Genomic DNA, 72,089 nt, shown 5'->3' with positions numbered 1-72,089 from the left:
AGTATGAAATTTAAGCTCAAACCTCCAGCTGATCTCTCCCAATGGTTTCATATAGATGTGACAAAGTATAGAAGACAAGACGGATCCTATGGAATGCCAAAGGCCATCTCCACCTTCTGGATGGGCATTTCCAGAAGAGCATAGTTTCCCACTTCGGTATTAACTGTCCATTTAGCTGAAATTAAAAGATCTAATTGGAACTAGATTACCTGTGTGTTGTGTTGTGTATACTTTGGGTGACCATATGACCGGATTTACCCGGATTTGCCCGGGCTTCTGATGCCAAATCCGGGAGGGGAGGGGAATTCCGGATTTTTTCCAAAGAGCAGCTCTAATGGGAATTAACAAAAATGCTTATAACTCTGTCATTTTTTAAGATAAAGACATGAAACTTGGCACAATGGTAGCTCTTAGAAAGGGCTTTAGTCATACCAAATTTGAAACAGATCCGTTCATCCATTGATTTTTTAGGAATTTTTTAAAAATTGAGGTTTTAAAATTATTATTTTTAAATCATAATTTTTAAAGATAAAGAGATGAAACTTTGTACCATGATAGGATTTAGGTAGAGCTTTAGCCATACCAAATTTGAAACAGATCCGTTCATCCATTGATTTTTTAGGAATTTTTTTAAAATTGAGGTTTTAAAATTATTATTTTTAAAACTGTCATTTTTAAAGATAAAGAGCTGAAAGTTGGCACCATGATAGCTTTTAGGTAGAGCTTTAGCCATACCAAATTTGAAACAGATCTGGGGGCAGTAGCAAACCCTGTTAACAACAACAGCAGCTTGCAATGAGTGAAGAAACAGTCAGAAAAGATATTTGAGTGAAGGGGAGAATGTAACACACAGAGTATAGCAAAAGCTTCAAAGTACAGCAAAACCTACAAAAGTAGGAGTGAGTGAAGTTAATTTCAGATATATTGAATCTCTCACTTGTTCTTTATTTCAGTGATTTTAACATTAAGATGTTATGTAGAACAGATTTGTCTTAAATGTGTGCTGTAAAATCAGACATGTGACCAAGGCTATTTTTGGGTGGGCACGCCCCCTTGGAACTGGACACGCCCCCTTGGGGGGCGACCATGTTGTCCTCCTTTTTGGTTTCCAAAATATGGTCACCCTACGTATACTGGCAGCTTGTGAAGCATGGTGGAAGAGGGCCCAGGACATAGGATAGTTGAAGCAAGTGAGGGCCCCCAGGAAGCAGGGCAGCTGAAGGAAGTGGTCAGGGAAGGCAGTGGCTTGCAAAACCAGGGACAGCAAAGTAAGGAAAGTTGAACCTCACACCCAGGGGCCAAAGCTGGGCTGACTGAGGCCTCAATCCCCTTTCTGTGCTCTGTAGCAGCTCTGGACACCATTTCCTTTTTCTTTTTCTTTCCCTCTTTTAAGCACCCATGATGTGTGTGGAGGGGGCAACCCATATGGGGGTCCAAGGAGCGAAAATGACCACCTGACCTCCTGAAGCTGCCAACCCCCGTCTAAGGAAAAGCTTATTACAAGCCTAAAACCAGGAGCAACTGTGTGCTTCTTCTTAGGGCCTTGCTAGACCTAGGTGAGAATCCATGGGAGAGGAGGGGAGACCTCGTGTTATGAATAACATGAGATCTTGCCCTTATTCAGACGCAAGCCACGACGAGCTTTGGAGGAGAGCCGTCACGGCCGCCATTTTTTATTTTTAAAGTGGCAGGAGGCAGGAAAGGTAAGTAGGTTTTTTTAAAAAAAAACTCCTTCCCGTCCGCTTGTGATGTCTGATCCCCCCCCGGCCCTGTTTTCCTTCCCCCGCCCGCCCCCCCACCCGCGATGTCCGATCCCCCGCCTGCAATTCCCCTCAATGTCCTTTGGGCTGCAATTCCCCCTGATCTCCCTTGCCTCCGTTTCCCGCCCCCCCCATGTCCCCACCATAGTCCTGATGGCCACAGCGCTCCTGTGGAGCGCTGCGGCCCATCCGCCTCTTTTCCCGGCTACTCGGGAGTATCTGGTAGCCGGGAAAAGCAGTGGACCTGGTTACATGCCCGCGGTCCTGGCCTCAGCCCGACCTGAGGCCGGGACCGTGGGAAGAACTGTGCTACAAGCGGTTCCCGTTAGTGTGGTGCCAGGGCAGCTCGAGGCCTGGCTGAGGCCGGGATCCCCTGTGCATCATCAAGACACACAGGGACTAGCATGGGCCTCGCACTGCACGAACCCCTGGTCTAGCAAGGCCCTTAGTAAGTAGTAGATAGAATGTGGAACTTTGGCGGCTGGAGGCTGAAAACTCAAGGGAGCAGAAAAGCCAAAGATGACATGCATGTGCTGAAATTAATGTACTGATTTGAATTTAGCAGCTACATATTTGTTGCAGGCCTGTAGTAAAAAATACAATTGGACAAAGGCCTATAGGGCTGGGCTGGTTTGTTTTTCTTTTACTCTGACATCCGAATACAATACGACATCAATTAAATTATATTCTTTCCTTATAGAAGTAATATTATATGTACAAGGATTAAGGCACACACATCAAACGCTCTCTGGTATTTTTTCAGAAATATATACAGAGGGAAGTAATATAATTGAGTATTAGATGGGATAACCTAATAGTTTAGGAAAGCTTCTGAATTTTTGTGAGGGCTGAATCTCATCTTTCCTTCTTAATCTGAGTCAATAATATTTTGAACATTAATACTTTTATTAATTTTCCACATAAACAGAACACATAAGAAAAGGTAAAACAACAATACAAACTATACAAACTACATCACAACATAAACAACTACTAAAATAGTCACAAATACATAAGGCTATATTCCATTTAAAGCGATCTTCATGTCAGACGGCAAGTGTCATATTTCTAGTTTACCAGATCCGGATTTCATAAGAGCAAGCAAGTATATTTATCGAATGCAAGAATACAAGTTATATATAAAATCCACATACAAATAAATCATCCTTTTGCAGTTCTTTCATATATTCAATAAAAGGTTTCCAGTCCATTACATATGAAGCTATTGTTCTTTCTTTTACTAACGCCATTAAGTTCGCCATCTCCTCCAATTCCAACACCTTGAGGAGCCATTCTTCCGTTGAGGGTACTTGTGTTTTTTTCCAATATTGTGCATATAACAATCTTGCCGCCGTTGTCATATATTGGAATAACAATCCTTTCTCTTTTAATTGATCATCCATCAGTCCAAGCAAAAACATTTCTGGTTTCCTTTCTACATTTACTTTTAATTTTTAATTTTTTTTGCATTAATGCATGTATTTTAACCCAGTATGCCTTTGCCCTTTTGCAAGACCACCACATGTGGTAAAATGTTCCTTCTTGCTCTTCACACTTCCAACAGTCCCCCAAACAACCACATTTTTGCTAACTTTGAGGGGGACATATACCATCTATACATCATCTTGTAAAAGTTCTCCTTTAATCTGGTACTTAGTGTATACTTTAAACCTTTTGTCCACATGTTTTTCCATAGTTCTATTGGGATTTTATGCCCCATTGTTTTCCCATCTGACCATACAGTCCATCACTTGTTCTTTCTCTCCTTCCAACTTTAACAATACTTTATATACTTCGGCAATAAGATGTTCCCTCATTAGTACATAATACCTCTTCAAACAATGACATTGAGCCCTCAAATCCTCCCGCTCTTACACTGGTCCTTCTACAGGGCATCTTCTGGGTGAAATGTTTGGCCCTGCAGCTTACTTGGGTTTGATGCTGCCGTTCTAAGGAGTAGTACTCATAAAAGGGCTTCCATTCAGTCCCATTTCTGTCCTCCATATCTGCAATTATGACACAAGAGTGTATGAAATGAGGCCTCTCAGCAGCCTGCTCAATATCACCCAAACTTCAATTATATGAGAAATATCTAGCAAAAGTGCTCAGGCACTCCTCTTATGCAATAGGATAGGAAATAAGTGCACGTGCTGTCAGGAAAAAATATTGTGTATTTTTGTTTTGCTCTAAAGTAATTCATATGGGAAAGGTGAATTTGTGTTCATGTGGCCTTCTTTGCTTACATGGCATGCTCAATTTGATTCCTCCACTTTTCCTTTTATGTACATTTCACTAACATGTTAATGGATCCGTTAAACCAGAAATACACAATGATGCAGTACATACACAACCCCTTTTTATGAGTTTATTGACACATGGACAGGCAGGCCTAGCATTGCTCCTTTAACAGGAGAGCTCCTGAATCTTGTGTTCTTCCCTGGCTTCTCTGATGGATTTCCATGTTGTGAATGGTTCCTGCTGTTGAGGTTCACTGGTACGAAGGATGGAATTTCTGAGTAGGGGGAAGCTAACTGCTGGAAATTACTGCTTTCCTCCTCTCCTGTAGTAGTATGTGGCACAGACATGTACATACCCTGTCCAAAGCAAACCCAACAAAAAACAATATTGTTTATTAAAGCATTGTTCTTTCAGATGTATAGCAGACCCCCTTTATGTTATTAACTTGGAATTGGCTCCCATTCTGATTATTTGCCCCACATAGGACGCCCACCCAATACAATACTAGGTAGTGTTTACCTTTCTTCTTCTTCAGTGGTGCATCGTAGATCTTCCTGCACCTTTTGTTCCTCCTGCTTGGAGGAACTTTACGTTCAGGGTCTTTGCATGATACACGCTTGGACATCTTCCTTGATATTTCAGGATTCCAGGAGCCAAGGCGTTATCATATGGCTTGTACAGCCAAGCTGTCCACTCTGATGATCTGTGAGTTTCTGAAGAAATTATACCCAATCTCCTCCTTTTATAAAATCTGTAACAGTGTGTTATGTGCTATTACAGTGGCCCTTCGTGTGCTGAAATATGCTCATATATAGTAATAACCAGGTATTGGTGGAAAAACACAAATGCATTTTGTTGTTCCCATGAAAATAACATTTCCCTGAATTTTAGTTAGACGTTTCAAAGTCAGCTGATTATTAGATAAGACAAAGACCAGAGATAACATATCAAAATGGAAGGTCACCCTAACTGTCAATTCCTCTTCAGTCGTCTGTTTTATTTCATGCCACCTTTCTTCCACTTTGCTTGATTGAAGGTAATAGTGGCAGCTATTGACATGATAAAGCCAAAGGGTACCTCTAACTGGCCAGGCCAGCATCAAGGTCCCACACCCTAGCAGTGGCCCACTAATGAGAGCCCCCTGGAGTGGCTTCTCTTCACCAATGGAAACAACTTGTTCACCTGCCTCTCCTTTTGGCCCAGATAATGAAAGTGGCGAGGAGGAGGAGGAGGTAGATGTTACTGCCTACTTCCTCACTGGCTGTCAAGCAAGCCAGCAGTAGGTCTTATCAATGACAGACAGTGCTGGAGAATTTGGGGACATATAGTTTTTCAAGGACAATTATGTGAACCCATTGGTTTCTGAATTCTTGAATGGCCATTGAAAGCAAATACCAAAATATTAGTGTTGTGAATCTGATCATTCATACTTTCTGGTCTCTTAATATATAACCTTTTCCCCAATCTTTCACCAATTGTCTTGAAATTTTCAGGGTATGTAAAACCAACATTTCTTTCTGGCACATGTAAATTTCAGCAAGATCGTCGAAACATTTTTGATTTTATGAACATTAGAATGACACCCCCACCCCCAATTACTGCTTTATAATGGTGGAATGCAGAATCTAATCACCGCCCTTAACTACATGGACACTGCAATGTCCATGTAATTCCCAATAGTTACAGAATAGTTACAGAATCCATATCCATGGCATTGATATGGGGTAGGGGATTTATGTGATAGGAAATAAAGTCATTTTTTTCTTTTTACCTCCTCAGTGATATGGATTCCTTTTGAAATTGGGACCACAGATTAAATGGCCTAGGATTCTCTTTATGCTATATGTGAAATAAGCTTTGCGAGTTCTTGAAATCCTGGATATTTATACCATTGATGGTGTTACAGTTGAAATGCATTTTAAATTTTGAAATGCAAATTAAGGCCGCAATCCTATACACATTTACCTGGAAGTGTCCCATTGAATGCAATGTGGCTTACTTCTGAGTAGACTTGTACAGGGCTGTACTGTTAGGCTGCTGTTCTAAAGAATCCTAAAAATTTATCTGAGTATAAGTCCCATTCAACTTCTGCGTAAATATGCCTAGGAGCGCAACTTATCAAATTATGAGCAATCCTAAATCCACAAGTCATTGTGGTTTGATCGTTTGTGTGCAGTGCAATCTTAAACAAGTTTATTCAGCAGTAAATCCCACTGAGCCTAATGGGACTTACTTAGGGTGACCATATTAAAAGTCAATAATATTAACCAGAAACAGATCCATAAATATTTACCATGTAACACAGAAACACATGTGAGGTTCTTCAGAAAGCTCCATTCGGCAATCCAGTGTTTATTTTACTCCGTTTGCTGCCGGTGCTCTGGGATAAATGCCAGGTTTACAAATGTTCTTGAATAAATGACATTCTCAGCTACATCTTAATTCTTATTAGTACATGATCATTACAAAAATAAGACCCGCCTTCTCCTCATCCTCCATCCTTCTTCCATAGAGCAATTCGTGCTTAGGGTTGAACAAGAAACAGTGTTGATAACTGTGTCATAATAACACCAAACACCCACACCCGCTATTTCATATCATGGATAAAATAATAAACATCGTACTATAAGTTAATATTTGCTTCCAAAATAGGGTGGACCAATCTGGCTATAAAAGGAAAACAACCACTACCACCATTTTCTTAGTCGGGGACAGCTGTCCTGTTTTATCATCGTCAGAGAGGTGCCTGAAGGCCATGTAGAGAACTGGTCAGAAATGTTTTAGTTAAAATTCTTATTTCTAGCAATCTTGCAAGCTGTTTGTGCAAGTTAAGATGCCATCCTTTTCACTGGCAAGAGCAGAGAGGGCAATTCCCCTGCCCCTTCTACCTTCACTGGAATCCCTATAATAACTAGTGCTGTTCCGAAAACACACACACCCTTTTTCATGAACCATTTTGCCTCCTGTGAAAGAGGCATCCCTTTTCTCCCTTTCCGGTGGGGGTGGGGAGAATTTCGTTCAACTTTCATAGTGCGGGAGGGATTGTGCTTACCGAAGAAATTCTCTGTAGCAGGATGGTTCAGTCCTTAACTGATAAGAAAGAACTTTCCATTATGTACAACAAAGTCTGACTCTAGCCAATAGCAAACCCCAAATAAAACTTCTTCTTTTTTTAAAAAAAAGTCTTATGACACTCATGAAAGAGACAATTTAATGAAAAGTTCTTTCTGACATAGTTCCACTTACACAAATGCAGCATGAGGGGAAAGATTGGAAAGCTTTCGTTTGAATAAAAATCATGCTCTACACAAGCTCAGTGAGGGATGAGGAATACAATGAGGAATAAACACATCAGAGAATATGGTTAGTTTTTCCATTAAGTGTGTGGGAGGGGTGCGGGATGGGGGACCCCACCCCTACCAAGAATTGTTGAGGTGACAGTTTGGGGGGTACCTTCTTCCCCATTCCAAGCTCTTCTGAAGGAACCTAACAGGGCATTTGGAAACGAGCTGGATATGGAAGTGGAAAGTGAATGGGGGAAGGCGGGAGCCAAGGTGATGGGCTGGCATGTGGAGAGGGCTGCTCTGAAAACCATTAGATCAGGAATTGATTGTGCCTGTGTGTCTGGTTGAGATGACAGTTCTGGACATACTTACTTGGGCGTAAGCCCCACTGAACTCAATAGGGCTTACTTCTAAGTAGACATGCACAGGCATTTGCTGTAGATTAAACCATCCCCAAGGCTGCTCCGAGATCTCGCTGAGCACAGTAATGCTTTCTTCTGAGTAAACACACGGATGTTAGTTAGGCTGCAGTCTTTTTACGTCTTTTTTTTTTTAACCCCAATAGTAATACAAATTTAACTGTGCTGGAAGCTGGAATAGGGGCAAGGCATAATTTCACAAGAGCTTCCTTTAAAAAGAAAGAAAGAAAGAAAGAAAGAAAGAAAGAAAGAAAGAAAGAAAGAACGAACGAACAAACTGTGGGTGATCTTGTTCATTTCAACGAGTTCTGCTGCTGGAATCCTCAGAGTGTTTTATATCCAGCAGCAGTTCACTCTCCTGGGAGTCCCATTGAATTCAGCAGGGCTGGCTTTTGAGTAGGCTTGCATAGGAGCGCACAGTAAGCTCCATCACACCAGCAATTTAGCGCACACTCACCATTCCTGGTATGTGGTTTTGCAGTGTAGTAATTGTTGGAATCCTGGATTAGGATTCAGGTTATGTTTTCCACAGATTTACTCATTGCTGAGGAGCTGGAGGAATCAGAAGACTCAGCAGAAAACTTAAAGGTCAACGTTGCACCTGGACATTGATGTCATAATTGAATAATTGGTAAATTGATTGTTTCAATTAAGGGTGGCAAGCAGTTGCATCACTGTACAGTTAGCCTATAAAAGCAAATGTATTCCCATGTACATGTATCACTCCATCTTTCACTCAAAATGAACCACTAAGAGATGTATCAGAGCTGTATTGACTGACCGTATGTAAGTATTTGTATTTGTGATTGCCATAACTAAATTATATTTTTATATGCCAGGAAAGGTTTGTTTAAACCTACTGAAAATCTCAGTCTTAATCTGTGTCTTTGCTGACTTTGCTGGAAACCGTTGCAAATACTCTGCTATAAGGTTATTGGCCAGAAGCCCAGTCTGGCAATGACTAAATAAGGTTGTATATAATCACCATAACTCAATAGTAATCACATGACGTCGACCCTGTCCTCTCATCCCTTCCCCCCCTTGTTGTGTTTTATTTTGGTACAGGGAAAAGTCCGGATTATTTCCCCCTCTCGTTTTTTCCTTCGTTGGAGGTGTGTGCTAATGGAGTCTTGCTGATGAAAGGGGAGGGCGGGTCGTCGTAGGGACTTGTGAGTTGGTTGAATGCACATTTTAGTGCTCCAACCACCCTGCCCCCTCATTGCCTGCAGAAACGGAGCCCATTGCGTGACCTCGCTTGCATAGGCATGCACAGCACATTTCATTAGGGTGTGCACCCAGGCACATTTTTTAAAAAAGTTGAACATTTATTGAATACTCAATCATAAAGGACATTTATTTAATTATTTAACACTGTAGACACTGATGCCCTACTATGCGTTCAGCTTGCCTGACTGTGGGAGGGCCATTGCAGGTGAGGGGATGCTTATTGCTTGAGACATTAGGGTATGCCTGGGCACACCCGGCACACCCCTTTGCTCACTCGGCTGTCAAGCCAGGGACATTCCGGGGCAGATAGTCACCAGAAACTGGGCTGAGAGCAGGGTTGGGCCCAGCGAGCCAGATTTCTGCCGGAAAGCCCATACAGCCTCCTATCATCGGGATTACCCACCACCACCCCGCAGCAGCAAAAACGCAGGGTTTAACAGCAAAGCGGCGGCAACCCCAAAGGCAGGGCCTAGCTTGCGCCAGGCAATTCTCACCCCTTCCTACATATTTTTGGGTGCAATTTCTTCCCCTCTCCCCCTGCCCCCGAGGGAATGGTTGAAAATAAACAAATCACAAAATTCATGATATGCACGCAGGGCCACTTCTTAGTCTTATGCTTGCCAAATGCACAGCTGGGGGGGGGGGGCAGGGACATGGCCAGGGGGCTTGTTGGAGCAGGGAAGAGGGCTAGCCTGTACTCTCATCTCATCATCTGAAAGGTGTTTGTTTGAATACCCCCCTACCTGGCCCCTCATTTACAATTGAGCTCTTTCCACTCCTGCACGTTGGAAGCACATTTCTAAAAGGGGCCGGGGGCAGGAATAGAATGGCTGCCATCCCAAGAGCAAAGTTATTCCTCTCCTCCCCATCACCATCCCCTGACATGTAGATTGAATGTTGCCTTTGAATTAGGAACACAGGATGGTCCTGCAAGGTCTGAACTTATAATCTAGATGCATCCTGCATTATTAGAAAAAGAAAAACCAGCTGTTCAAAAACACACTGTACAATGTGCACTCTGCTCTTATCATAAAAACGTAAGAAGTGCCCTGATGCTGGATCAGACCAAGGGTCCATCTAGTCCAGCACTCTGATCACACAGTGGCTAACCAGCCATCGGCCAGGGATGAACAAGCAGGACATGGTGCAACAGCACCCTCCCACCCCAACAACTGGTGCACACAGGCTTATTGCCTCGAATACTGTAGATGGCACACAACCAGCAGGGCTAGCAGCCATTGATAGCCTTTGCCTCCAGAAATTTATCCAACCCCCCTTTAAAGCCATCCAGATTGGTGGCCATCACTACATCTTGTGGTAGTGAGTTCCATAATTTAACTATGCGCTGTGTGAAGAAGTACTTCCTTTTATTTGTCCTGGATCTCCCACCAATCAGCTTCTTGGGATGTCCCCAGGTTCTAAGTGTTTTGGGAGAGGGAGAAAAATGTCTCCCTATCCATATTCTCCATACCACGCATAATTTTGTACACCTCTATTATGTCTCCCCTGAGCCTCCTTTTTTTCCAAGCTAAACAATCCCATTTGATGTAACCTTCCCTCGTAGGGGAGATGCTCCAGCCCCTTAATCATTTTAGTTGCTCTTTCTACACTTTTCCCAGCTCTATAATATCATTTCTTAGGTGTGGTGACCAGAACTGTACACAGTATTCTAAGTGTGGTCGCACCATAGATCTGTATAAGGGCAGTATGATACTGGGCGTTGTATTCTCAATTCCTTTTCTTATAATGCCTAATATGGAGTTAGCCTTTGATTTCTTTTTTCCCTTCCAAGCTAATTTGAAAGGGTGTTTTTTCCCCCCCTTTGAGAACATGGGATCTCCGGTACTCTCAGGGCCTTTGTGTGAGATCATTATCCAATTATCTCTCATCACCCATCAACAGTTCACACCCTGAAGTTAGATTTAGTGGTTGAAATGCTCTCTTCTAGCACAGTTCAAATGAACCAGGTCAAAGGAGCACATCACTGGTCATTCAGGCACAGATGTTTCAGGGAGACAAGTTCAGATCTCAGCCTGTCAGGACGGTAGAATTTAGGCATGTAAAAGAGCCCAACTTGTGTAGCAACAAGGAATCTCATGAAGAATTATGCACTGAGAATTTGTTGTCAGTTATGCCAGGTGGGTTAGTGAAGGATCTTGTTGATAAAGTCCAATGATGAATATCACACTCCAGCCAAAAGGGTCCACTCTGTCAGCTGCTCTCTTCTCAATCTGGCTGTCCATAAACCAATCCAGAAGACACCCCCACCAAAAAAACAACAACCCCTTTATCCTTGTGTTACATTGTCTCCAGCGCATTACAAAACCACTCACTGGGTTCCTGTAACACACACAGACCCACCATTTAGTGCAACAGGAAATGAGTGGTTCCTGAACCAAGTTGAAATGAGTGGAAATGCACATTTCTGGCACAGGGCAGGTCAGCGGAGCTCACAGAAGGGAACTCCACTGACCTGTCCTGTTCCAGGAACAAGTGCTGTGCATGTGGTGGAGATAGACGTGCAAAGCTGCTCAATAGATATACCCTTGACTGTTTAGAAGCTCTGAATGTGCACTGGATCTTGTGCGCACACAAGGAGTGGCTGAATCTGGCTGTAAGAGTGTAGCCAGAGAAAGGGAATACAGCCAACAGTTGATAAGCTGATAAGAAGCACTCCATGCTACAAAATTACCTCCAAACAACGCACCAGATCCTTTAGGGATGGGCAACTGCAGGGCTCCAGGGTCCACTTCCACCACCACCCCAGCAGTATGGGCTGCACTCCTGCTACTACATTGCAAAACCCTCCCCCACCCCCATCAGTCAGCACTTAGAAATGATCACTTTAGCTTGAAAATAAGGGGCCACACCAGAGGCCAGGGGGACAGCCAGGGGCCACAGGATGCCCACCACTACGCTAGGGCATCATTCTAGAATGGCTAAATGGGTTGGAGTCTTCCTCCCTGGCTCTGTGGAATACAGCCCCATTGATCGTCCTCTGGGGATAGGGCAATATGTTTTCAGTGAGCTGTTGGTTTTGTAGCACAACGTAGCACTGGGCCAGATCTACACCAAGCAGGATACGACACTTTGAAAACGGTTTGAAAACTGTATGTGCAGTGTGTCCCGGGCCCCAACAGTTGTCACTACTGTTATACACCATTTCAAACCAGTAGTGTAGATCCTGCCCTGGTTATAGGCTGGAGATGGAAGCATAAGAAAAAGTCGGTTCTGCTCCATACATAATGCTGCACTGCACCGCTCCTCACCAAAGCCAGATCTTCACCAAGCAGGATATAACACTTCGAAAGAGGTTTGAAAACAGTACTGTATGTGGAATGTGTCCTGGGCCCCAACAGTCAATACCGTTATAAAGCAGTAGTGTAGATCCTGCCCAACTCAGTTCCTTTTGCTGCTTAGCAGTTACATCAGTTGAGTGGCTGTAACATCCTCCACTCCCCCAAGGAAGGCAGTAATCATTCCAGCAAGCCAAGACAAAAATTAAAAATGTTCAAAAGGGCAACTGTGAAGCACCTTGGATACCTTCTTTCTGATTGAAGCCTGGAGCAGATTCATCATCCTGACATGGAAGCCACCAGTCTCCAGTTTTGGACTACAACTCCCAGAATTCCTGACCATTAACCCTGCTGACTGGGCCTATGGGAGTTGGGAATCCAAAAACTCCAGAGGGAGCTAGGTTGGGAAAGTCTGCTTTAGGGGGAGAGCAAACCTCTCCAGAACAGGTTGAACAGCACTCAGCTAGACAGATGAACCACCCACTGATAGCACCTCTCTCTTGTGGGGAAGGGCTATGTTCATGAGGCGCTGTTTGTGGGCTTCCAGAGGCATTTAACTCTCTCTTGGTGGAAATGGAGCACAGGATGTAACACATTGGAGGGTAATTATATATGTCATTCCGTGCGGCCTTCTCTATATTTACTTTTCCTGTTGAAACACTTTCAAGCAAGTGGCACTGTGCTTCATAAAGCTTTGTAGTGCATCAAAAATGTAACTATAATTTTATGCGATCTAAAGCTCTGTTTATTCACAGAACACGCCTCAACTTTTCCACAACCAAATTTTTATCCAGAAAAACACACATTAACTTCTAACCTTTAGCTTTTTTAAAAAAAAGATCGCAGAAGGGCATCATAAGCAAATATTTACTTTTTAATCCCCAGGTGATGTTTTATGGCTTTTCCTGCAATGCTCCGTCACATGTGAGTCACTCTCTCAAACCTCTGAGTAAAATCTTCTCGGCTTTACATTTCCTTCTCTGCTGAAAACTAGGGAGTATGTTACAGAAGGAAATGGCTAAAGATGAATTACTTTAGCTTTTGGGGTAGCCCCTGAAATATTTGTAGATCTGCACCCATGCTGACTCAGCTGTCCCATGGCATGACTAGCTTGAGTAGACTCAATTGTAGCTCTTTAAATTGGGGGGAAATTGAGGAGGGAATCTCTTATACCAGTAGCCAAAAGAGAACCCTTCAGGGAACAAAGCACTTGGGCAGTTTTTAATTGGTTCAGGGAAATCTTATCTAAGAGCTAGCCTTAAGGACTAATTTGGACAGAGGTAGGAAACCTGAGTCTAGGCTGTGTTACAGAGAAGCTTCAGATATGCTGGCTCTCTGACATGTCTAGTGTGCACTGCGGATGTAATGCGCATTACCCTGACCCATTGGCTCAAGAATCCAGTTTTGTTACAGAAGCACAGCCTGAAAAGCTGTCATTAAGGGGTTCATCAGATAAGAGTTTTATTGCATGCTCGCTACTGCCCACTCACATTTTTTCACGCATCCTTTATACGATGAGGTCCACCTCCCGCTCCTTCTTGCCGTCTTTCCATCACAAATATTCCCCCCAAAATCCAACTTTTTTGGGGAGGGAAGGGAATGTGTTGCCATTTCCTGCTGTGTGCAGGAAAAGCAGCACAATAAAAACGGCCCCTAATTGGGCCACGTGTTCTTTGTTTACTTCCTCTTTCTTCTCCGGGAAGAAAGTATTGAGCAATGAAAGCGGGGGTGGAGAAGCGACAGTAGGGGACCGTGATTTCCTCCCCCCCATCTGATAATGCTTTAAAACTCTAAACCACCTCAGAGGCACAGCAGCAGCAGGATATATTTGCTACCTCCTTGATTAGATGACAGAGAGTTGTTCCCTGTAACTGAGGACACATGCAAATGCCCGCTTGAATATCCTACCACCACCCAACCCACTAACCCATGAAAGTACCTTTGAACTGGCCATTCAAAATGCCAGGCAGGGAAAATGGCCCAATCCTGAAGCATCTCACCTCCCAGACAGGTCAGCAAGGTCAAGCACTGCCTGAGCCCCCTTGATGACACCTGCTTGATGACTTTGGCCCAGACAAAAGTGGGTGGTGAGGAGGAGGAGCAGTGGGTGCCCTGCCTGCTTGCTCACCGGCTCTCTGCCCATCAAGCAAGCAAGTGGGAGCAATGATGAGGAAAAGGAGAAGACGCAACAGCAGCTGAAGGAGGGGCGGACATGAAGGGGGCCTTGCCCAAGGACCCTTTAAAAACCAGAGCCGACACTGCTTCAGATTGAACGAGGCTGCAGAGAAAACCATTTCTAAAGTGGTGTTAAGCACTTTGGAAAAGACTGCATGTACATTTTCCCAAGGTCAAAGTGCTATAATAATTTGAGCCTACATCAAAATGTTACATTTAAGCTTGATTTTAGTAACCAGGGGGGGATCTACACTATTGCTTTTAAAGCGCTTTAAAGCGCTTTGAAAACGTTTTGAAAACTGTATATGCAGTGTGTCCTGGGCTCCAACAGTTGTCAAAACTGTTATAAAGCGCTTTAAAGCTGTAGTGTAGATCCCCCCGCCCCAGGTTCCTATACCAGCTTTCAGTCACCACAAACAAAAAAATAAACGTAAAAACTACCCCCTAAGCCCCAGACGCCTACGGGAGGTGTTCCAGTCCCGAATATTTTAGTTGCCTTTTTCTCTTTTGTTTTGCGCTCTGTGATATCCATTCTGAGATGGACTGACCAGAACTATATGTAGTATCCCAAATGTGGCTGAACCGTATAGGCAATTCAATACTTGCAGTTCTATTTTCTATCCCTTTCCTAATATTTCGTAGCACAAACTTGCCTCTTCCACTATTGCCACAGACTGCATAGATGTTTTCTTTGAGTACCACAACCTGAAGAATTCTCTCCTGGTTAGTTACTTCTAGTTCACATCCCATCTATGTACATGCAAAGCTAGGAATATATATATCTATATCCAATGTGCAGCACTTTATACTTATTTCAGAACATAAAACATAAGAAGAGCCATGCTGGGTCAGGCCAAAGGTCCATCTAGCCTAGCACTCCATTCACACTGTGGCCAAGCAGCTGTCGATCAGGGACCCACAAGCAGGTCATGGGTGCAACAGCACCTTCCCGCCCATGTTCCCCAGCAACTGATGTAAACAGGCTTACTGCCTCTGATACTAGAGGTAGCACATAACCATCACAACTAGGAGCCATTGATAGCCTTCTCCTCCAGGAATTTATCCACCTCTAAATTATTGGCCATCCCCTCATCTTGTGGTAGCAAATTCCATAGTAACTATTCACTCTGTAAAGAAGTATTTCCTTTTAGCTGTCCTGAATTTCCCAGTGCTGGGTGTGGTGATCAGAACTCATTTGCCATTTTGTTGCAGATTCACCAAGTTTGAAGCAATCCTTTTGGAGCGCTTCAGACTATTTGGGTATTCACCAGCCTGTATAAATTCTTCTGGAATGCCAAGAAAGTTTATCAGTGGAGTGAGACCATTCTGAGCCATTCTCATTCAGAATGGGCTTGGCCAATTCCGGGCGAGGAGAGGTTGTTTTAGAATATCCCCATTCCAAATTTCACAATATTGCAAGGCTACCTACAACCCTGCTTGGACCTTTACTAAGCACCAAGATTGCCAATTCTGACCATGAGATGTAATGGTAGGAGAGGATTGTCTGCAATAGTGGGGGCAAGACAAAGAAGGATATGTAAAGCAGGTAAGTACAGACAGGTGTAGTCCCTTTTCTTCCCCTTTCTAAAAGCTGTCCTCCTATTTATTTCACAGACAGAGGCCATAGCTAGACCAGGCCTATGTCCCGGGGTCATCCCTGTGCACCCAAATGACACACAGGGGATCCCGGGAGCAAGCAGGGACGACCCCTCCATTTGCCTCCATTAATCCTTAGGTCTAGCTAAGGCCAATGAATGAGGCTTTCAAGAGCCTTTTCATTATTATTATTATTATTATTGTTGTTGTTGTTGTTGTTATTATTATTATTATTTATATAGCACCATGAATGTACATGGTGCTGTACAGAGTAAAACAGTAAATAGCAAGACCCTGCCGCATAGGCTTACATTCTAATAAAATCATAATAAAACAATAAGGAGGGGAAAAGAATGCACCAAACAGGCAGTATAAAAGTCAGAACAATTCAAGTTTTAAAAGCTTTAGGAAAAAGAAAAGTTTTTAGCTGAGCTTTAAAAGCTGCGATTGAACTTGTAGTTCTCAAATGTTCTGGAAGAGCGTTCCAGGCGTAAGGGGCAGCAGAAGAAAATGGATGAAGCCGAGCAAGGGAAGTAGAGACCCTTGGGCAGGTGAGAAACATGGCATCAGAGGAGCGAAGAGCACGAGCGGGGGAATAGTGTGAGATGAGAGAGGAAAGATAGAGAGAGGAAAGAAACCCCAGTCTCTTGGGGCAAGTACCACTGGAGCAACTTCCTTGACCTTCCTGTATTAGGATGGTTGGTGGTCACCTACCTTGCTCTCAATGGATGAAGGAAGTGCCTTCCTCTGTTGAGCTGCACCATCCACCACTTCCTTGCTTCTTCCTTCCTCTTCTAGGACACAGGTGAGGACCATCCTTCCTCATGCCTCAGTCCAGCTCTTCTTTCATTATTTTTCCCACTGCAACAATTCTCACTCTGCTGGTACATATTCCTGTCTAACTGGGTTTTGATAGGGTGTGTGTAGATTTAGTTTTATGTGGGGACGTTTTTAGGAGATGGGACAAAAAAATAGCAAAAGTTGATTCTTAAACAAAACCATTGTGTGTTCAGCTCACAGAATCAGAGGAAATGAATCACTGCTGACAACTTTGGGAGAAATTACTAAGGGTGTGCACGGACTCCCGCTCCACTTCACTTCCAGATCTGCGATTTGCAGATTGGGCTGCTTCGCTCCGCCCCCGCTCCGCCCATGTCCGCTCCGCTCCGCTCAGAGCTCCGGATCCGGATCGGAGCTCCATTTCCCCCCCATAGGCTTGCATTAAGCTAAAAAAGTATACAACTTTTTTTCTGTGAAAGTTAGAAACCTCAAGTTTGGCACCATGACACCTCATGGAGGTATACACACACACGCCAAGTTTCAAGGCAATCCCATCATCCCCTGATTTTTGGGGAATTTATGAAAATCGGGCACCCCATTCACACCCCTTTCCATAGCTCCGTCAATTTGCACGTTAGAAACCTCAAACTCGCCACCATGACAGCTTATCCAGGGATACACATGCACGCCAAGACTCAAGGCAGTCCCATCATCCCTTGATTTTGGGGGAATTTATGAAAATCCAATACCCCATTCACACCCCTTTTGATAGCTCCGTCAATTTGCATGTTAGAAATCTCAAACTCGCCACCATGATAGCTTATCCAGGGATACAGATGCACGCCCAGACTCAAGGCAGTCCCATCATCCCCTGTTTTTTGGCGGGGCTTAAAACTGCAGACATCTCAATGGGGCCATTTCAAAGGAAATCCCAACATGCCATGAATTGGGGAGTATGAATCTTCTTCCACACTTGAAAAATGGATTTGGAACTTCCAAAACTCCAAGTGAGCGCAGGAAGGACTTCTCCCCTGAGTCAAAGCCAGACACACACAACATCCCTGCGAGGCAGGCAGGGGAGGAGAGAGGGCAGGCAGGCAGGCAGGCAGCAGACATTTCTGGGGGCATAAGGAAGTGAGCCAAGGATAAGCCAGTAATGCATATAAAATGGAATAAATAAATAAATAAACAAAGGAGGGGTGGAATTAAAAGCAGCAGTGTTGCTGAATAAACAACAAGAAGAACTTTTTTAAAAAGGCTATATCTGTCTTTTACCAGCAATAGGAGGACGTGCCCAGGGGAGGGGGAAGCAGCAGCTGCCAATTTGACTGGTCAACCAGTCTTTTAAGAAGCAAGGCTGTCAGTTCAACTCATGAAAGCCATTGCTTCACCACAACAGCTCTGAAAAGTGGAACTGTCACTTCAACTCATGATAGGCATTGCTCCACTGGGTTACTCTCTTTGGAAGGCTCTAATGGCCGTCCAAGTACAGGAGAGAGTGGGGGCACGTCCACATGGGATGCCCTAGGGGAGCTCATCCCCTTGCACCACATCTTTTCAGTTGTTCCCCAAAGTTAGGGTGGGTAGCAGTGCTGTGTTTCTATCTCTTATTATTGGCTTAGTATATGATTTCACAGGTTGTGTTTGTGCATTTGGTGGGGCTACTGTTTTAAAAAACACTGGGAAAAGTCCGTTCAGACTAAGAAAGAGAAGTTCCCAGAATCCCAAGTTACCCGTTTTGCCTATGCCCTCCTCCAACTTTGGGATCATGTGATCATGACCAGGACTTGACTGTGCCCCTCAGCCCTTCAGAAAAGGTATTTTTCCCGCCGGATTTTTTAAAAATTCTAGCGCGTGACCCGCACCACGCAGAGAGCTGAGAGTAGTCTCAAAATGACCCCCATCCACGACTCTCTGTGCACAAGAATTTTTAGAAAGATAGCTTCAAAAACAACACAGTTATTTCTTTTCCGCAATGCAATCCTATGGGCGAAATGTTTCAAGATGGCGATAGAAGCGGAATGCGGAAACCGGAGCGCTCCGAAAATGGGCACTTCTCTTCGCCTTGCTTCTAGGGGTCTGCGGTCCGCTTCTACTCTGCCTCTGGGCAAGGCGGAGCAGGCCAATTCGCTCCTGCTTCTGCGCTTCTAATCGGAGCGGAGCACATGCCTAGAAATTACAAACTAACTGTATACACATATACTAAAGTTAAGTATAGCTGCTGTTCAAAGAATCAGGCTGTATTGCTCTGATATTCCAGAAAATATTAAAAGACTTTTACAAGTGATGGGGAAGAGAAAAAGAAAATGTTTGAAACGTAGTGTTGGCACTCAATAGAGAAAATTATTTGCTATTGAATAGCCACAGCTCCCTGAAGCATATTTTGTGGTATATACATTATTAAATAAGCACGCAAATCTATCTGCCATGTTACAGCATGTGTAATCGGGTAGACACTAAACTTGTAATATGTATCTGCTGAAACTGTGATGTGTGAATGGTACAATGCCGTGAAGCCCAGGGATTTCCTAAGGGCCAGTGTGTACACATCACACTTGTCTTGAGAATATCCCCCCCAGTAGCAGCCCCATGAAAAGATATAGTGCCTGTAACATTTAAAAACTCTTGGTCATCAGGAAGTTCAGGCAGAAGACTAGAGTTCTTCATGTAAATATAGCAGTTGTGAGGTAATTGTGCTTAAAAAAAACATACTTACCATGACTGGGACAAGATTAATCACCATTACTTGCTACTCCTCTGAAAAGTGTTACATCAGTAACATGTTCTTAGGTAGAATTCCCCCCAGTGAGCGTATTGTATTTACTTGTTCTCAGGTTTTCTTTGTGTATGTGTGAATAAGCCTGAAAGTTAATGGTTTATACAAATGCTGGAAATGGTATACTTTCTAAACAGGACGCTCGCTGCCTCAAAACCAAGAAGATAAGTAGCTTAAGATATTACTCCAAATTGGTTGATAAAAACTTCCGTTTTTCTCTAAGACTGTGTTGTTATTATAACCAGATAATTTATTTGCCGACTTATTTAAATCCACACCTTCCTTGCATAAAACAAAGTGTTATCTGATGGGTTGTCTAGGTAAGCAGAAGCCCTGAAGACATAAAATCAAAATTCTACAGCACTGCTGCTACTGTGGTTGCTGTAATAACATTTGTTTTGTTATTTGACACCGAGGTCAGTGTTTAAACATCTCATACGTACTTTTGCAATCTTACAGCTAATAGTTATCTGATAAAGTTTGACGGTAACAAAAAGGTGTAATAAATGCTAAAGAAATTATTCTGGCAACCCAAGGAAAAGTGCAGCTTGCCACAAAAGATATTAGTAGAATAATGCTTGGCTGCTTAGGAGTTGCATGCATATAATCTACTATTATCCTTACAATGGCTATCATCTTCTTGTTTAGATCAATGAAAACCAGTCCCAAACATAGGGTTATAGTAAACTTTTGTGGGGTTAGATTTGGTGTCGATAGTTGATCATACTTCTCCAATTAATGATCCCTTTTTCCAGGGGCAAACAAGTTTGAGATTTCATCTACAGCTTTCATACGTAGGTCAATGACACACTGAGCATGGGAACTGCCTTAGTAACTATACTGGGCCCTGGGAAACAGGAGGCTGATTTGATGGTTCTTTAGGGGTCAAATGGGTTTAATAGAACTTAGAGATAATGCAAAATAAGGATGGGGCTATCATAAAATAAACTGTACATGTACTAGTAGAGCCTATTATGTTAGTATTTAGAAACCAGCAATGTCATTTTGTTTGCAAACCGTTACGTTTTTGTTTTGGTATGACTTCATATGATTTAATATATAAGTAAATATTTTTATAACTGCCTTTTACATTTAGCAATATAGATTAGTTGTTTGATTAAATTTTATTAAAAGATTATTTTATGGTAGCCCCATCCCAATTTTGCATTATCTATAAGTTCTCTTAAACACATTTTGCTTTGGTTCAAGATAAGACCTTTATTAATAATTCTTCAGGTGCAAAACATAGGAAAGATTCTGTGTGTGTGTGTCAGAAAGTATGATGTATGTAAGAACATAAGAACCAACATAATGAATCAGACCAAGGGCCTATCTAGTCCAGCATTCTGTTTACACAGTGGCCAACCAGCTGCCTGTAGGAAGCCCACAAGTAGAACATGAATTCAGTAGCTCCCGCTCATGGTCACCAGCAACTGGTATTCAGAGTCACGCTGCCTCTGATCCTGAAGGTAGTATATAGCCATCGTGACTACTCATCATTAAAAGCCTTATCCTCTATAGATTTATCTAATCCCCCTTTAAAACTATCCAAGTTGGTGGCCATAATTACATCTTGTGATAATGAATTTCAAAGTTTATTAAGTACTTCCTTTTATCTGTCCTGAATCTCCCACCAATCAGCTTCATGGAATAACCCTGGGTTTTAGCAATATGACAAAAGGTGAAAATCTTCACCCTAGCCACTTCTTCTACCTAGCCATTTTCAGCATGTATGTGCATGTATTTGAAGGTCAATCTGTCTCCGTACGTACATACCTGCCCATTAAGATCTTCAATGGAAAGCCTTCTGCTGATGCCTCCACCACCTGAAGTGATGCAGGTGCTACCAGAGAAAATGCCTTCTCAATGGTGGCACCATTGTAATGGAATATTCTCTCAAAAGACATTCACTGACTCCTACTTCATGATCTTTAAGTAGGTCCGCCTGGTGCCTACACTGTACTCTTTTCGTTGCCAGCTGAAGACCTTTCTATTCTCTCAGTATTTTAACACTTAATTTTAACTTAAATTTAAATTTTACTGTTCTAACTCTGTATTTTAATCTTATATCAATTTTGCTGTGTGGTTTTATCCTGGTTGTGCTTTTTTTATACTGTATTTTGTATTTGTGTTTTTAACCTGTTGGTTGTTTTATTATGGTATTTATTTATTTATTTATTACATTTCTATACTGCCCAATAGCCGAAGCTCTCTGGGCGGTTCACAAAAATTAAAATCATAGTAAAACAATCAACAGGTTAAAAGCACAAGTACACAATACAATATAAAAAGCACAACCAGAATAAAAACCACGCAGCAAAATTGATATAAAATTAAAATACAGAGTTAAAACAGTAAAATTTAAATTTAAGTTAAAATTAAGTGTAAAATACTCAGAGAATAAAAAGGTCTTCAGCTGGCGACGAAAGGAGTACAGTGTAGGCGCCAGGCGGACCTCTCTGGGGAGCTCATTCCACAACCGGGGTGCCACAGCGGAGAAAGCCCTCCTCCTAGTAGCCACCTGCCTCACTTCCTTTGGCAGGGGCTCACGGAGAAGGGCCCCTGAAGATGATCTTAAGGTCCGGGCAGGTACATATGGGAGGAGGCGTTCCTTCAAATAACCTGGCCCCAAATTGTTTAGGGCTTTAATGTCAATACCAGCACTTTGAATCGGGCCCAGACCGGGCGGTTTTGTGAACCACCCTGAGAGCTTCGGCTATTGGGCGGTATAAAAATGTAATAAATAAATAAATAAATAATATATTTTTGGTATCAGGCAAAGATCTTTTTATTTTCCCAATCTTTGTAGATACAATTTTTATTGCTGCCTGTTCTATGCTGCTTTTGTGATTTTGTGGCTGTACTCATGAATGCTACATCACTTCCATTTTGAGTGTCACTATGGTTGCTTAATGTTTTATTTCTCTTGTATGTTGTACCTCCAATCTCATCCAAAACACATTTTCTTGGACTATTTTAACATAACTATTTCAGAAGGATGAGTTGTTACTTAACATTCCATAAAGAGTGGAACAATATTCCACATCTTACAAAGTTATATTATTATGGATGAAATCCTATACCCATTTACTTAGGGGCAGCCCTCTTTGAACTCAAGGGGACACATTTCAGAGTAGACATGTATAGACTTGCAGTGTAAAATGAGCACTTTCTTTTGCTCTTTAAGCTGTTTTACTTTTCCTCTTTGAAAGAGAATTGTAGAAGGCACAAAACATACTTCAGGAATATTGGTTTTTCCCCCCAGTAGTTGAAAAGATTTCTCCATTATCCCCTTTTTAATCCTATAATGTATTATTAAGTACGAAGATATATTGCTGATGGCCTGTCTCGCATTAATAGCATTACTGGAAAAGGTTGTACAGTTTTCTTCAGGATAATTTATCCCACTTTGGGCCAACTGGAAAGCTTTTCAAAAGCTGTCAGCAGCATTAGCTTGTGCCTTTTGAGGCACAATCAAGGGCATTGGATGCATATTGATCTGGTGTTGTTCTAAGAATGGATGAAGCGTTAGAAATGCATGTGAAGAAATAATTCAAAGATACCCCTTTATTGTGCAAACAAGCAGAAGTTTGGTGTTGAGGCCACAACACAGAATTTTTCACTTTTTTTGTGGTTGATCGGTAGAAATTTCCAGCAGGGAGAGATGAGGAAGAAATGGATTTTTGTCACAGCTCCAATGAAATCCTCTCAGTTTTATATATTGTGGTCCCTTCTTTCAGTATATTGGAGATGCTGGGGACTTTTTCAAGTGCTCTCTAATAGAATTGAGGAATCAGACTGCTTCCTTGTGAAAATTGGTTGGTTATACTTCGATTTATTCCATGAATGTGCAATAAAAAGCAGGATATAGTACTATGAAAGCGGTATATGGAATGCGGATTGTGCCCCAACAGTTACCAGTGCACTTCAATACCGCTATAAAGCAGTAGTGTAGACCTATCCCCATTCTGGACACTGTACAATCCGATAAATATCTACCCTGAAGTATGTTCAATCATTTGTTTATTCAAAGCATTTTTAGTTTACTCCAAAAGTTCCCAATGCATCTTACAAGAACCGATCATTAGCCAGTCCCTGCCCTCAGGTTCACAATCATATATATATATATATATATATATATATATATATATATATATATGGAACAAGGAAAGGGATTGGGAGGGAGGAGGAAAAGAAAAGACCGTGATGGTGAGGGGCTATATCATCAGAACTTGGCTTTGCACTGCATCTATTGCCCTTCTGGGCTGGGCTCCTCTTTGCTCGCCTGTTCTTTATTTCTGTCTTTTCTTCTGTAATTTCTCTTCTTTTGGGTTCAAGTTTAAGCTGTTTCTTGCCCCACCCCCATCCCCTCACGAAGGAGAAGCCACCACTGGAGCTAGATGATGGCAGCTCAACAAGTTGCATCTTCTTCTCCCAATCCTTCAGGGCAAGTAAGTCCCATTGAAGTGGGTATACGATTGCAGCCCAAATGCTTTAAGAAAAACACACACACAGAAAGTAAGCTTCATTAAAAAAAAAATGCATTTCACAAGCAAATGTGAGATCAATATCATCATCACCACCACATGGACTGAGACATTTCAAACCACATTACAAAGAAGGGAAGTTGTTAGCCACTTGTATTCTCATCCTGTATCTGGTTCGCCTTAACCCAGGTACAGGGAATGTATGGTCCTGCAGATGTTGTTGGACTACAGCTCTCATAACCCCTCACCATTGGCTTTGTTGGCTAGGGCTGTTGGCAGTTGAAGCCCAACAACACCTGGAGGCCCAAATGTTTCCAACCATTACCGTAAGCAGAGTTCCCCGCTTAAAGGGGAGCGGTGAATTGTGAGGCACGCTGGCTGATAGCAAATGGAGTAAAACTGATGGAGAGTGGCTGCACACCTATAGTAGCAACACAGCATCTCGTTCCCAGGAGGGGGCTCTTGAGCCAATCAGCACGATGATGAGGTGTGGCCAAAGAGGCAGACCCAGCAGAGTGAGATTGCTCCTTTGTTCTGCCTCCAGTTCCACCTGAGGCTCCCAAAGGCAAACCTCCCATGCGGCTCCAGGATTGCAGTTGCTGACTTCCCCGCCCACCGGAAGTAAGATGTCTTGCAGTGACAGAAGCAGTTGCCAGTTCATGGGTCTGGGAAGGAATTTTACTTGCACAGCAAATGGCAAAGACTGTGCAGGGTTTTTGCCTTCCCCATTGCAAGCTTAATTCCATTGTAAACAAGTTGATCTGGACTATCAGTATAGTCTGTGTGGATGCTTCACTTTATAACATTTGTTGCAACTTACGTAGGCGTGATAGGCATTGGGCTGGATCTGTTGGGATCCAGCCCAACGGATCCAGTAAGGGATCTCGGGGACTTGGCACCAAGACCAGACCAGCATGGGGGCTGTGAGCTGGCCACGTCCAGGGAGGTGGAAAGGGGTTCACATTAGTGGTTCACACTTTGGTGTGCTCAGTAGTGGTCCATGCTGTGGTGTGCCCCTGGCCCTATCATCCACCACCAGTGCCCCTGGCATTCAGGCCAGGAAGGGGAATTGGTCAGCAGGTGGGCTGGCCAGTTCCAGGATCCATGCCCTATGCCGCCGCCACCCCTATTCAAGTGAGTCAATGAAGTTGTGACCAATTTATTATGCCAGCTATGCCTGTGTGTCTAATTTGTTCTCATCCCTTCATCAACTGGACCCAATAAGCGCTGCTCATACAACCCATCTATATTTACCTGTGCCAGCTTCTCCATCTGCTTCATGCATCTGATTAATCATTTCAATAATTTCGACAAGGGTTTTGAAAAGGAACTGCATTGCCAGAAGAGAACAATAAATTTGATGGTTCCATGAGTACCTTGTTAAAAAATAATAGTAGTTGGATCACAACCTTGACAATTAGTCTTTTTCTTGTCAATTCTTCATACTCTGCTCTCACACATGACAGCTCCTTGAGACTGCAGGGCCAGGCAAAAACTGATGTGGGAAATGAAATAAGGGAAGATAAGCTTGGATGTAAGAGTCACACTGTCAATAAAATATTTTCAAGTAGCATAGAGAACATGCCCCAAACTAATGCCACTGTGACTCATAGTTTTCTAATGGATAAGGTGCCGCACTGAACCAGCCCAGGGGTAAAAACTACAGAAGCTGACATGGAAACTGCAGCTCAGTTGTCTCTGCTCAGCGTATGTGGGCAATTTGCAACTAATACAAGCTTGAAATGCAAAATGGGATCGGTCAAATTCAGGGTGAACATTTTGACTCCCAAATTGCCTCTGTATCGGTAATTTAAAGTCAAAAGCAAGTTTTGTGAGTGCTTTGAAAATTGCCTATGAATCTGCAGACGTTTGAAAAAGTAAGAACTATGTATGTAGATACACGTTTGTGAAAGGTCAGCACTCAAAATGCATTTCTCTTCACTAGTTATGCACATGGGCTCTGTTAGAAATTACGGTTGAAGAAATCATACAAAAGAAATTGTGCTAAGCATTAAAAATTCTGAGGTTTATGGTTGATGACATTATGCCTGGAACCATTAAAGCCCAGTATCCTTGAACCCCAGAATTGTACAGGGCTAAAATGTGATGGCATTTGTTTATCTAAAATGCTTCAAAGCCCCTTTGTGTTTCTTCCTCTTTTTCTAAACGGGAATGTGCAAGTAAGGTCATTCTGACGCATATATGCTGTCACATGGACTGCGTCAAGACTGGCTACAGATGTTCACAGCCTTGGATAATTTCATTGTGCAATATGTTTTGCAATATTCCGTTGCTCTCAAGATTAGTAACAAATAAACCTCTTCTGTGGGAATCTAAAATTCTGATAACTCTTTTGCTTTTACACTGATCTCTTGGCAAGAATGTTTTGTCCTTAAATCTGAAATCTCAGATTTATCTGGGGGGGAAGTGGGAACCCACAAAAAATACTAACATGCCTTCAAAGCTCTCCCTTCTGAATGGAGGAGACTTTTTCCAAGGGAAAAAGTCTTTCCCCCCCCCAACCAAACAAGGGGAAGCTTTGGAGCTGTAGGTCAAGCCGATTGATAGCCCATCTGATCAGCACCTTAAAGGGTTTGACCCTCCTGCTTGAGAAAGGAGAGTTTCAGGAAAGGAATTCCAGCCAACTATCAGACAACCCAATCTGTGCTGGCTCTCTTAAGCTTCCTTTGCTCCACCCCCTCTATCTAACATCTCCTTGATATTTATTCCTTTCAGAATATTTATATGCTGCTTCCCAGTTTTAAAATTCCTGAAGTGGTTACATTATAAAATTATAAAACAATAAAACTGCAACAACATTTGGATGTCATGATAACCCATGATGAGTTAGTTAAGCCACAATGGGTTAATAAACCCATCATGGGTTATCATGACATCCAGTGGGAGGTTTTTTTAAACCTAAAATGGCTCATTTGGCCAAAATAACCCTCTCTGTTAACTAGGGCTGTGCAGCCACCCCCTGATCTGCCTCGGGGGCTGGTTCGGAGCTCCCAAAGCAGCTCAGGGGTGCTTCAGGGGTTGCCCAACCCACCCCGGCCAAGGCAAAATTTGGACCCTCCGAGGCGACTCAGACTTTTCTGGGTGCTGGATGCGCAGCCGGCACCCAGAAAAGCCTCCCCTTCCCCACTTACCTGCTGCCTCCGCCGCCCGCCACCACCGCCATCCTTGCATCTGGCAACTTCCGATGCATAAGCCCGAAAGTAGGCCACGTGGCCTACTTCCCGTCTTATGCATCAGTGGCAGTGGAAGCTGCCAGAACCAAGATGGTGGTGGCGATGGAGGCAGCAGGTAAGGAAACTGTGGGGGCTGGGGGCTGGTGGAGTGGGGCCGGCTCCGAAGCGCTGAGGCATCCCGAAGATTTGGAGCCAATTGGCTTCGGCTTTGGGCCGCCTTGGCCTTTGCCCGAACTGCCTTGGATCTGGTTCGGAAGGGTCCGAATCACCCTGATCTGCTTTGGATTCAGGGTTCAGATCCAAGGTGGTGCACAGTCGGTGCACGGTCAGTCCACAGTCTGCAGAGTAGGTTAATCCACGGTCTGCAGAGTAGGTTATTTAACTCAATGTGAGTTATCGTGTTGTGTGACAGTCACTGTGGGTTATTTTGGCTGTGGAGCAAGAACAGTCAAAACAGCTGCCTTTCTGCTCTTCACTGGCTTACTGATTAGGAACACTTAAATTACCAAGCCAGCAGTGTAGAGCAGGCAGATTGTGAGGCTTACTCCTGATCCTGCAAACCCCCAAGGTGTTATAGGCATCTTTACTAGGGTGACCATATGAAAAGGAGGACAGGGCTCCTGTATCTTTAACAGTTGCATAGACAAAGGAATTTCAGCAGGTGTCATTTGTATATATGGAGAATCTGGTGAAATTCCCTCTTCATCACAACAGTTAAAGCTGCAGGTGCCCTGCCCTCTTTTAAATCTGGTCACTCTAGTATGGTCAACCTACCTTAACCTAAGAGTTAAGCCACTGGGTTTTCATAGTGCATCAGATGCCCCCTTAGTAGAGGAGGCTGGCTGTGAGGTCCCAATCCTGCAAACCACCAAGGTTTTCTAGCCACTCCCCCCTTTAGGGAACTTGAGGTTTTTGCTCCTCTAGAGTAGATTGGTGGTGAAGTGGGTGCCTCCTGACTGGGGGAGGCTGTGTATGAATGTTTGTCCCAATCCTGCGAATGTCCAGCACTTCTGAGGTGAAACAGCACCACTGCTCGGGTAGAAGGACTGAAGCAGGACAGGGGGCAGAGATGGGGTTGAGTCAAATTACACACAGTAGCTTAATAAGGTATTCATAGCTTTCTCCGCTGTGGCACCCCGGTTGTGGAATGAGCTCCCCAGAGAGGTCCGCCTGGCGCCTACACTGTACTGCTTTCGTCGCCAGCTGAAGACCTTTTTTCTCTCTCAGTATTTTAACACTTAATTTTAGCTTAAATTTAAATTTTACTGTTCAAACTCTGTATTTTAATCTTATATCAATTTTGTTGCGTGGTTTTATCCTGGTTGTGCTTTTTATACTGTATTTTGGAATTGTGCTTTTAACATGTTGGTTGTTTTATTATGGTTTTAACTTTTGTGAACCGCCCAGAGAGCTTCGGCTATTGGGCGGTATAAAAATGTAATAAATAAATAAATAAATAAATAAAAATAAACTGTGGCAGGCAATAAACTACTGTGAGAAGCTTATTAGCCCATAATGGACTGTCGTGCTGCCCGAATGCAGACTTAGACAAGCTAACAGTTGGAGAAAGCCAGAGTAAAGAAGTTCTTAAGAATCGTTGAAAGCACATGATTGTCAGTGCCTGATGTATCACAGAGGGGAGGTCATTCCAGAGAGATGAGGCCACCACTGGGAAGCTGCCAGATGGAACTCTGCAGGTTGTGGCATGGACAGCAAGGCTTCCCCTGAAGATCATAGTGGTCTAACAGGTCTATATAGGGGGAGACTATCTTCCAAGTTACCTGGTCCTAAGTTATTTAAGGCTTTATATGTCAATAATAATACTTTGAACATGGCTTGGTAGCAAACTGTCAGTCAATGCAGCTCTTTCAACACAGGTTACAGGTGACTCCAGGAGGCCCTGTTATTTATTTTTATGGGAATATTAACAAAATAAAACAGAAAATACATTGTGAAAACTAGAAAAACATACATTAAGTATATAGGATTATCGTCGATTTCCATCGTGTAAACCGTTCATTAAAAAAAGGGGGATAGAGAATGAGATGCAAAGGTTTCAAGAAAAGCAGACCAGATATCAGTGTATTTACCCACTTGCAAGTGGCGTCTATATAACACCCGTTCAAAGGTTGATAATGTTATTAGGTCTTGGATCCATTGCATTATGGGAGGTGTGGAATGTGATAGTATAAGGGCTCTGTCATAAGGGCTCTGAAGATCCATCTGCGCTGACCATGTGTTAACTTCCAAGAAGTTTATTGTTTTACTCTGTACAGCACCATGCACATTGATGGTGCTATATAAATTAATAATAATAATAATAATAATAAGCCGATAGGTAATTTAGGAGGACATGCACATTATTCCATATTATACATTGTTTCAGTACAAAGTTCATCCTTATTACCTTCCCATCTCCTGCCCGTTGCCTTTGCAGCACAGTGCGCTGCTGCTCTTCCAAGTTGCAGCACATACACAGAAGAGCAGCAGCAGAGCACATATGGAGGCAGTCGAGGGGGAGGATTGTCATGGGGTCTTGTAGGAGCCCCTCTGCAGCACACCCAGGGCTCATCTACACCAAGCAGGTTATCCCACTATGAAAGCGGGATATAAAAGGAAGGAGCCACTTGACTGCTTTATAGCGATATTGAAGCGCACTGCAGGATCTACACTACTGCTTTATAGCAGTATTGAAGTGCACTGACAACTGTTGGAGCCCATGACACATCTACATCAAGCAGGATATAACACTGTGAAAGTGGTATGAAAGTAGTATATGGTATGTGCCAATGGGCCTCAACAGTTGTCAGTGCACTTCAATACCACTATAACTCAGTAGTGTGGCTCCTGACTTTTATATACCACTTTCATACCACTTTCATAGTGGAATATCTGCTTGGTGTAGATGAGCCCCCAGATTTCTGTGAGCATAGGGTACAGGATTGCATCTTCGAATTTTACCTGGAAAGCTAAATGATGATACAGAACAGAAGCAGTAGAATATAGAAGGAGGAAGAGAGAGAAGAAACGGAAAAAAGAAAAAAATACATATCCTATGACGTTCTGCAAAACGACTGCTTGGCAGGACTGTAGATCCGCTTTGCTTTCAGTCTTCTTTTATGTGTAGAACGGGATGATGAAAAAGAAAAGGAAAGCATTGTGATTGGGGGGAAATGTGTGATGCTATATTATTATTATTTTAAAAAAAGTAAACATCTGGAAAGAATTTTTAATACTGCCGTGCCAAGTTTGAAATTTTCTGATTTGTTTTAATCAGAAAATGACACCTCTGGAGAATATAGACATGTTGAAAAGGCTGAGCTCCTTGAGTCAAACAATGTAGCTACATCAGGAAAGGAAAGGTCGATCTCATTACTAACGTGCTGCAGAAAAGGTCGAAGAGGTCCAGCTGAGAATGACAGGTTCAGATACAGGGTGCCATCCACAGCCCATTGAAGTCAACAGCAAAACTCCCATTTATTTTAATAGGCCTTATAATATTTCTTTCTCGATGTATCTTTTAGCAAAGATGTTTTCGTGTCATGATCATTTTCCTGTCATTATTACATTTTAAAACCAGGTAAGCTGGTTCTAGTTGACCAGCTACAAATCTAATGGTACAAACCTGTGCATGTCTACTCAGAAGTACCATTGAGCTTAATGGAGCTTACTCCCAGCATATACGACTGCCCCAGGAGAAATCTTTCCACTAACAAAGGCAACGCTTTTAATGCTGTTGAGATTTGGTGCCTTTTTATTTATTTCTTGGGGGCTTAAATGCGGCACAGCTATAAAACAATCTAAAGGTGTCTCCATTTAGATTTTCCTTTGGTTTCCATCTATGCATTTTATGGAATAAGTTGCTGTCAGACTTTGAACTGACAAAAGTAAAACATGGAACTGAAATAAGGAAAGAGAATAACCTTCTCCTGTGAACTGAGGTCAGGAACATTATTTCTCCATTTGAATGGCTCTTCTGGTAGGTTTCCCAGTTGCCATGGTGATTATATTAGTAATCTCTGTATAATTGTGCAACTATCTCAAACTGGGGGTTAAACATCAGCCTCAGGACCGCAGTGACTGAGGTGGCTGGCTGTGGTGACTGAATATGACTGAGGGAATCTTTGAAGAAATCTGGGAATGAAGACAAAGGAATATGAAAGAGGGCAAGTGAGAGGATGTGATATAGTACAAAACAATGGACAGAAAGATAGATACTGTGTACGGTGTGTTGGAATGCTAAAAGAATGACAGGGAAAGCATTCATGTACCAAAAGCACAATCAGAAGAATAGGATAAGCATAATCTGACAGAGCAAGGGGGTGGGGGAAGGGGGGGGAGAAACACAGAGGTGATCTGAAAGAACCAAACTGGAAAACGGGCAAATTTTAAATTTTGTATACTTGTTTTTACCTCAATTTTGGAATTTCTGTAGACCGCCCAGAGAGCCCTGGCTATGGGAGCGGTATATAAGTGTAATAAATAAATAAATAAATAAATGTAACTTCAAGAACGATTTAGGAAAAGCTAAACAAGAAGGACAGGCAGTTATGACTTAAATTCTGACTTTGGCTGTAGAGATAAGTTAGAACGTAAGAAGCTGCCACTATACTCAGGGCCAGACTACACATTCTTCAAATCAGGCATAGCAGAGCTACGCGTGATAGGATTAATTTAATTATCTCACACGCACATGGCCTGATTGGGGCAATGGCATTCAGTGGAGCCTGTGTTAAGATTTTTGCCCCTCCCATTTTTATCCTGAAATTCCACCCCACCTCCCAGGAGCGTGGGGAGGGGGGGGTTGTCAAAAAAGAAGAAGAAGCCCTTTATTGGAATCAAAAGCTCCCCGCCTTTTTTTTAAGTCCGCCACAGGAGGGTGGAATTTCAGGATGAAAACAGATGGGGCGAATTCTCCTTTCTGGAGCACCATCATCCCAAACTGAATCAGAACTACACATGCTTACACTGAAGTAATTAATCCAATCATGTATAGCTCTGCTATGTGTGATTTTAAAAAATGTTTGGACATAAGTGAAGTCTTACCCTTGGTCTAAGGCAGTGGTTCTTAACCTTTTTTGAGTTATGGACCCCTTTGAAAATCTGGTGAAAGCTATGGATCCCCTCCCTGGAAAAATGCACATAAGCACATAAACACAACTTTGCATGCAATGAATATATTAATTTTGAACAATAAATAATGCTGTACAAAATAAAGGCAGGTCTTGTGCCTTTAACAGCTCTGCCCAACAAGCAGAAATTCAGCATAGGTGACTCTTTCTCTAATAAGGAGATACAATGATGGGAGTGAGAGATGCAGGGGCTGAATTTCTACATGCCGCCCAGCTGTTATTTATTTATTTATTTATTTATTTATTACATTTTTATACCGCCCAATAGCTGAAGCTCTCTGGGCAATTCACAAAAATTAAAACCATTAGAGCCCTGCCAGGCAAAAAAGCTGGCAACCCCATGGAAAAGAGCCTTCCTTTTTTCTAGGTTGTTTGTTTTTGCCAGTGTTGGCCATGAAGGTTTCAAGGTCATCCAGACAGCTGTGCAGAATCAGAGATTACTAGCAGCAGGCAAGAATAGGACAAGATTTAAGTGTGGAGCTATGCCAAACACCAATCCCTTAATAGCAGCAATGGTCTAGGAAAAGTATTTCCTTTTGTGTGTGTGCGTGTGTGTGTGTAAAAGCATTCCTAAAGAAGAACTAAATTGATGGCAACCAACAGGCAGCTTTCATAGACTAAGAAAGAAGAAGTTCTGCTTACTGCAACCAGTTTACTTTGTAGTTGCTTCTCTGTGTGGTTCTCAACTCCCTGCTCCTCCTAAGACTTCACTTATAAGGACTTCACATGGGCCTTTTCTACACCGGCATTTCCATCTGAGATCATCCCTGTGTGTCCAAATGATGCACAGAGGATCCCAGGAGCAAGGAAGGATGATCCCTCCATTTCCCTGGGATAACAGACCTCAGTTATCCCAGTTTTACCTGCGGTCCTGGGACGATCCTGAGCACCGCGGGCAGTGGGGGCACCCGTCCCATCTTCTTCCCTTCTCCCTGCGAGTAGTGGGGGTCAGCAGAGGGAAGAAGCTGGGATGGGGGGAGTCCAGGGCCATAGGGGATGGGGTGGGGAGTGAGATCAGGGTGCTTTTTTTGTACTTTCACTGGAACGCAAGTGTGCTTCAGCTCCTGTTTTGTTTTTAAAATGGCAGGCGCAATGTCCCTCCCCCCATCCGGGATGTCGCGCTTCTGTTTAGACACGCAGGGACAATCCCGGAAGCAAGTAAGTCTGGGATCGCCCCCCATCCCTCCAGCTACACCCTTAGGTGTAGAAAGGGCCTTATTAAGACTTTAACAGCTGCCCAACAGGTGAAGAATTTTTTTAACAGGCGAACTTTCTCCTGGCATGGAGATGAACATGGGGAAAGCTTCAACCAGCTAAATTTCTGCCTGTTAAGCAGCCATTAAAAGTACAGGAGAGTTGGCAATGCCACTTCTCAGATGCACAAATGTCCTTTTCAGAGTGCAGTTTAAGAAAACAATATCTTAGACAAAGCAGAAGATAATTGCTTAATTTGTATAATTTATTCTAGTGACATGGTTTCTGCAGGATATGGAACATAAAAGTCACATCATTGCAAGAGTAGAGTGGAAGGTAGCAGAATGTACAAAATACTGATGAGCGCCGGGTGTAGAAGAATGAGGAATTCCAGAATCCCCAAGCCAGGGAGATTTGCAAATTTAGGAAATTCCATGCACTAGCCGATAGGAGCTGTATTTTTGCCGATAGTGTCTTCATTTTTTCACTAGCGAGGACTAAAAATCTGATCTTTAAAAATGTGTTTCAGTTCTATTTCAGAACCGTAATCGATCATGTGTAATACAACTTTCTTCTCCCCACACACATTTTTTATCAAGCTGATCAAAGTACACAGACCACACCCAAATCTGCAAGAAGCAATACATCACAACTAAGATAAAACAGTTAAACCAATTATCTTTAAAATCCAAGCAAAACATGCGATGTTGGAAAGCTATGAAGGCAAGTAAACATCCTGACACACGCAATTTCTCTGCTTTCATAATGTGACTAGCAAAGGAAGTTACAATTATTTAAATACCTTAATGATTATATTCTGTGGTAAGAACATAAGAAGAGCCCGACTGGATCAAACCAAAGACCTATTTCAACATCTTGTTTTCTAGAGTGGCCAAATTTCTCTTAGGAAGTCCACAAGCAGGATATGGGGGCAATAACCAACTCCATTTTTCCCGATCAAAAGTGAGATGAACAAAGCAGCTTGCAAAATATAAAAATCATAGTAGCCTGTGAGCTTTTCTACACCAGGCATTTATTGTGCACTTGTGATTCCTTACTCACAGTTGTTTGATGACTCTTTTACAGAGCATGGGGAAAATGGGGCATTATTTTAGAACAGGAAAAAGTTTCTCCTTATGTATTTGAACTATTCTGCTATAGCACAGCTCCACCTAGTTGCTATGTAGTGGAAAAGCAGGAAAGGAAAAGCTCTTTCTATAGAGCTCAGATCTCAATTCTGCCGCAAAACCAAAAGTAGATATAGCTACTAACAGCCTCATGTCAAAAGTACTATGACTAGCCGCCATGGGTAGCCTTGTCCTTTATGAATTTGTTCAACCCCCTTTGAAAGCTAACTAAGGGACTTGCCATCTTGTAGCAGTGAATTCCACAGGTTAACTCTACTGTGTGAAAAAGTATTTTCTTTTATCTGCCTTGAATCTTTTGCCAATCAATTTCCCTTTGGTTCTACTTTAAGAAAGAAAGAGAAATTTGTGATTACACTGGTGTAATTATTTCTTATCTTTATTTTTTCCTGCTTACTTATGATGCTGTTGCTTATGTAAATTGCATGATTATTTTGGCCTCTGGTTTTAGTCATAAACTTGAAATATTACTACATTTTTTTAGTATTTCTTCCCTTAATATAATCATTGTGCAGATGTTGACGATAAGACATAAAAGAAGCAAACTTCTTTTCCTCAATGTCACATGCTAATTGCAAGGCAATTTTTATTTACTATTAGTGTAACATATTTATTACCTGTATTTGCTGGGTGGCACTAAGCAGTGGCTGGCTGGGGAATACTGGGAGTTGTAAGCACATTTCTGTCTACACATGCATATGAATATGCCCTAAATGTAGTTTTGAGCCTATGTCCTCTGTCTACATTCCCTATAGCAAACTTGGAGTGAGTCTACTTTCCAAAGTTGTGTGCAAAGGTCTAAACTGTAGCATGTAGCCAACTTGGAACTGAAATTGCTTAGACTTTTCTTCCGTCTAAACATGTATAGGATTGCACCCTAACAATAACAAATGAACACAGATCATTTGCTAACATTCATAAGCCATCAACACCTACACACACAAATACAGAAAAGCTGCAGGGGGGGAAATAAATAAAAATGCCCAATTATCCCCTAAGACAAGACAGTTAGAAATGTTTAAAGGCCTGTATCTCAATCAAAGACAAGAAAAAAGGGCTTTAAATTGTTCCCATAAGGCTAGTCCTCTCTGGGGAGCTGGTTTCATTACAGCCACAGTTCTTGCTTTATTATATCTATTGTTGTTCTGATGTTATGCTTTTATTGGATCAGATTCGATTGTGATTAAGCGTTTTATAGCTTTTTAGTCACCGCACTTCACTTCAACTGTGCTTCACTTGTCAGAAAAAAACAGCTAACAAATATGATAAATAAATAAGGACCCTGTCAGTCTCGTCTCCTGAAGAGGGAGGAACCTAATACGTCCCTCTCAGCCAATCTTGACAGGACAGTGGGAGAACACGTTGTTGGAAACAACTAACCTAAAGAATTTTTCACATGGGTTTGGATAAGGATTCTTTGCCAAACTTCTGTCTCTTTGGTGCAGTTTCCTCTTCACTTCCTTCAAACAAACCAATTATCCGAGACACCCTCATCCCACATAGCTGCATTCCTGGCACTACTTGAATTATGGAGGGGAAGGGTTAGGGAGGGGCTTTAATGAAATCCACATTGCCCGCCCCCCCCCCCCCATTTCAGCAAAATCAGTCCCCCTGGTCGCCTTCTGAAACAATAGCTGGGCAGGTCACAAAAGGGCCTTCTCTTCCTCCCCGCTGTAACTTGAACACTGATTCTTGGGTCCCCACAGCCCCTTTCAGGCATTCTCCTCTATGCAATTGTAACAGACACTGCTCCTACCGTACTGTCCCCGTTGATCCCCATCGATGGGTAAAGGGTGAAGTTCTTTTGTGTAAAAGTTCCCCCTGTGACTTAGAACACTGTGCAGTCCTGCCAGTGACTAGCCAGGGGCCACCAGGCAGGGTTCAGAGCCCTCACAGCCTGGCGGCAATCCAGAGGGTCCCCAAAGAGATGGTGGCCCTTAGGCAGCAAATGCAATGTGTAAGCAAAATGCTGCCCTAGAGCTAAGAGGCTGTGCGCCACTTGAAATCATCATTTTTCCACAAAGGCCCCGGATTCAGTCAGAGTCCACTGAGACCCTCACCTGCCCCCTCACCACTCCTGTGCTCTCAAAAGGTGGCATCTCTAGTTCTGGGGAAATGATTTCAACTGAAAAGGTGCACAGCTGCAGCTCAGAGTCAGCTGGCCCACTGCTTTGTTTTCCAGTTTGTGCCCACCTGCAGAAGCTGCATTCATTCTGCTTTGCCACACAGGGCAGAGGGGCAGAGCCATGCCCATCACAGCCCTTCATAAGACCCCCACCCCAGGTTGAAGGGAAAAAGGAGACAGCAGTGGCAGGCAGGCAGGGAGGAAAAAGAGTGACCCATCAAAAGCTTACATTTTAAAAATGGTGTGTCCAGGGTAGTGGAGCAGGGGTGAAAAGGATTCTGCCCAGAGCCTCCTCCTGCCTGGCAGTGCCTATGAGTTGTCCTCTCTCCCTCCACGCAACTGGGATTGAACCGGGGGCGGGAGGGGGGTGTTCAGCAAATTTTCCAACTGCACAAATGCCCTGTCAGACACCCCACCCTCACACCCCTGCCCAAGCCAAACACATTATTTCTCTTTCACGACTGGACAGATTATCACCAACACTTGTAGCACCTTAAACTTAAAGACAGATTGATAGGGCCTTACCCAGAGCTTCATCACACCAGCGTTATACTGTGCAATCACTGCGAATTGCATGCAAAGGACTCTGAAGTTTTCCAGTTTATAATCTGCTTTTTTGTGTGAAGTACTCTGAAGTTTTCCAGTTTATAATCTGCTTTGACTGTGAAGTACTCCCATGCATCCTGCTTTAATTGTGCTATAAAGGGAAAAGACCCGAACTATTTTGCTACTAGTTTCCGAGCGTGTTTTCCGAGCGGCCACTGGGGAGCAGGAGCAGGAGTTGATATGAATTAAACAAATGTTTACATCTGCGTAAGCTTTAAAGATAAAGACTTCGAAATTAAGGAGAGCTTTAAGCATACCAAATTTGAATCAGATTGGGTCATTCGTTGATTTTTTGGATTTTTTTTTACATTTCCCCCCCTTAAACCCTTTTCAAAGGAACTTAGGAGCGCTGCCGCCCGGGGTGTGATTTAGCAACAACAACAACAATGCCGACAGCTTAGCGCTGTAGGGGATAATTTGAGGGAAACAGGTATGTGGGATGAAGCTTCCAGAAGGACAGAGCAAGAGAAGTACACCTCTGGTTGTCACCTACAGGCCCCAATTGAAACCACTGCAACAGATCATCAGTGAACTCCAACCCATCATCAGCACAGACACTTGTCTCTCACACGTTTTGGGAGGCAGACCAGTCCTGGCTTACAGACAACTTCCCAGCCTGAAGCAGATGCTAACCAGCAATGTAGTACACAGGACAGAAACACAGACAGAGGGGCCAGACCATGCAATAGGCCCAAGTGCCAACTCCGCCCCCACATCTATTCAGGCAACACTGTCACAGGACCCAGCAACATCAGTCATGCCATCAAGGGCTCTTTCACCTGCATCCTTATATAATCTGTGTTACATGCCATCCGTGACTTTGTCTATTTTTAAGTTTTTAATAAACACATACACATAACACGTGTCTTGCTTTTTTCACCACTTTTTTCAAATGCACATTATCAGGTTTCCAACTGCACATTCCCCCCCCCCCCCCGTCTGCACCTTTTGTGTCCAACTGCACCCTAAAAAACCCCACCTGTGGGATTGTTTAAAGGAGATTGTTGAAGGGAGCTTACTCCTCAACTGCCCATTTTATTAGGCCTTAATATCGACTTCACTGCAATTTAGAATTGCTTGACATATGCCCTTGTGCACATGACTGATCATCTCAGTATTTTGGCCCGTCTCCTTGCTGCGATCTGATAAGCAGTGCTCCTGTACACACATCAAATGGCAAAGGTGATGGTCGTCATGAAAACGCTTGATAATAAAAGAGAGTGCACAGATACTCAGTGTCTTTGGAGATACTCAGTAGCTCATAGCAGAAGGGCCAAAGTTATCACAAGGAAGCATTCCCAATACTATCATGCATCTGTGTTTTATTACTGCAAGGGCAAGTGGTTTCAGTTAGATTCTGGCTTGCTAAGACAAAGATCTGGACATGTTTTATTAATTTCACACAGCATCACTTGGCAGCAAACGGAAAAGCTTTCAGAGAAATCCGGAAGGCCAAACAAGAGTAACTTGTTTAAAGATGCGAATTGGAAAAATAAAACAGCTATCGTGAAGCTACCTGCCGAAAAGAATTGAAACAAATAAACCTTACTGGCACAGGAAGATGCAATGTGCCCTGAAATCTGTTTCTAGACTATGTTGTACATCCAGTCAACAATTCAGGAAAATGATTAATTTTGCTCTCTACATAGAATTCTGGGTAAACCAAGCAAAACGTATTTCTCTGCATCTGCAGTTACACACTTTTGTGTGCACCTCCACCAATGTTTAGGCAGGTGCTAATGAAATATATTCTGTGTAATATCAATATTTTCTTGCAACCACACTTTAGAAAGTTAAGTAATTCTTATAGAAAGACATTGTTATTGTCTTCCAAGTGATTTGAGGACTCTGGGTGGGGGAGAGCATATATAATTGTGGCACTTGTGTCTACTTCACATATTACATCAGGGAATCGTACACTTGACTGAACTTTGGCTCTGGCATTGTCTTGAACCATATTGTAGCATCAGCAGCTGAACGAAAGCCTTGCGAGATTCCCGACAGTTCGTTGTACTCTGAATAACCCACATTCATATGTGTTTAGCTTTGCTACACTAGACGAGGGGTAGGCAACCGTTTGAGGCCCATGGGCACATTTGGCAATTTGAGAAACTGGCCTGAGAACCACCACAAAATGGCCGCCTTGGGAGGCATGGCTAGTCGCAAAGGAGAAGTAACCTGCCCGAAACACTGAGTACAAAGCTGAGGCGGGTGCCTGAGTCCCAAAACACTAAATGATGCATTTGAACTCGCAATTTTCAGCCCTATTTCACAGCAGGCAAATTATTTCTCTCTTCTCACCCCCTGTCTGCCAGCCACTTCACTCCCTGCTATCACTTTTTCTCTCTCACCCTGGCTCACCACCCAAAGACACATACTCCCACTCCTTTTCTATACACGCCAGGCTGTCATGGGCTTAGGCCACAAAACCATCAACCTTCTATTTCCTGGACAGGGATGGGTGAGGAGAGCCAGCTCGCCGTCTGATTGGGCCAAAGGAGAGTAGCACGGATGAGCCTAGGCAAGGGTCAAGTTCCCAAGCGCAGCAATCAAAGGTCAGAAGGGCTGACAGCAGGTAATATAAGCCAAGGTAGGCAGGCGGTCAGATTTCAAAGGCAGCAAGGCAGCAAGGCAGGGCAGGCTTTAAAGGAAAAGTGTGTCGGACCCAATGAGCGGTTGGAGAACATTCCAGGGCCTATTCCGGGGGTGTAGAGGCTCCTAGAGCAAAGCAACCACTTACTGCAGCTCCTGTGCCTGGTGGCCCGCAGACAGCTGACCAAGGCAGAAGAGCAGGAGAGGGCCCAGCACACACCCTTCTGGACCTGGACTGGTGCATAATGGAGACCAGACACGCAAGCCCCACCAGACATGGGGGGAACTGGAGAGAGTGCTCTGGCCAGAGCTCTTGCATGTGCACCCAGGCAACTGCTTCTTGCCCCGTTTTGCTTTGATGTGATCCCAGCTATGGGTAAGATTTTTTTGAAAAGGTGGAAAGGGTTAGAGCACTTCAGTACACATCAGTAAAGATGTCCAGGGGCTTTCTGGTGCCCATGGATACCACATTGCCGGCCCTTGAACTAGACTTTTCATATCCACCATTTAGAGAAGTCTGGGAAGCTAGACTTCATACAAGTAACAGAAAACATAAAGATTACACAGCAACCGCAAATCATTATTCTGTCTACTTCTCTCCCACACTATGGGCCTGTTTGCACATCACGACAGCCCACTGTGGCTTAATTTACCCACAGGGCCTATTGCATTGTGCCAGGTGCCTAAGGGCAATGTTTTTGCACGGCTTGCCATGGGTTCTTGTGTCGTGCGAACCCTGGTTGTCTAGCTTAAACAACCCCCACTACCTGGGTATGCATGACATGACAAGCCATGTCACATAGAGGTACCCGGGTAAATCGAACCACAGTGGGGTGTCATGTTGTATGAACCAGGTCAATGTCAGGTAATCAGTAGGACTGCTATGTAGCCAAGATTGGACAGAACAATGAGTCAGAATTGCTGAGAATTCTGGCTTATTGTTCATGAGTAGTGCACACTGCCTAATTGTCCCTGCTGCGCTTCTCCTATCAACAGGGGTGTCTAAACTAACCAGAAACAAATGGGGAGGTGAAAGCTTCAAGTTATGTCTGAACCCAGAATTATGGTTTGTTGCTCCTTTAACAAACCAGAGTCTGAAGCCAAAGTTTAAAATTGGTTTCTTATTCTTGGTTTGTTAGGAGAGTGAAAAGGCCAGCTCTGAGTTCAGATAAAATGGGAAGTGTTTGCTTTCTTGATTGTTAGTCCTGACTTCTAAAAATAAAATTTGTATGTAGATGATGAATTGGGCCTGAACTGAACTGAAAAAGAATGTGAAACTAAATGAAACCAAAAGTGATATGTTTGCCCATGACTATCTCAGACAAATCACTTTCTCTAAGCCTAACCTACTTCACAGCCTAGTTGAGTAGTTAAAAGGGGAGCCTGTTTGTTTTAAATGTTTTAATGGGGTTTTACTGCATTTTAATGCTTATCTTGCTGTTTTTCTTATGATTTTAATATATTGTACACCATCTGGGTGGTTTCCACAGAAAAGAAAGCTGCACCATCCCCATGGCTCCTTGGAGAAATGCTAGGAATAACATTAAAAAAGGGAATAGATCTATTAAAACTCACACAACTAGTCAAATCAGATTTCTTTAATCAGATGAAAGGCCTAGTAGTCAGTTAAATTTTCAAAGGATCACCAAAACAGGAAGGAAGCAAAAATAATTTGTAACTTAAGGATAAATGGAAGGTAATGATTAAGAAAGAGGGAGATGAAGAAAAAACCCATTTAATACATTGGTTATACAGCTTTTTTAAAAAATGTTTTTTAAAGGCTGACTTTTGACTTTATGCTCTATTGTTATTTTTTATTTATTCATTTATTCAAAATGCATATTTTGATGTGCTTTAAAAAGCTTCAAGATGGGGATAATTAAAGCACAAACAGGGATTTTACTAGACAAACACGGACCCGACAATTGTAGTGGTGACTGGAGGGAGCGTTTAATGAGAAAAAAAGGTGTGTGTGATGTTTCCAATAATCACAAGAAAAATAACGCAAAACAAACAGTATCAATTCAGATAACTTCTCTTTGAAAAGCAACACAGAGTATTATCAAAGAAGCAGTAGCATCTGCTTTAAAAGGGAGCAAATCTTTAAAAACTTTTATCTCGTGGGGGTGGGGGGGGAAGTGTCATCATCAAAGGTCACTCTTACAATGTACGCTATCAATAGACAGCTTTCTAAAAAAATAATATGCCAGCGAGGATCACTATCACACATTTCATTTTGCAGGAAGTAGCGCTGAACAACCCTGAGGCTACTCTGTTCTGCTCAAATACTTACTCTTCAACTTGCCATCGAGATGAACAATATTATTAAACAGAAACTTACAAATAAAAACCCCAAAGGATCTATCACACTATTTGTCTGTTTCATTTGGTTCATGCAGCCACTTATATATACAGAGATGGCTTGTAAAACCTTTTGATGTTCTGCATTTCTTCCTTCAATGTAAGCTCCCTTCTTTACGACTTTCTCTATTAGACAAGCCTGGAATATTTGAGATTCAGCTCCAGTTGTGTCCATGGTGAGAAGTAAAATGAAATTCAAACTAGAAACCTAAAGCCAGAAGTTAGCACCCTCTGTAGAACAACGAAGAAAGCAGGCTCATTACTCCCTTGGCTTCCTGGGGTCCTACAACCTCCAAAGTGCCATTGCCTATTCCATCTCTCCGGAGGCGTGTGCAAGGGGTGTGCTGGGTGTTCCCAGGCACACCCTAATGTCTCAAGCAATAAGTGCCAAATTGATGGGGGCATTGAGTAGGATCTAGAGGAGGAACCAGACACAGCAGGAACAGTCCTCTAGTTGTCCTCTGGCTGCTCCACCACCACACCGGAGAACTGCTGCCTCTGAGAGAGTACCATTGCTCCTGGCAACAGGAGCAAAAGGGTATCGCTTTGCTAGGAGCTGCATTTTAAAGAGACCAGGAGGAGGGCCCCCAAAGGCTAATATTGCCTCTCCTCTGGCCAATGTCACCATGAAGTCCCACCAATGCTGGGGCTTGAGAAACATCTTCTCATCCCCCACCACCTGCAATGGCCCTCCCATGGTTAGGCAAGCTGAACGTGGAGTAGAGAATCAGTGTCTACAGTGTCAAGGACCTGAAAACCTGCTTCTTAAACCATGGCCTACTCTGCCCTTATTCTCCCAGGCTCTGTTCCTTTGTGTTAGTTCTCCAACTTTTCAAATGTGTTTTTCCCTGCCTGTCCCTACGCTAAACAGCCCTACTTCTCCCTACACCAACTATTAGCTTATTTCACAAATTTCCTTTATCTGAGAGATGCTCCACTGTTTGTCAAGATTTTGTTGCTTACACTTAGAATGTTTGTGCAGGTATTTCATGACATCACAGTAGTCCTTCCAATAGTGAGAGGAGACTTGAATACAAACAGGAGGTCAATAGGACATTTTTATTTTGATATATAAATGTCTATAGCAGGTCACTATTATGATGGGAGCAGGTTTGTTGTCCTACAATACTCCAACCCAAGCAATAAGAGAAGTGATTTCTTGAATATAATTCTCAAATATAATTCTCAAATATAATTCTCGAATATAATTCTCATAGCAGTGTTGGACAAGGAAATAAAACTGCAGTCTAAAAACTAAATCCATACAACTCAAGGACAGTTTAATAAAGGGCAAATTAACACACAATAGTAGCCACCCAAAAAAATCTCTAACTACAGAGGCTATAGCACCATCACACCTGAATGTTTGCCCTTCAAACTTAGCGTTTGAAAGCCTTACGTTTCATTCATCTTCACACCTCTCCTTGGAATTGCTGTCCCCCACCCCCGCAGATCTCATTTGTATCTCTCCTTACAATCTATCGGTTGTTTGCAGGGACATCTCACCCTGGCACCCCCTCTCTTTCATCAGCAATGCTGCCCACCCTCAGAACATTGGATTGAGTACGATGGGATAAAAATACACGTAGAGGGTCGAGCACATTGCTGGAAAAAGCGTTCCTTCCCCACACTTGGGCAGGATCTACACTATTCATTACACCGTTGTTTAAGTGCATTGTTGCGTCCTCCCTTGCTACGTTACAAAATGCAACTTGAGCCCAGTCAATCGAAATACCTTTCTTCTATCGTTTTACCCCGGCACACTCTTCTTTAGAACGTTCTTCATTATGCTCATACCGGCTCTGAAGTAAACCTCCTTCTTCCGGTGACTCTGAGCTAGACCTGCCAGGATAAGCCAGCAGGGAGGTGGGGCGACGCGTAGGGACAAGGGAAGCCTTGCAGCGTCTTAAAGGGGCCACGTGCGCCCCGAAAGATAAGCGGTTTTTTAAAAAAAATTAAGCCTCTGTTCCCTCTTTCACCGCCCTCCCTCCCCCTCCCCCTCCCCCTCGTCGCGTTGTGCCAGCTCTCCCTCCCCTAGAAAAGCCCTCACTTGTCCTAATCAGGAAGCAAAGACCATGGTCACGAGACATGACTTTGAAAGACGGCATTGAAAACAACGAAATGTTGGAGCACATTGTTAGTTTTAAAACGATTTTAACAGAAAGTGGAACAGTTTTAAAAGTCAGAAGAAACGTATCAACAACAGCATCACGTGACTGCTGACGTCATCTCTGCCAACTTGTTACGTTTCATCTAGACAAGTGTAGACAGGGCTCTGGAAACCTCACGAAGAGGGGAGGGGGAAAGGCGAGATCAGGGCAGGACATGGACAGCGTCATCTGAGTCCTTTGTATGCAACACACCGTGACACCAGGCTATAACACTGGTGTGATGGAGCTCTATATCAAGTGGCAAGTTTCTTGGTGAGACTAAAAACCGTTATCTGTAATAACAGCTTTTCTTCATTTGGTTATTCTGCAGACTATGAAAAATCTAAAAAGCAGACTAAGAAGAGAGAGCTCAAAAATATGGATAAGATATAACTTGACTTCCACAAACCTTTTGTCTAAAAGTAAAATACTCAATCTGAAGCTGCAGGTGGTCATTGGATCTGAGAACAACAAGGCATTAGCACAGAATAGGAAATACAATACAAGGTGCAGAAGATAATGGAAGCCTCAGCTACTTAGCTACTATGAAGTCAGGCCAAATAGTGCTACAGGGTGTCATTTGTCAAGGGTGTCATTAAGATTAAATAATGCATGAGCTTGCACTGATTCCTATACAAGTGAATAATTAAAGTTTGCTCTGCTCCACAACACGTTCCTTCCTATCCAAACTCTGCATATGAATATATTCAAAAGCTCAAGTTCCTAACCAAAGATGAATTAGTCAGTACCTAAATGACAAAGCCTTGTTTCATTGCATAAGAAGAATAGGTTTTTGCTGAGTTACCAATTTACTATCAATTTGAATAAAAAGGAAGGGAGATTAAAACCAACTATCAGACAAAACATGGCTTTCTTTCCAGTTATACTGTTCTGCATCATCTCCTGTAAACAGCAATCGACTGATTAATCATAATAATTCCTTGGAGCAAAGTCATTTTCTTTTGTTTACTTGTGGGAAATGGCACAACACAACATTCCAAAAATGATTCCATACTTAGTCAGAAGTGTTGCTGGAGAGGTGAGCACTAATTCACTAATGCAATGACTGGTTTGCAAGATCACCATTGCTTATCTAAGCCACGACGAACTGTGGTGCCCGTAGGTGCCATATTACCTATACGAGCCCAGCTGCAGCTTCCTGTGTCATCTGATCTTGGGCAGCATGGGTTTTTGGAAGGGAAAACAACCCTCCAATAACCCATGGCCTGTTTGCAAAACCATGGCAAAAACCGGCCAAGGCTTGAATATTCAAAATGGCTGCCAGCACGTACAGCAACCCACCATGGCTTTAACCCACCATGTGGTAATTATGGTGACTCATGTGGCATAACACAAGGTTATGCCTGCTATGTGAAATACCAACCATGATGAAGCATTTTTGAAATAGTCCTGAGTGAAGAGCTAAAGGACAAAAGTTGCCCTTCGGTGGGAGGGAATGATAGAATCATAGAATAGTAGGGTTGGAAGGGGCCTATAAGGCCGTTGAGTCCAACCCCCTGCTCAATGCAGGAATCCACCTTAAAGCATCCTTGACAGATGGTTGTCCAGCTGCCTCTTGAATGGCTTTAGTGTGGGAGAGCCCACAACGTCCCTAGATAACTGGTTCCATTGCCACACTGCTCTAACAGTCAGGAAGTTTTTCCTGATGTCTAGCCGGAATCTGGCTTCCTGTAACTTGAGCCCATTTTTCCATGTCCTGGACTCTGGGATGATCAAGAAGAGACCCTGGCCCTCCTCTGTGTGACGACCTTTCAAGTATTTGAAGAGTGCTATGATGTCTCCCCTCAATCTTCTCTTCCCCAGGCTAGAACATGCCCAGTTGTTTCAGTCTCTCTTCATAGGGCTTTGTTTCCACCTACTTCTGAATGGTCTATTTATAGGGTGACCATATTTGGGAAACCAAAAAAGAGGACACCTAGTGTGTGTGTGTGGGAAGCAGCTTTCTGAGTCCTGCAGAAAGTACGTTATTCCCCCGCCACCTTAAAGAACCCGATTGGAGTGGAGGAGGGGAAAGGATTTCATTCTGCACCACCACCATCCACTCCAATTGGGGCCTTTTCTATAATGTCCACGAATGACCCACTTTCCCCTTTAAAACCTCAATTGGAACTCGGGGTGGGGGAATGACATGCCTCAAGAAAGCATGTTATTCCCTCCTGCCATGCTAATGGCAGCCTTAAAGAGGAAGGTGTGTCATTCCAGGACATTATTGAAAATTATAGAAAATCCCCCCTGACACCATGGAAAGAACAAAAACTAGGACAAATCCGGGGAAATCCTGACAGTTGGTCACCCTACTATTTATGTGCATATTCCCATTTCACCCTTTTCCAGGATGTCTTGCCCACTTCAGAGAGAGAAGCATTCCTTGCTGTTTAAGAAACAGAGCAGTGGAAGTATTTGACTTGATCTTGTTTCACCAATTCTTAATCTGCTGAGCGAACAAAGAAGGCAGGGTCCTCAGTGGTATGCAGGGTCCAAAGCAGGGAGATCAGGCAAGTCCAGATTGTGCTAGGGCATCCACTGAGCAAGAGTGCAAGGCATTCTTAGGCTACAGTAGGAAACATAGAAAAGTGCCTTATACTGAGTCAGACTATTGGTCCAACTAGTCCAGTATTGTTGACACTGACTGGCAGTGACTTCCCAGGGTTTCAGGCAGGATTTCTTCCTAGACCCACCTGGAGATGCAGGGATTGAAACTGGGACCTTCCGTATGCAAAGCTTGTGCTCTACCACTGCACTATGGTCCCTCCCTTTCACTGGGCAGAAACATAGGGTGATGGACAGGAAAGACAACATCCATCCAGGAGTTCCAGGAGTCAGATAGGGTGTCCGCCATTAGGGCTGCTCTCAAAAGCACACATTGTCCAAGTGCTCAAAAGCAATTATACTTTTTAGAAAACAAAGACAAAAGTCTTGACTGAAAATGGGGGGGGGGTTCCGAGGGAACAAAAGGAGTAGAGACAGATGCAGCCAGAGCTACTTTCTGAAAAGACTTTAAGAGAATCTTGATGGCTGGTTTTGGTGCTTGGTCACAAAGGCACTCAGGTCTTGTCAGTTAATGAGTGGTGGGAAGTTGACCTGAATGCATTAGGGTGCAGAGGAGATTGGCATTTTATTTATTTATTTATTTTCATTTATATCCCGCCTTTGTTCCTCCAAGGAACCTAAGGTAGTGTACATGGCCCTCCTCCTCCTCTCCATGTTATCCTCACAACAACAACCCTGTGAGGTAGGTTGGGCTGAGAGTGTGTGACTAGCTCAAAGTCACCCAGTGGGTTTCCATGGCCGAGTGGGGACTAGAACCCAGATCTCCCGACTCCCAGTCCAACACTCTAGCCACTACACCACACTGGCATTAGCACATGTGAGGATTCCAGGGCCGGGACAATCAGGGTAGTTTTCAGTGGAAACGGGAAGTGCGGTCCTGAAAGTCAAGCCTTCTCACCCTTAGCTAGTGGTCTTCAACAGCTCAGGTTTAGAAATGTAGGTAGTGAACTACAGCAAGTCCTTTGAATTAGAACAGAACGGGTCATATCTGTGCCCTTCCTCTGCTCTGAAAACGTTCTTATTCAGGAAGGCCTTTGTTGATTAATTGTTCAAAGATTAATAGACCTAGATCTACAGCATTTAAGAACTGCTGCTAACAAATCACAGAGCCTCTCCATTGCTCTGTGATAACTTCAATAACTACGGACTCACTGCAGCTTCTTATCTGTATGTGTTAACCATTCCCAAGTATAGGAGAGCATTTACCCTTGCTTGCTTTAATGTGTTGCCATCAGCATTACTGGAAGGACGTTTAGCAAAATCCCGGTTAATGAATTGATATGTCCCTGTGGCTCTGGAGCAATAGAATCTGTCGAACATGTCGTTTTGCACTGTAACATGTATGAGGAATGCAGAAAGAAGTTAATCTTTCCATTACTAACAGCCTTTTCTGGATGTAACCCCACAACTGGTATTTGTTTGGTTAAGGGATGTGTCCTCCCATATTACTGAAAGAGTCTCTAAGTTTCTTATGACCTCAATGCAAATTAGAAAAATAACGCTGCAGTCCTCCTGAGAGAAGGAACTTCACCAAGCTGTATTTTGTTTTTATGTCACTTTTTATCTATCCTTTGCTTGTTTTGTATTGGTTTTGCTGGTCTGTGACCATAATAAATAACAATTGATTGATTGCCTTTGTTGATTAGTTTTATTTGTGTACACTGACTACTTATTATTACCCTTTGGGCTGCATAGTTTTAACATTTGCCCTTAACTGCTTTTTTGTTGTTGTTTGTATTGTTGTATTTCTGGTTTTACACTTTTGGTAAGCCACCTTGTAAGAAAGTTTTCTAAAAGGCAGGCTATTGATCTATAATAAAGAAAGAATTGAGAGTCATCACCAATACACAATGCTCTGATTGATAGGTGGTGGCTGTTTTGCTATGGATGCCTTGCGAGTGTTTGTCAGTGTTGCTACATTGATTCTAATTTCTAGCACTTTTACTTGGCTTTCTCTTTTGATGCTGGGACCATGTTGGCCCACAACTACAATTCGCCAATGTGATGCCAATGTTGGGAACCTCCATCTGCTCAGTCCATCCTCTGAGATGTTTGTTCCTACTAGAGGACAAGCAGTTAATCCATTTCTTTGTCTGTTTTCTCCCTCCTCATGCTGCAAAGCAGCCTTTCGCAACCTGGTGTGCTCCAGATGTTTTAGACTTCAACTTCTTTAGATTGTAAGCCTGTGGTAAGGGCTGCTTTGTTTAACTGATGATATGTAAGCTGCCCTGGGAGACTTTTTGGCTGAGGAGCAACTTAAAAATATTACAAATCAGCAATAAATAAAATAATAAATAAACTCACATAATTCCCAGCCAGCATGGCCAATGGGAATTGCTTGGAATTATGGGAGTTGCAGAGCAACACATCTGAAGAGCATCTTTCATACAGTCACTAAAATGGAGATAAAACGGAGAGGAGCAGAACCATCTAAGCCAGCCTTCCTCAACCTGGGGCGCTCCAGATGTGTTGGACTGCATCTCCCAGAATGCCCCAGCCATTCTGGGAGTTGTAGTCCAACACATCTGGAGCACCCCAGGTTGAGGAAGGCTGATCTAAGCCACCATGCAAGAGGAAAAAAGTGGGATATAAATGTAATAAATAAATAAAACAAGAAGTTCACATGTGCTTCATTCATGAACGCTGCCCTTCCTAGAAGGCTGGTGTTTATTTACCAGTGAAACAAGAGAAATTAATTCTCAATAAAGTATTGGAGTTTATTGAAGCCAAATGCATTTTGGGAATTCAATTTCTTTCATATGGAAGGAAACCTTCATAAAGAATCTTTCATATAAAACTCCCTACCACTACAAGTTAAGCAGGTACCAGCCCTTCTACTGTAGGTTTTCAGCACATAGTGAAAATGTAGTTTTTCTAACAGGCATCACCAGGAAGGTAATCTTGTTCTCTGTATGAAGACTTGCTTTATACATCACTTAGGGCTTATCTACACCAAGCAGGATATTGCACTATGAAAGCGGTATATGGTATGTGTCAATGAGCCCCAACAGTTGTCAGTGCACTTCAATACCGCTATACAGCAGTAGTGTACATCCTGCCTTTTATATACCGCTTTCATAGTGGAATATCCTGCTTGGTGTAGATGTGCCCTTAGACATTTCTTTAATACAATAAATTATATTAAAGAGCCAGTGTGGTGTAGTGGCTAAGGTGTTGGACTGGGAGTCGGGAGATCCGGGTTCTAGTCCCCACTCAGCCATGAAAACCCACTGGGTGACTTTGGGCCAGTCACAGACTCTCAGCCCAACCTACCTCACAGGGTTGTTGTTGTGAGGATAACATGGAGAGGATTATGTACACTGCCTTGGGTTCCTTGGAGGAAAAAAAGGCGGGATATAAATGTAATAAATAAATAAATAAATCACAAATCTATAAATATTATTAAATAAAATAAATGTTGAACTATAAGGCTCCAATAAACTCAGACACTATTGTGAATCCATTTCTCTGTTGCACATAGTGCCTTTCCCCCTTTTGCTTCTTGTTGTTTATTTACAAAATGAGCTATTGGCCCATTCTTAATTAACAGAAGACTCCTGGTGTTTCCAGTCAGAAGGCACCCTGCAGCTCATCCCTTCATGCAAGTCTTTTTCTGCTTAACAAATCTTATCTAATTAAAAAAAAAAAGGTGAGGAAACACAAGAAGATTAGGCGCGGAAGATGATATTGTGTAGATCCCCCGTAAAATTCTATGACTGAGGCATGCTGATTGCACCAGTAAAAGTCTGGTCTGGAAGCACCAATAGGAATTCCACCCATGCGTGGTAACGCATATTGCTATTTCTTCCCAAACCACATTTCACCAAAACCACAACTATTCATCTGGAGCTCTCAGTTACTGCATAAAATATGTATGACATTCCTGTATCATGGAGAAAGTGAACAACAAAGCAAATATGAAACTAGACCAATATTGATAGATGCTTTTTGCTGGATAATGTTGCTCTCCTTTTAGAACTTTGTTGCTTCCTTCTGGTTGGCTTTATATAACCCACGCCGTAATGTGATATAGCAATAGGTTGTTCTGAACTTTATGGCAGCTGGGATTCACTTAGTGAATTTAGGTCGGGAAAAAGAAAACATATGTAAAATAATATTTAATAGAACACTGAATGGTCTAAACATTTAGTACCTAAAAATGTTATTTCATTAGTCCAAAGTCGGGCAAGAGAAATACTTTGGTGCCAAAATCCCTTTAGCTCTGTTTTTATTCACATGATATTATAGTGGCTTTAAATGTGTCTCAGTGTTATTAATAAAGATTTATACTTCAGAATCAGCTTCATAATGTTGGAAGTTTCTGCTGAAGACATGGCAGAATTCCAGTTGGTTTCAAGGGGAGATGGACTGAGCTTATGATAATTATTTTGGGATAAAGGGTACCACCCAAATGCTTTATTTTTCATCCTTTTTAATCCCTGATCATTTCCCAGTCATTCCTACTAACATTTTAGGAATGAAAATAATTCAAAGGATTAAAAAAAGAGAGAGAGAATTACACAGTTTCCTGGAAATTTCTATTGCTTTGCTTTGGGAGAAAAAGTTATAAAGAAAATCTGTGGCATATGGAACATACAATCCCACATTCCTCTTTGTGGCTGGTGTCTAAGGCACTCCTCTTTAGTTTGTGATTTTTCCTATTGTATATGAAGGGAGTCTTTCAGATTTTGGCAGCATTCATTAGTTTCCTGCTGTTTGAAACAAATTAAGTCTAAAGGGGCCAATACAGCCGGCTCCATCTGAACTTCCGCACTAACTTCTGGACTGTCAGAATGTCAAGGACAGCCAACAACTCGGGAGTGCTCGAGTATCACTCACTTATTATGGACCACTGTTTCCTAAACAGTATTATTGTGAGCTATTGCAATATAAAGTAGACATGAAATCAATGGCTTTAAGGCCACTATGTCACTGAGTGCCCCAGGGAATGCTATTATTAGCAAAACATACTGCAAACTATGGTTAATAGCTGCTGTTACACACTGTACTTCAAAAGGTTTTAAAACCACACTAGATATCTTGAATGCTTTCTTATTAGTTAAATCTATAGATTTTACACTAAACAAAAACTGTAGACTGACAATAGTTTTAAGGTTAATTAAAGGTGGTGCAGTAGAATATCATTTATTTAACTGCAGATGCCTGGGGCAGCAAAACCAGACTTTGGCAGGCTACTGATGCACTATAATAGCCTGAGAACATTGACAGTGGCAGATGTGTGTGTATACTATGGACAAAGGCGGTTTAGGAAAACTAACTGCAAGTCTCTGAAAAGAACAAATCATAGAATAGCAGAGTTGGAAGGGACCTACAAGGCCATCGAGTCCAACCCCTGCTCAATGCAAGAATCCACCCTAAAGCATCCCTGACAGATGGTTGTCCAGCTGCCTCTTGAAGGCCTCTAGTGTGGGAGAGCCCACAACCTCCCTAGGTAACTGATTCCATTGTTGTACTGCTCTAACAGTCAGGAAGTTTTCCTGATGTCCAGCTGGAATCTGACTTCCTTTAACTTGAGATCGTTATTCCGTGTCCTGCACTCTGGGAGGATAGAGAAGAGATCCTGGCCCTCCTCTGTGTGACAACCTTTTAAGTATTTGAAGAGTGCTATCATGTCTCCCCTCAATCTTCTCTTCTCCAGGCTAAACATGCCCAGTTCTTTCAGTCTCTCTTCATAGGGCTTTGTTTCCAGACCCCTGATCATCCTGGTTGCCCTCCTCTGAACACACTCCAGCTTGTCTGTGTCCTTCTTGAATTGTGGAGCCCAGAACTGGATGCAATACTCTAGATGAAGCCTAACCAGGGCCGAATAGAGAGGAACCAATACCTCACGTGATTTGGAAGCTATACTTCTATTAATGCAGCCCAAAATAGCATTTGCCTTTCTTGCAGCCATATCGCACTGTTGGCTCATATTCAGCTTGTGATCTACAACAATTCCAAGATCCTTCTCATTTGTAGTATTGCTGTCTGGCTCCAGCCAAAGTCTCAGTCATGATCCAGAACTCCACATTTGCACCAAAGTGCACCCACAGCTCTTGCAGACATTGATTGTTTTCTGCTTACTAAAAGTCATGTCTGGAGTAGTTTGCGAGAGAAGTGCCAAAATGAGCTCCCCGTTTGTCATTACCATAATTATGTATTTGGTTTGTTTGTTTGTTTGTTTGTTTATTAGAGTTCTATACCATCCAATAGCCAAAGTTCTCTGGGCAGTTAACAACTAACACCATAAAAAACAACTTATAAAATATAATATAAAGGTTTAAAACTACAGTATGAAATAAAAATAAAAACAAAAACAAAACTTAGCACCAGTGCAAAGATTTAAAATACAGTAACAGATTTAGAACAAAGAAACTAAATAAATAAAATGCTTGGGAAATAAGATGGTCCACTTAGTGCCAGAAAGAGCACAGTGTAGGTGCCAGGCGAGCCTCCCTGGGAAACTCATTCTACAACCAGGGCACCACAACAGGAAAGGCCCTCTTCTTAGTAGCCATCCACCTCATTTCCTTTGGTCAAGGCTCCCAGAGAAGGAACGCTGAAGACAATCTTAGGGACCAGGCAAACAAGGAAATGGTCAAAACCAACTCTCCATTTGTCACTGTTGCCATATTGAAAAGAAAGAAAGTATCAAACTACCAGAGCTAGGGAAACAGACAATATCAGGTCTCTCTTGTTTGGTCTATTTTGTGAAATATACCAATAAATGGAAAATAGCTATTTAAGTTTGTTACCTTGAAATGTATTGCCAAGATTTGGGATTTTGTTTTGAGAAAATGTCCAGATCTACACCAAGCAGGATAAAACACTCTGAAAACATTTTGAAAACTGTTTATGGAGTGTGTCTTGGGCCCCAACAGTTGTCAAACCTGTTATAAACAATTTTAAAGTAGTAGTGTAGAGCCTGCCAATATTTCTGGATATCAAATATTAAAAATGAATTCTGAGAACTTTGAATTTGTTTTCCAAGTGGGAAAAATCCCCATTTCAGAGTTATGAGGTCTCTATAAGTTTCAGGTGGCCTTATGGGCACAAACAGTTCCTTCAAGGTTATGTGACCAAGATTAAACTATCCTTCAAAATATGCACTTCTCTGAATTTTGCAGCTGAGTTCTCCAACTTTTTTTTTAAAAAAGCATACAAAAATATGTATAAGAAGTGCCATGCCGAGGGTCCATCTAGTCTAGCACTCCGTACACACAGTGTGACAGCACCCTCCCACTCATGTTCCCCAGCAACTGGTGTATATAGGCTTATTGCCATGGATACTGGAGGTAGCACATAGCCATCAGGGCTAGTAGCCATCAATAGCCTTCTCCTCCGGAAATTTTAAAGCCTTCCAAATTGGTGGCCATCACTACATCTCGTGGTTGTAAATTCCACAGTTTAACTATGCGCTGTGTGAAAAAGTACTTCCTTTTATTTTTCCTGAATCTCCCACCAATCAGCTTCATGGGATGACCCTGGGTTCTAGTATTATGGGAGAAGGAGAAAAAATATTATTATTATTATTATTATTTATTTATATAGCACCATCAATGTACATGGTGCTGTACAGAGTAAAACAGTAAATAGCAAGACTCTGCCGCATAGGCTTACAATCTAATGTCTCCCTATCCACATTCTCCACACCATGCATAATTTTGAACACTTCTATCATGTCTCCCCTTAGCTTCCTTTTTTCCAAGCTAAACAATCCCAGCTGTTGTAACCACCCCTCAATAGGGGAGATGCTCAAGGCCCTTCATCATTTTAGTTGCCCTTTTCTGCACTTTTTTCAGCTCTATAACATCTTTTTTAGGTGCTGTGATCAGAACTGTACACAGTATTCTAAGTGTGGTCACACCATAGATTTGTATAAAGGAAATACGATACTGGCAGTTGGGAAATGCACACACAAAATATGTATATTAGTGAAAGCAAAACTAAAAATGTATTATATTAGTACAATTGCTTGCAAACCCTGTGTATGTGATGTAACAATGTGGATAAAAATGAATGCATTAGGAGAAATGTGCACAAAAAATGTGTTTTTACACAAAACATTGTTTTAATTCTCAAAGTTCAGAATGAACCAAATTGAATATTAGAAACTGAGAAACTGAGGCCATAGCTAGACCTAAGGTTTATCCCAGGATCATCCTGGGTTCATCCCTGCTTGAGCACTGGATGCCCTGTGTGGCACTTAGATGAACAGGTTTGACCCCAGGACAATCCTGGGATAAACTTTAGGTCTAGCTACGGCCTGAGAAAAACCAAATGGACAGATTTGTCAATACTTTCCATCATCTGACAGTTACCAGAGAGTAAGACACCTGGGTCTTGCTGCTAAAGTCTCTTGTTCAGGATCCCTGCTTCTTTACACTGGATAAAATCCTACATAAATCCTCAGCACAGACCCACTGAAATGAATAGGACTAACTTAAAAGTCTCATTCATTTCAGTGGTTCTACTCTAAGTTGGCTTTTCTCTAACCACATTTTTATGCAGGTTCACATGCTATTCTTATATATGTGATATTTATTATTGCTGTGAAGACATCCTCTCTATGGGATGTCATTGGTGTTATCTTTCAGTACATTTTTCAGTATTCCTACTTAATAGCAGAATTCTGAACCCCGCAGTATTGAGTTACAAATTTTACAGGACACAATGGCTGTCTGGGGAATGCTGGAAGTTGTAGGACTTTTTTCTGTTGACATACATAGGATTGTTCTGACAATCACTGAATTATTAAGAGAATTAGCTACTGCACCACCATTTCATCATGGATACTGGAGTTTTCTGATATAGGCCCAAGGTAAAGGGTTACATGTAGAGAGCCACTTAGAGTTAATGGGTTTGCATGTTAATGAAAGGACATGTTATGAAGTGTCCCAGATCTCCCGGATGATTGAAGTTAAGAAATCCTTATTGGTTAATCACAGGAGTGTCTCAGAGCATCTTGCTGCCCTTAAAAGTCAATAATTGTGACTCTGGTCCTGGCAAAGGTCATTCCATTGGTATTAATTAAGTCAGAGGTGGGAAGAAGGTAGTTTGAGATCTATTGGCGGTAGATGTCTGGGTGATTTGAAATAGATAGCAAGGATTCTGGCTCCTGATTATTTGACAATAGCAGCAACAAAACGACAGCTCCCCACAAAAAAATTGTACTGAAATTAAGAAAGCTGGGTTGCGGGAGCTGGAATCAGAAGTGGATTTTGGTGTGCAAGGACTGTGAGCTCAATTCAATTCTGGTACTAAAAACAAATTCCTGGACCCAGATTATTTAATTGTAGGGCCCTGTTCGCATGTAATGGTGGCAAACCTTGCATTAATTAACCCACAACATGCTGAATAATAATAATAATAATAATAATAATAATAATAATATTTGTTACCCGCCTCTCCCTCAGGATCAAGGCGGGGTACAACATAAATGCAAATGCCATAAAGATGTGCTGTGCATGAGCTGCACCTGCACTCCAGCAAAAAAGTAAGTAAAGAAAAAACCCCGAAGCCGCTCCCCACACCCAACGGCCCTGGACTCTTCCCGTCTCAGCTCCTTCCCTCAGATGACCCCCACTACTTCCGGGGAGGAGGGCTACACCACCCACGGTCCTCGGGATTGTCCCAGGACCACAGGAAAACCAAGACAAAGGGTATGGCAATATCCCTGGGAAATGGAGGGTTCATCCCTCCCTGCTCTCGGAATCTCCTGTGTGTCATGTCGATGCACAGGGATAATCTCGGGATGATCCACGGGATATCGCCTGGTGTAGACATGCCCACTGGCTCCCTTTGGCTCCTCTTCTCCCTGAACTATTTCCATTCGAGCTGGTCATTGTAAAAATAACTACTGTATATTTTTAACTGGTGCCTGGGTTTGCTTCTCCTCCTCTTGCCCCCTCCTCCCTTTATCCTTTTATGTTATATCATTTAAGTTGTTCACCTTTAAGCAGGGACTGTCTTGGTTTTCTTTTTTATCTTATGTAAACCCCTGGGAGCCTTTTCAACTGAAGAGTGAGGTAGAAATGCTTTAAATAAATAAAGAATGTGGATGGAAAAGAGGAACTATACTAACATGACTGCTCCAGATTTCAGATCTAAAACAAAACTAGATAGAAGAGATCCTTCATGACAGCTCTCAAGGAAACTTGCTGAAGCAATGGGACGCAGATGGCTGAAATGCAGGGCTGAACACTGCAGGCAACATATGTCATGCATGCAGTTGGGGAGAGATGAGAGATTTGTTGGGAGTATGAATGCCGGCCTACTCTGTAAAAGGACACGGAGAAAATGTGCCTACTACAGAGAATATGGAAATGTTTGGAAGTCTATATATAGCAAAGTTAGGAACACACATGCCAGCATAAGGCTCAGAAGTGTTCCTCCTGCCAATAACAAGTGAACGGATTGATATCTATGCATCAAAGAGTCCAGTCTATTAAAAGCTAAAAAACAACAACAAAGCTACTGGGGCAACAGCTCTTATTATGTCAAGAGAGTGATCAATAAACGAGTTGGCCTCCCCACTTAGTTAGAACCATAAGAAAGTTCTGTGTTCTTTCTAACTTCCATTCCAACTCCTAATGATCAGTGCTGCTCTTGCCCTTACCTGGCTAAAGTTAGCCAGCTTTACACACACACACACAAAAAAGTCATTTCTTTCTTGGTGCTTCCGTTTTCTGTTGGCAACAAAACCTCTTCTACCCGCTGTAGCCCTTTTCACACCATCAAAACCAGGGTCGACTCAGCGCCTGGAGAAGGGAGTAGAATTTCCCCTGGGGTCCCTGTTGATCCAAACATCAGAACAGATCCTATGAATTTGCAATCGGTATGCCCGGAAGCTCTCTCCACGCAATTGAAGTCCCAAATAGCAGGGCTACTAATCATGTGTATGTAACTACATGTGTACTGGTGATATGCATGCAAGCTAGAAGTATTGAACCTCTTTCAGCTCAAGGATCGAATTTAATTTGGTAGGAGCTCTTGGGTGCCACATTTCAGTAGTGGGAGGGATTGAAGGCGAAACAGAGCCAAATCAAAAGCATCTTAAAGTTCTTACTGCCAGTAAAATTAAGTTTTAGGAGAGGCATTGCAACCTTTTAGAATGGGGTTGTGGGAGGATGTGCAAAAGCACCAAATAGTCGTAGGTCAGAGGAAAGGGGATGGGGCCAAGGGAAGGCGAGTGGCTATTTGGGAAATCCTGGATGGCTAGATGGGAGCCTTGCAACGGCTTGATTTGGCCATGGGCCTGTGGTTGTGCATCCCCGATGCAGGCTGTGTTCTAACCTTAAGATCAATAATAATAATGATAATAATAATAATAATAATAATAATAATAATAATAATTTTATTTCTTATCCACCTATCCATTTGGATAGGTGGGTAAGTCATTTACAACAACAATAAGTATAAAATGCATAAAACTGAATTAAAAACATAGTATTAAAATATCTTTAAAACATCCTAAAATTCCATTGGATAGGCCTGCCGGAAGAGATCAGTCTTTATAGCTTTCTTAAATTTTAAAAGACTATTAAGTTGACGTGTCTCCTCCGGCAGGCCATTCCACAGTCTGGGAGCAGCAGAAGAGAAGGTCCTCTGGGTAATACCTGTCAGCCTAATTTTGGTAGACTGAAGTAGATTTTTTCCAGAGGACCCGAGTGTGCAGGGCGGATTGTACAGGAGAAGGCGATCCCGCAGGGGCAGGGGCAACGGAACCAGTCCTGGTGCCTTGGTCCCTTCCATGCATGTCCATAACAAACTAGCTAAAAGTGGGCTAGATGGAACAACTATTAGGTGGATCCACAGTTGGCTACAGAATCGGACTCAAAGAGTACTTATCAATGGAACCTTCTCAAACTGGGGAGAGGCAACGAGTGGGGTGCCGCAGGGCTCAGTCCTGGGCCCAGTGCTCTTCAACATTTTTATTAATGATTTGGACGAGGAGGTGCAGGGAACGCTGATCAAATTTGCAGATGACACAAAATTGGGTGGGATAGCTAATACCCTGGAAGACAGAAACAAACTTCAAAGTGATCTTGATAGGCTGGAGTGCTGGGCTGAAAACAACAGAATGAAATTTAATAGGGATAAATGCCAAGTTCTACATTTAGGGAATAGAAACCAAATGCACAGTTACAAGATGGGGGACACTTGGCTCAGCAATACTACAAACGAGAAAGATCTTGGAATTGTTGTAGATCACAAGCTGAATATGAGCCAACAGTGCGATATGGCTGCAAGAAAGGCAAATGCTATTTTGGGCTGCATTAATAGAAGTATAGCTTCCAAATCACGTGAGGTACTGGTTCCTCTCTATTCGGCCCTGGTTAGGCCTCATCTAGAGTATTGCGTCCAGTTCTGGGCTCCACAATTCAAGAAGGACGCAGACAAGCTGGAGCGTGTTCAGAAGAGGGCAACCAGGATGATCAGAGGTCTAGAAACAAAGCCCTATGAAGAGAGACTGAAAGAACTGGGCATGTTTAGCCTGGAGAAGAGAAGATTGAGGGGAGACATGATAGCAGTCTTCAAATACTTAAAAGGTTGTCCCACAGAGGAGGGCCAGGATCTCTTCTCAATCCTCCCAGAGTGCAGGACACGGCATAACGGGCTCAAGTTAAAGGAAGCCAGATTCCGGCTGGACATCAGGAAAAACTTCCTGACTGTTAGAGCAGTGCGACAATGGAATCAGCTACCTAGGGAGGTTGTGGGCTCTCCCACACTAGAGGCATTCAAGAGGCAGCTGGACAAGCATCTGTCAGGGATGCTTTAGGGTGGATTCCTGCATTGAGCAGGGGGTTGGACTCGATGGCCTTGTAGGCCCCTTCCAACTCTGCTATTCTATGATTCTATGATTCTATGTCGGGGAAAAGGTCTTTTTTCTTCTTACTTTGCATTTTAGGAAAATGACATTTTCTTTCAAGCAAGTACAGTTACTAAAAATAAAAGACCCTCATTTTGAAAGAAACAAAAACTGTCCTTAGTGGCAACACGATGGGGTGGAAGATGGGTGGAAATAGCACATTACTAACAACTTGAAATGAATTTGATGGTAACAGCACTATGGCTGGAAAAGAAGAGCTAATGCATGGCTATCTCTATTACATACACACACACCCATATCCCAACCTGATTTGTAGGTCCTTTTGTTTGTGTGTGTGTACAAGTGGAGGGGGTGGAGTTCAAGGAGCACAAGTCCAAAGCCTCTTGGACTTGCAGAACTAGTCTCATTGTCCTCGTCTTAAACTTAGGTCTTAATTCAAACTGCCAGACCCAGAAAAAGCAAAGAAGAGTATGGGGAAGAGGAAGTAGTAGTGTGACATGTGTCATGTTCATGATTGGCCACTCATGGACATTTGTGGGTCCATTACATGACAGCATCAACTTCCAGAATGTCTCTCATGCTTCCCCACTGAAAAATTTGCTAAAATAAAAACCAGAGATAATCTGGGATCTAAAATAGTCATGGGATTAATTCCACCACTAGATGGTGCTGTGTAATTGAGCTTTATTGAAACCTTCCAGCGAGGAAGACTTCAACTGCAAATCATGCGGTCTCGTCTGAAGGAACTGTAATGAACGTGAAAAGTCACAAAGAAAGAAACCTTGATAAGACTGCAGGTTCCCCCCCTTAATGTAGAAACACTTTAGAAGTAGGGGTGTGCACGGACCCCCCAATCCGCTTCGTGCCTGATCCTTCGTGCCCGATCCTCTTCGCGCCGCTCCGCCCGTCTCCTGCTCCACTCCGTGGAGCGAGATCCGGCTTCGCCGCCGTCACTACATGGACGGCGGCAGCAGCGGCGGCACAAGATAAGCCACCCCCCAGCCCCCTTACCTGCATCCATCACGGGCTTCAATTGAGGCCCCGGTTGAAGCCGGAAGAGGCCTCAGCCTTCACTTCCGCCTTCAACTGGGGCCTCAATTGAAGCCCGCAACGGAGGCAGGTAAGCGTCCCTCCTCCCTGCTCCCTTATATGGTGCCGCCGCCACCGCAAGGATGGCGGCACCGGCGCCGCCAGGTAGGCCAGCCCCCCACCCCTGCCCCCGCCCCCACCCCCTTACCTGCATCCGTCACAGGCTTCAATTGAGGCCCCAGTTGAAGCCGGAAGAGGCCTCGGCCTTCACTTCCGCCTTCAACCGGGGCCTCAATTGAAGCCTGCGATGTAGGCAGGTAAGCGTCCCTCCTCCCTGCTCCCTTACCTGGCACCACCGCTGCCACCCGCCACATGGATGGCAGCGCCGGCGGCGCCAGGTAAGCCAGCCCCCCGCCCCTGCCCCCGCCTCCTTACCTGCATCTGTCACAGGCTTCAATCGATGGATGGTGGTGCCGGCAGCACCAGATGACTCCCCCTCCTCCCCACTTACCTGCAGGCGAAGCTCTGGATTGAGGCAATCCTCTTCGCCTCGATCCGCAGCCCCCCTGACTCTCTTCGCCTCCGCCTTTTCCGGAGGCGAATTAGGCCGCTTCGCTCCTGCTTCTCTGAACCGAAGAGAAGCGGAGCACATCCCTATTTAGAAGTGTCTTCCCTGCAAGATCCCCCTGCCCTCATTTTCTAGTTTTTCTCCAGGTATCAGCTGTTGCAAATTTAGAAGGCTTGTCTCATATACCCACCTGGAGATTTAGGGCATGGCTAGAAGGGGCAATATCCTGGAGATCACCCGGGATCATGCCTGTGCATCCACATGATGCACAGGGCATCCTGGGAGCAGGAAGGGATGATTCCTCCCTTGGGCTGGGATATCGCCCTACCCTTCCATTCCGATTTTTCCTGCGCTCTCGGGATGATCCTGAAACCGCGGGATGTGTGGCCCACCATTGCGGTCTTGTCCCAGCTCCTTGCAAGTAAACACAAGGAGCCAGGAACTGGGCACTGGGCATTGAACTCCTCAGGAGCTCTGTGCTCAATGGGGGTGGGGGAAGCGTGAGGGTTTAAAAACAAACAAACAAACAAAACCTTACAATTTCATTGGAGAACTTGTGTGCTCATTTTCCTTAAAAAAAAAAAAAATCCAAAATGGCGGGCATGACATCCTCTTCGTCCTGAGACATCACACGCTGTGTGTAGATGAAGGGGATGATCTTGCGATCATAAAATCGTGAGATCCTCCCTCCTCCAGGCCCTGGTCTAGCCATGCCCTTAGGGTGCTTTCAGATGAGGATTTTATGAGACAATCACCTTAGCTCATTCACAGAAATTTAGGGGTGGTGATGTCAGACAAAATTTAGGGATGGTGGTGTCTTCCCCTTGTAATCCTCCTGTGTTTTCCCACCACTTCTTCCATCTTTGTTCTTTCCGCAGAAATTCTATTAACAAGAAAAATACAGAACAGATGCTCAATGCCTTTTGCTTGGTTGCAGTAGGAGCCCTATATCTGGTTAGGAATCTCTCCCCGCCTCCCACTGCCCAAAGTGCACTGACAACTGTTGGGAACCATGGCACATCTACCCCAAGCTGGATATAGCACTATGAAAGCAGTATGAAAGTCAACGAATGTGTCAACGAACCCCAACACTTTATTTATTATTAAATTGATTGATTGATTGATTAAATTTATATACCGCCTCATAGCCAAAGCTCTCTGGGTGGTTTACAAAAGTTAAAAAACAGTGGACATTAAAAAGTATACAATATCGCTATAAAGCAGTCATGTGGCTCCTGCCTTTTATATGCCGCTTTCATACCACTTTCATAGTGGAATATCCTGCCTGGTGTAGATGAGCCCTTAGACTGGGTAGACTCCATTTCAAATCCCCATTCAACCTCAGTGCTTCTTGGGTGTCCTTGGGCAAGTCACCAGCTCTCAGCCTAACCTATCTCAGAGGGTTGTCATGAGGATAAAATGGGCAAAGGGAGGACCATATATACACCTCCTCAGCTCTTTGGTGGAAGGATGGGATAAAATACAACATCAAAATAATAATAAAAACTATGCAATACGTACCACAATAGCAAAATGACAGATTAAAGGGGGATTTCTGACCATCATAACGGCCACTCATGTTGAACATCCTTTTGATTCTGACCCTTCCTTAGTCAAATTCGTATCTCTTTGATCATTGTTGTGAATCACCTTTCAATGTAATGAATAAATAAATAAATAAGCTTTCATCTTATCGATCACATCTACAGCTGCTTGCAATAGTGCACAGAATCAAAAAGAAGGGAGGGGATGTCAAATAAATAATGTTAATGATTTTAACTTACCAAAACTAAGATATATGTTTGATTTCAAATACTACAAACCGATTGTCCTATTCACACTGCTTCAGTAGCATGCCTTCCTACACACCTACTCAGAATTAAGTCCCACTGAATCCAATGGGACTTATTCCCCGGTAAGTGTGTATAACATTGCAGCCCAACAGTGCAATCCTATGTGTGTCTACACCAAAGTAACTCCCATTGCGTTCAGTGGCGTTTATGCCCAGGTAAGTGGGTATAGGATTGTAGCCTAAAAGTAGAAGAAACTAAATTGAGAGTGAAAGATCTTGAGTCTTTAAGCCCATCATAGGTTATTGTAGTGTGCATTTAAATAAGCACGCTAGCGATATGAAGCTTGAAGCACACACAGGAGAAGTGGATTGTACCTTGAGAAGAAGACTCAATACAAAGTGTCTGGACAAGCGTTTTAAAAGACATGGGCTGTCACAATCACCATCAGCATGTTTTCAAGTGTATTCCTGAACAATGGAGGATGTTACATTATCACTCATTATCTACACAGGATATGTCCAAATACCCTATATCAAGTAAACATTGGCAGACCATTTGATATTTATTTTTCTTCCTCAGCTCCAGATGGAGAAGGGAACTGTCATGATGCCATGTGTATCCAAGACATATCTGTGGAAAGAGGATGCTGCTAATAAAGAAAGAGGAGGGGTTTTTTTAAATAAAAAATAATTACAGGGCTATAGTATTTGTTAAATGGAAACAAAGGCCTTCTATCTCTTCCCTGTCTTTTCTGTCTAGGGATGATTAAGGAGATGTGGAACATTTTACAAAGTAAAGCCCAGAACTGCTGTGTTGGCTACAGAAGTGTTTATGTTGGGAAAAGGCACTACTTTCTCGTGCAGCTTGGCCATTTTTATCTTATCAACTTCAGTTTTTGTCTTTTATGTCAAGAGACTACATGTTACAGATGACTGAACCTCTGGCCTTCCTGGTTGAAAACAAGATTGAACACCAGCTGCATTATCTGCTAATGCCATGCCCAGATAGGATGCAGGATCAGAAGTGAGATAAGTAGACTTAGGCCGTAGCTAGACCTAAGGTTTATCCCAGGATTGTCCTGGGGTCAAACCTGTTCATCTAGGTGCCACACAGGGCATCAAGTGCTCAGGCAGGGACGAACCTGGGATGATCCTGGGAAAAACCTTAGGTCTAGCTACGGCCTCAGGCTCAGTTAGAGTTCTTTCATACACACTGGCACCTACTATATATACTATAGAGAAAGCAGTGGAGGCTGGTGGTTCTGAGGTCAGTGGGGTGGTGAATCTGCTCTGGGTTTCAGTCAGAACCAGCCAGAACTCTAAAGCTCCCCCACCAGACTCCACTGACTGAAACAATGACAACCAGGCTAGAAGAAAGACCCAACTCACAGCGAGCTTTCTGGGGCAATCATTTAAACAGGACATGGAAACAGGCTGGTTTTTAATGGTAGAGAATATAAAATATGTCAAGAAGAAGAAGAAGAAGAAGAAGAAGAAGAAGAAGAAGAAGAAGAAGAAGAAGAAGAAGAAGAAGAAGAAGAAGAAGATTTAGAGAGGAACAAGCAAGATTTTGCGTTTTTGACATTAATACAAACCTTGTATGGCATCAATTACAATGCAATCCTATGCATGTTTACTCAGACATAAACCCACTGAGTTCAATGGGACTTACTCACAGATAAGTGTCCACAGAATCACAGTCTTAGAGCAGCTTCCCAAGTTGGGCCCTCTAGCTGTTTTGGTCTACAACTCCCACCATCCCTGACCATTGCCCACGTTGGTTGGGGCTGATGGGATTCAGGAATCCAAAACATCTGGGTGCATCAGGTTGGGGGACGGATGATTTAGAGGATATCTGTAGAAGCATTTCAGTCGCTTGTCAGAATGAAAAGAAATAACGTTTCTTTTAGCTAAAAGTATTTCAAGACCAAAAGTATTTCAAGACGATCAACAATAGTCTCATTTCTGTGCCAATATGGGGCACTTGCAACTTATTACTCTATTAAAATGGGCTCTTTCTTTCCAACCCCATACTATGTTTAAGTACCAGAAATCTCTCAGAGCCCTTCATCAGCATGTCATCAACAAAGTGATGTGTCTCATATTCCAATACATGTAATCTCTACCATTACAGTTATGCCCTGCCAAGTTCTCTTTTCTTACCCCTTTGAGTAAAGCTCTGATATAACCATTAAAAATAAAAGCCTTTTTTTTGGTCTTAGATGCAAAGTGGGAATTCTAACATTTTCAGATGTGAGGCTGAAACAGCCTTTTCATCCCACCAGTCTTTGGTTCAAATGTAAAAGCTGCATGAATTCTCATCCAATTTTGATTTCTCTTCTATGCTCTATCTACATAGACAACGTTCACATATGCTGCAAATAGCAGGAAAAATGTTCCTTAGTGCCGTTGTGTATCTCATGCAACAGCAATAAAAAGTGAAAGAAGGCCTACTGTAGGCATTTCTAAAACAAATCACAAGATACACAGTATTTTTTTTTAAAAAAAGGTATATTGCTAATACATGGCTGGTGACAGTTCTATACTTTCACTTTAACTGATAATAGAAACTTTGAGAGGGAAGATTCATAACACCATCATCCAGTTTTGCCTTGTATCATAAGACTGGTACTTAACCCTCTCTTGACAGGTGGGGTCAAACACGGCGCAACAACATTAAACAAAGTTCCTTAGAACGTCAGTCTTCCCCAGCTCCATGTTTAGGTAGTCCTCAAACATGACAAGACGTGAATTAAGAACATAAGAAGAGCCATACTGGATCAGATCAGGGCTCCATCGAGTCCAGCATTCTGTTCACACAGTGGCCAACAAGCTAGCCATGGGAAAGCTGCAAGCAGGGTAAGAGTGCAGCACATGAGTGCAACAGAATTGCCAATTTTTAGTTTAGCGAAAAATCCATGTTTTTACTCATACAGCTTTGGGGGTTTATTTTTACGCTTAATGGAATGAATGGGATAACAGGGGGGAAAAACTATGCATATAAGCTGCTAGGGGTGAATGTGACTCTGACAAATGCTGTTTAAAGTTATTAGTTATTTATCACATCTAAAATGCTTAGCCAAGGAACTGTTCTGGTCATTTCGTGTGAGAAAAGAACACAAAGAGCCCGTTCAGAAGACACCTTAAAACATGGCTTTAACCGTGGTGAACAAGGCTTTTTGCTTTCTTCACCGTAGTTAAAGCCATGGTTTAAGGTGTCTTCTGAACACAACCTGGCTTTCTGGCTTACCCACTGTGGTTAAGGTGTCTTCTGAACGGGTGAAAACACACACAGTATTTTGTCTATGTTCAAAATAGACAATGTACTCACTTTTCTTAATATCACCCTAAATGATGTCCGGGCTCAATAGCATCCCATAGGTTTACAAAACCCCACCAAGACCCCATACTGCACCCATCAAGACCCCTCCTCCCCCTCCCCCATGTGCAGCAGCCCCACTGTTGTGCCTTCACCGTGTCTTCCTAGGACATCTCCCTACCTTCGCAGTGCCAGGAAGCAATTAGGACCTCAGCAGCATGGGAGGAATAGTGGCAGTGCTTAGGGAGGTGGAATGTAGTGGGTGGCAAGAAAAGTGTGGATCCAAACAATGGCATGGGGAGGAGAAAAATGAAAATTCAAGAAGGGGGGGCAAAAAAAAAAAAGTGAGAATCCAACTTCGGGGCATGGCAAGAAAAGTGAGAATCCCAGGAAGAAATGCCCACAGGCACAAATGGCCATGAGTCAAAATAAAATAAATAAAAATTACACATGTCCCTGCAGGCCCCAAAGATTGTCTATTCCTTTTCTAGGGACATGGTCACCTTCCCTTGGGCATCAAGAAAGGCAGCCTCAGAACGAATAAGGACTGTGGATACAACGATAAGGGGCAGGTGTCATCTCTTCATGACCAAAAATTGCAGGTATGCGGCGCTTCATAGAACCATTTTGTCTATCCTACTTACGCAGTTATGAAATGTGGTGATTGTGCATAGGCTTCTCAGGTCTGTGAGAATTGCTATTGCCAGTCCTTCACAGCTCATTATTATTTATTATACTTACACAGATATTACAATTATGTTACATATACACTAATGCCAGAATATGTTACATTTTAAAAATTGTGGGGTCATTTAGGCCCCACATACCATTCAGGAAGATTTTTGTACTTTACGTTTGAGTATTTTTTTTTATCATTTTTTATTATAAGGTTCAACAAAACAAAACAGACAAACAAACAAAATTGCAAATTTACCTACATGCTTTAAAGGCCTCACTTGAGGCATTATTGACTCCAATGACTTATGTACAACTGTACTGTTTACTGAAAAAGGAAAGGCCTCACATGATTATTATTTTTAAAGTCTGAAATAGGGTCATGATTACTAGTGTCCCCCAGGTATATTATTTGTATGACTTTCATTTGACCCCAAAACCAGATTGGTACAGTCAATGTTACTATCGATGGAAGGTTAATATACTTTTCTGCCTTGAGAATGGTTCCTCGCCTTTTCAGATTGTAGGCCAGCGAACTCATATATATGAGTCTTTGAACCCAAAGACTTGGGAGAGCAGACGAGGTGGAGTTTGAACCGTTTTGAGTTTGGCCCAGCTGGATCAAACCCAAACAGGTGTAATTCATTTGAGTAGGGGTGGGGCTCATATATTTGCAGTCCACTCTATTCAATGATTTGCCCTGTCCCTGATGTAGATATTGGGAAGAGAAAAACTATGGTCAATAATCCAGAGCTACATTAGACATATGCAAGAATATGCTGAGGCCCAGGGGGACTTCTGACTCTTCTTTGAATGGTATTTCCCCATGTCGTATAATAAAGTCCATGCATCTGAAATTCCCCTCAAGTCTATGAACTATTTGTGCAGAGGCTGCTGTTCCAGAAACACATCCAAATCCCCACAGGTTACATTGAACAAATTGTGTGGTTCTCTGGATTGCAGCCATGGTGAGGTGTGGCATCACTTCCACCTCAGAAATGGACATGAGAACTGGTCCTCAGCCAAGAAAAACGAGATGGAAACGAATATCTCACTAGACAGTTAATTAATAAGAAGCAGAAATGTCCATGGACAGCTTCCAGCCAGTGACATGACTCCTTGGAATTATGAGTATGATGATCCAAAGCTACATTGGTCCAGAATTAATGTTGATGGATTGTGTTGTCATTGTTTCTCATCTCGCATTTCTGGCACTTCAGCAAATAATCATGTGAGTCACTATGAGATCACGACAGTTACATTAAAAGGACAGTGTGAATGAAGATTCCCTTAAGTGAGGTTTAGGCATTTAACATCAGATATTTGACCTCAAAAGTTGTTTTTTATATTTTTAATTGTTGGGTGGCTGGGTGTATTTAGTATACCTGCGCAATTTATAGGAAGTGATCAATGATTACAGCAAATGCATACATGTTTTCTTATGTATACAGTTACTTCTTTTTGTTCTACTGTCATCTGTGGTCAAAAAGGGGTTGGAAAGTTTTGAAACTCTACAAAAACCTGCAAAACCTGTTCTTCAGAACAGATAGTGAGAAGAGTATACACTACACACGCCAGACAACACCATGATTTGAATGTCTAAAAGTCATAATTCAGCTGAAAGAACCCTGATTAAATGTGCTAAAAGGCAGATGAGGGGGAAGCTTTTATATTGTATTTTATATTATGGTTTTATACTGTTGTTTTATACTTTGAATGGTTTTAATTTTTGTGAACCGCCCAGAGAGCTCCGGCTATTGGGCGGTATAGAAATGTAATGAATAAATAAATAAATAAATAATAAGTCATGGTCCACGATCTAGAAAGCAACATCAGACATATACAAGACTTGCATGGACCCCTGAACTTTTAAAACTGGTGTTCAAGAAACCTAAGCCCAAAGCCTTAATGGGCGTATGGAGCAAGACCCTCTTCCTAATCCTCTTGTGAATAGCTGTATTCTTATCGTAGGTTTCCTTCTACTGTTGAATATTTTTCAGCATGTGGCCTGAAGGACTATACTGGGGCAAGAGAAAAATAGTTCTTATTTTTTTTAGAAAGCAGATCATGGTGTTCTAGCGGCATTCTAGTGGCATTGTCCCCTGTGGTAACTGCATTATCAGCTCTTTTTTTATTATTTTTTTTTATTGCTTTTCCACATTAATTAAACATACAATAAAACATTACAATAAAAGATTACATCCAAACAACCACTACATACATGCTAAATAAATGTTGAATACATATATGTTGAATAGATATTAACTATAAAATATCATACCATACATAATCATTTTTAACATAAAAGTGCACCCCCCACCTCGGGATCTATTCCTGATTCCAAAATCTTATCGTTTCTTCTGCTGGCGGTTTCCCACTTCCCCTAGTAAACACAAATATTAGGAACTGTTTCCAGATTCCTTCAAACTCATTTATTTTGGTTATACCTTTTCTCCACTTAATATTACAAGTCAGTTTATCATTTATAGCTATATCCCATACTTCTTTGTACCATTCTCCAATAGAGTATTCCCCTTGAAGCTTCCAGTTCCTAGCTACCATCAATCGTGCTGCAGTCAGCAAACTCGATATCAGCTCTTTAATTTCTTTTCCACATTTTAAATCTTCAAATAGTGACAGTAATGCAATCTTTGGTGTTTGTTCTATTTTCATTCCAACTATTTCTTCAATTTCAAAAAACACCATCTTCCATAATCTTTGCACATATTTGCATTGCCACCACATATGTAAATACGTTCCTTTTTCCCCACAACCTCTCCAACAATTTGCTGAGTGCTGCTCATTTATCTTATTCAATCTTATCAGGGTTAGGTACCACCTCCACAACATTTTAAAATAATTCTCTTTTATTCTTACTGACATACTTCTCAACACTCTTTGTTTCCATAGTCCCTCCCAGCTCTGTCGCCCTATTTGTACCTTCAAATCTGTCTCCCATACCATTTTCCCTGAGCTATCCCTTAACTCCTTTTCTAACAATATTTTATATATTTCGCTCATTAACTGCATTATCAGCTCTGATGAACCAGTTTTGCACCGTTTTCTACTGTTTATTTATTTATTACATTTTTATACCGCCCAATAGCTGAACCTCTCTGGGCAGTTCCAAAACCTCCAACCCCTTTTTAATTATAGATGACAATGGGACAAAAGAAATGTATGTGTGCACGCATGCACCAAAGTTAGTAATGCCTATAGCACATTATTGTCTTAAAAACTATTGCAGGTCACCACCCATAGTTCTGCCCAAACCCAGCTAATTCCGATCAACTTCTTCTCACACGCTCCTTCCTCTCTTCCCTATTTATCTCCTTTTCTTCTCATTTTGTTTCATTACTTATTCCTACCCTGTTTTTCTAACACCTATTAATTCATGCACTCTCAATTCTCAGTCTATCATATCACTCTTTGACTGTCAGTTGTGTTGTCCAGTTTCTATGGCTGGATTAGGAGAGGAGGTGTGAATTTATTTTCCTTTCTTACCGCAATATTATGTCATTGATTCCCAGAACAGGAGCCCAGAATGTGGTACCATTTTTTTCTATCTCTCATGCATCTTGATCTCATTTCACTTGAATAATGACCTCTGCATATATATATATATCAATGTTCTTAAACCTAAGTGTTAAATTTGTTGAACTCTGACCTTCCACTTATTAGCAAATAAGGGTGGGTTTTTAAAAACATTACTCTTTCTGCCAAAAAAACCAACACTATACAGACACTAACTGTTATTCAGTCTTCACAGCTTTAATTAAAGCTGTGTCTATTGAAGGTATATGCAAAAGCAGACAAAGTAGCTATCAGACAAAAGTGTATGGTTCAGCTGCAAATTAATAGCCACTAGGCAGAGAGAAGAAAAATGCAGCCTTGTTTCTAGAAAGCTTGGTCAACAATATCAAATATTGATTCACTTGCAGGTATGGTGAATTCTGTACCCTTTCCTCCCCCCTCCCTTTTGACCATCATGATAAATGTAAAATAATAATAATCAGTAAGCTTATTCTCCAAAATGTTGTTGAAATTGTACATACGATTTGCCCATTACCTACATTTTATTTTCTGTGATATCCTATTCAGTCTTCCAGTGCATTAATAGACATTCTGGCAAATGTGATAGGCTCATGTTTTAAAGCTTTATAAACAGAGCAAGCTGGCTTTATGCTTGTTATAAGACGCCAAAGGCATAACATCTCCAGATTTGCTTATCTTTCAGAATGCAAAGATCTAAAAATAGCTGAAGTGTCACCCTGTTCAATGTCACTGTTTGTGTGTATTCTAAATTTAGAAGTTCTATTGTTAGTTTGATGTTTTTAGGGACTCTGGGATCAGTGACAATCCCATACAGTAGTGAAACAAGAATCTTTCCACCTGAGCACGCAACTTTTACAGACTGCCGTGGAAGTTCATCAGAAGTAGGAAAAATGACTATTACTCCCAATGCTGTCCCCATTACTTAGGGCTTTCCTCCACTAATTTTACCAGCAGAATATAGAATGGGAAATACCCTAAGCAAATTTCAGTGGGAGAAGAGCCACAAATCCTGGCAACTTCCAATGTAACTCTGTGGGAAAAAGTGGAGACATCCCTTTTCCTAAAACGGTGCTTTGCAACCACACCATTACAAAAATTGTCACATGGGATAAAATGTTATCTTTTATCTTTGAGGATAAAACTTTATATGCCTACATTTTCTCGAAACTGAGAGAGCATATTCAAGAACGTGCCTTCGTGATCAACACATA

The sequence above is a fragment of the Elgaria multicarinata genome, chromosome 10 (assembly GCF_023053635.1).
Source record: "Elgaria multicarinata webbii isolate HBS135686 ecotype San Diego chromosome 10, rElgMul1.1.pri, whole genome shotgun sequence".
NCBI classification, from domain to species: domain Eukaryota; kingdom Metazoa; phylum Chordata; class Lepidosauria; order Squamata; family Anguidae; genus Elgaria; species Elgaria multicarinata.
This window is presented reverse-complemented; position numbering follows the sequence as displayed.